This window comes from Carcharodon carcharias, assembly GCF_017639515.1.
Source record: "Carcharodon carcharias isolate sCarCar2 chromosome 27 unlocalized genomic scaffold, sCarCar2.pri SUPER_27_unloc_1, whole genome shotgun sequence".
NCBI lineage: Eukaryota > Metazoa > Chordata > Chondrichthyes > Lamniformes > Lamnidae > Carcharodon > Carcharodon carcharias.
In genome coordinates this window covers 8446825-8517584 of record NW_024470624.1, presented here as the reverse complement: position 1 = coordinate 8517584, position 70760 = coordinate 8446825, and the positions used below count along the sequence as shown (strand labels likewise).

General features: G+C 54.7%; 1 protein-coding gene across 1 annotated transcript; it reads left to right on the top strand.

Annotated features, from left to right (window-relative positions):
* The first annotated feature begins 32759 nt into the window (after positions 1 to 32759).
* On the top strand, positions 32760 to 52526 carry LOC121273634 (nuclear factor of activated T-cells, cytoplasmic 4-like). Its single transcript, XM_041180780.1, has 8 exons — positions 32760 to 32771; positions 33166 to 33365; positions 34111 to 34283; positions 36579 to 36719; positions 39237 to 39292; positions 46052 to 46178; positions 51894 to 52408; positions 52497 to 52526. Exons 1-8 carry the CDS (start codon positions 32760 to 32762, stop codon positions 52524 to 52526), a joined length of 1254 nt encoding a protein of 417 aa, XP_041036714.1.
* The last annotated feature ends 18234 nt before the right edge of the window (positions 52527 to 70760 follow it).

Below are 70760 nucleotides of genomic sequence, written 5' to 3'. Positions count from 1 at the left end.
ACAGTGTTAAAAGGATGGGTTTGGAATATATCAGAGAGTGTTACAGTGAGGGGAGTGGAGTATATCCGAGAGAGTTACTGTGAGGGGTGTGGCGTACATCAGAGAGTGTTTCAGTGATTGGTGTGGGGTATATCAGAGCTTGTTACAATGAGGGGTGTGAGACATATCAGAGAGTGTTACAATGAGGCGTGTGTGGTATATCAGAGGTTGTTACAGTGACGGGTGTGGGGTATATCAGAGAGTGTTACAGTGAGGGGTGTGGGGTATATCAGAGATTGTTACAGTGAGGTGTGTGGGGTGTATCAGAGAGTGTTACAGTGAGGGGTGTGAGATATATCAGATAGTGTTACAATGAGGCGTGTGGGGTATATCAGCGAATGTTACAGTGAGGGGTGTGGGTTATATCAGAGTGTGTTGCAATGAGGGGTGTGGGTTATATCAGAGAGTTTTACAGTGAGAAGTGTGGGGTATTTCAGACAGTGTTACAGTGATGGCTTGTGGAGTATATCAGAGAGTGTTACAGTGAGGGATGTGGGGTGTATCAGAGAGTGTTAAAGTGAAGGGTGTGGGGTATATCAGAGAGTGTTATAGTGAGAGGTGTGGGATACATCAGAGAGTGTTACAGTGATGACTTGTACAGTATATCAGAGAGTGTTACGGTGAGGGGTGTTGGGTATATCAGAGTGTGTTAAAATGAGGGGTTTGGAATATATCAGAGAGTGTTACAGTGAGGTGAGTGGAGTATATCAGAGAGTGTTACAGTGAGGGATGTGGAGTATATCAGAGAGGGTTGCAGTGAGGTGTTTGTGATATATCAGAGAGTGCTGCACTGAAGGGTGAGGGGTATATCGGTGAGTGTTACAGTGAGGGGTGTGGAGTATATCAGAAAGTGTTACAGTGAGGGGTGTGGCGTATATCAGAGAGTGTTTCAGTGATTGCTGTGGGGTATATCAGAGTATGTTTCAGTGAGGGGTGTGGGGTACATCAGAGACTGTTACAGTGAGGGGTGTGGGGTATATCAGAGGGTATTACATTGAGGGGTGTTGGGTATATCAGCGGGTATTTCAGTGAGGGGTGTGGGGTATATCAGAGAGTGTTAGAGTGAGGGGTGTGTGGTATATCAGAGATTGTTATAGTGACGGGTGTGGGGTATATCAGAGAGTGTTACAGTGAGGGGTGTGGGGTATATCAGAGATTGTCACAGTGAGGTGTTGGGGTATATCAGAGAGTGTTACAGTGAGGCGTGTGGGGTATATCAGCGAGTGTTACAGTGAGAGGTGTGGTGTATATCAGAGAGTGTTACATTGAGGGGTGTGGTGTAAATCAGAGTGTGTTACAGTGAGGGGTGTGGGATATATCAGTGAGTGTTACAGTGAGGGGTGTTGGGTATATCAGAGATTGTAACAGTGAGAGGTGTGGGATATATCAGAGAGTGTTACACTGAGAGGTGTGGTGTAAATTAGAGAGTGTTACAGTGAGATGTGTGGGGTATATCAGAGAGTGTTACAGTGAGGGGTGTGTGGTATATCAGAGAGTGTTAGAGTGAGGGGTGTGTGGTATATCAGAGATTGTTATAGTGATGGGTGTGGGGTATATGAGAGAGTGTTACATTGAGGGGTGTGGGGTATATCAGAGAGTGTTACAGTGAGGAGTGTGGGGTATATCAGAGAGTGCTACAGTGAGAGTTGTGGGGTATATCAGAGATTGTTACAGTGAGGAGTGTGGGGTATATCAGAGAGTGTTACAGTGAGGGGTCTGGTGTATATCAGAGAGTGTTACATTGAGGGGTGTGGTGTAAATCAGAGTGTGTTACAGTGAGGGGTGTGGGGTATATCAGTGAGTGTTACAGTGAGGGGTGTTGGATATATCAGAGATTGTTACAGTGAGAGGTGTGGGATATATCACGGAGTGTTACACTGAGGGGTGTGGTGTAAATCAGAGAGTGTTACAGTGAGATGTGTGGAGTATATCAGAGAGTGTTACAGTGAGGGGTGTGTGGTATATCAGAGACTGTTACAGTGAGGTGTGTGGGGTATATCAGAGATTGTTACAGTGAGGAGTGTGGGGTATATCAGAGATGTTCCAGTGAGAGGTGTGGGGTATATCAGAGAGTGTTAGAATGAGGGGTGTGGGGTATATCAGAGATTGTTACGGTGAGGAGTGTGGGGTATATCAGAGAGTGTTACATTGAGACGTGTGGGGTATATCAGAGGTTGTTACAGTGAGGGGTGTGGGGTATATCAGAGAGTGTAACACTGAGGGGTGTGGGGTATATCAGAGAGTGTTACAGTGGGGGGTGTGAGGTATATCATAGAGTGTGACAGTGAGGGGTGTCGGGTATATCAGAGAGTGTTACAGTGAGGTGTGTGGGGCATATCAGAGACTGTTACAGTTAGAAGTGTGGGCTATATCAGAGCGTGTTACAGTGACGGGTGTGGGGTATATCAGAGAGTGTTACAGTGCGGGGTGTGAGGTGTATCAGAGAGTGTTACAGTGAGGTGTGTGGGGTATATCAGAGACTGTTACAGTTAGAATTGTGGGCGAGATCAGAGCGTGTTACAGTGACGGGTGTGGGGTATATCAGAGAGTGTTACAGTGAGGGGTGTGGGGTGTATCAGAGAGTGTTACAGTGAGGGGTGTGTGGGAAATCAGAGAGTGTTACAGTGAGGGGTGTGAGGTGTATCAGAGAGTGTTACAGTGAGGGGTGGGGGGTATATCAGAGAGTGTTAAAGTGAGGGGTGTGGGGTATATCAGAGAGTGTTACAGTGAGTTATGTGGGTTATATCAGGGAGTGTTTTAGTGAGGGGTTTGGGATATATCAGAGAGTGTTACAGTGAGGAGTGTGGGGTATATCAGAGCGTTTTACAGTGACGGGTGTGGGGTATATGAGAGAGTGTTACAGTGAGGGGTGTGGGGTATATCAGAGAGTATTACAGTGACAGGTGTGGGGTATATCAGAGAGTGTTACAGTGAGGGGTGTGGGGTATATCAGAGAGTGTTACTGTGAGGGATGTGGGTTATATCAGAGAGTGTTTTAGTGAGGGGTTTGGGATATATCAGAGAGTGTTACAGTGAGTGGTGTGGTGTATCTCTGAGAGTGTTAAAATGAGGGGTTTGGAACATATCAGAGAGTGTTACAGTGAGGGGAGTAGAGTGTATCAGAGAGTGTTACAGTGAGGGACGTGGGGTATATCAGAGAGGGTTACAGTGAGGTGTTTTTGATATATCAATGAGTGCTGCACTGAAGGATGGGGGGTATATCGGTGAGTGTTACAGTGAGGGGTGAGTCGTAAAGCAGAAAGTGTTTCAGTGATTGGTGTGGGGTATATCAGAGTCTGTTACAGTGAGGGGTGTGGGGTATATCAGAGTATGTTACAGTGAGGGGTGTGGGGTATATCAGAGACTGTTACAGTGAGGGGTGTGGGGTATATCAGAGTGTTTTACAGTGAGGGATGTGGGGTATATCAGAGGGTATTACAGTGAGGGGTGTGGGGTATATCAGAGGGTATTACAGTGAGGTATGTGGGGTATATCAGAGAGGGTTACAGTGAGGTGTTTTTGATATATCAGTGAGTGCTGCACTGAGGGATGAGGGGTATATCAGAGAGTGTTACTGTGAGGGGTGAGGCGTATCTCAGAGAGTGTTTCAGTGATTGGTGTGGGGTATATCTGAGTATGTTACAGTGAGGGGTGTGGGGTATATCAGAGACTGTTACAGTGAGGGGTGTGGGGTATATCAGAGGGTATTACAGTGAGGGGTGTTGGGTATATCAGAGACTGTTACAGTGAGAGGTGTGGGATATATCAGAAATTGTTACAGTGAGGGTTGTGAGATATATCAGACAGTGTTACAGTGAGGGGTGTGTGGTATATCCGACAGTGTTAAAAGGATGGGTTTGGAATATATCAGAGAGTGTTACAGTGAGGGGAGTGAAGTATATCCGAGAGAGTTACTGTGAGGGGTGTGACGTATATCAGAGAGTGTTTCAGTGATTGGTGTGGGGTATATCAGAGCTTGTTACAATGAGGGGTGTGAGACATATCAGAGAGTGTTACAATGAGGCGTGTGTGGTATATCAGAGATTGTTACAGTGACGGGTGTGGGGTATATCAGAGAGTGTTACAGTGAGGGGTGTGGGGTATATCAGAGATTGTTACAGTGAGGTGTGTGGGGTGTATCAGAGAGTGTTACAGTGAGGGGTGTGAGATATATCAGATAGTGTTACAATGAGGCGTGTGGGGTATATCAGCGAATGTTACAGTGAGGGGTGTGGGTTATATCAGAGTGTGTTGCAATGAGGGGTGTGGGTTATATCAGAGAGTTTTACAGTGAGAAGTGTGGGGTATTTCAGACAGTGTTACAGTGATGGCTTGTGGAGTATATCAGAGAGTGTTACAGTGAGGGATGTGGGGTGTATCAGAGAGTGTTAAAGTGAAGGGTGTGGGGTATATCAGAGAGTGTTATAGTGAGAGGTGTGGGGTACATCAGAGAGTGTTACAGTGATGACTTGTAGAGTATATCAGAGAGTGTTACGGTGAGGGGTGTGGGGTATATCAGAGTGTGTTAAAATGAGGGGTTTGGAATATATCAAAGAGTGTTACAGTGAGGTGAGTGGAGTATATCAGAGAGTGTTACAGTGAGGGATGTGGGGTATATCAGAGAGGGTTGCAGTGAGGTGTTTGTGATATATCAGAGAGTGCTGCACAGAAGGGTGAGGGGTATATCGGTGAGTGTTACAGTGAGGGGTGTGGAGTATATCAGAAAGTGTTACAGTGAGGGGTGTGGCGTATATCAGAAAGTGTTTCAGTGATTGCTGTGGGGTATATCAGAGTATGTTTCAGTGAGGGGTGTGGGGTACATCAGAGACTGTTACAGTGAGGGGTGTGGGGTATATCAGAGGGTATTACATTGAGGGGTGTGGGGTATATCAGCGGGTATTTCAGTGAGGGGTGTGGGGTATATCAGAGAGTGTTAGAGTGAGGGGTGTGTGGTATATCAGAGATTGTTATAGTGAGGGGTGTGGGGTATATCAGAGAGTGTTACAGTGAGGGGTGTGGGGTATATCAGAGATTGTTACAGTGAGGTGTTGGGGTATATCAGAGAGTGTTACAGTGAGGGGTGTGGGGTATATCAGCGAGTGTTACAGTGAGAGGTGTGGTGTATATCAGAGAGTGTTACATTGAGGGGTGTGGTGTAAATCAGAGTGTGTTACAGTGAGGGGTGTGGGATATATCAGTGAGTGTTACAGTGAGGTGTGTTGGGTATATCAGAGATTGTAACAGTGAGAGGTGTGGGATATATCAGAGAGTGTTACACTGAGAGGTGTGGTGTAAATTAGAGAGTGTTACAGTGAGATGTGTGGGGTATATCAGAGAGTGTTACAGTGAGGGGTGTGTGGTATATCAGAGAGTGTTAGAGTGAGGGGTGTGTGGTATATCAGAGATTGTTATAGTGATGGGTGTGGGGTATATGAGAGAGTGTTACATTGAGGGGTGTGGGGTATATCAGAGAGTGTTACAGTGAGGAGTGTGGGGTATATCAGAGAGTGCTACAGTGAGAGTTGTGGGGTATATCAGAGATTGTTACAGTGAGGAGTGTGGGGTATATCAGAGAGTGTTACAGTGAGGGGTGTGGTGTATATCAGAGAGTGTTACATTGAGGGGTGTGGTGTAAATCAGAGTGTGTTACAGTGAGGGGTGTGGGGTATATCAGTGAGTGTTACAGTGAGGGGTGTTGGATATATCAGAGATTGTTACAGTGAGAGGTGTGGGATATATCACGGAGTGTTACACTGAGGGGTGTGGTGTAAATCAGAGAGTGTTACAGTGAGATGTGTGGAGTATATCAGAGAGTGTTACAGTGAGGGGTGTGTGGTATATCAGAGACTGTTACAGTGAGGTGTGTGGGGTATATCAGAGATTGTTACAGTGAGGAGTGTGGGGTATATCAGAGATGTTCCAGTGAGAGGTGTGGGGTATATCAGAGAGTGTTAGAATGAGGGGTGTGGGGTATATCAGAGATTGTTACGGTGAGGAGTGTGGGGTATATCAGAGAGTGTTACATTGAGACGTGTGGGGTATATCAGAGGTTGTTACAGTGAGGGGTGTGGGGTATATCAGAGAGTGTAACACTGAGGGGTGTGGGGTATATCAGAGAGTGTTACAGTGGGGGGTGTGAGGTATATCATAGAGTGTGACAGTGAGGGGTGTCGGGTATATCAGAGAGTGTTACAGTGAGGTGTGTGGGGCATATCAGAGACTGTTACAGTTAGAAGTGTGGGCTATATCAGAGCGTGTTACAGTGACGGGTGTGGGGTATATCAGAGAGTGTTACAGTGCGGGGTGTGAGGTGTATCAGAGAGTGTTACAGTGAGGTGTGTGGGGTATATCAGAGACTGTTACAGTTAGAATTGTGGGCGAGATCAGAGCGTGTTACAGTGACGGGTGTGGGGTATATCAGAGAGTGTTACAGTGAGGGGTGTGGGGTGTATCAGAGAGTGTTACAGTGAGGGGTGTGTGGGAAATCAGAGAGTGTTACAGTGAGGGGTGTGAGGTGTATCAGAGAGTGTTACAGTGAGGGGTGGGGGGTATATCAGAGAGTGTTAAAGTGAGGGGTGTGGGGTATATCAGAGAGTGTTACAGTGAGTTATGTGGGTTATATCAGGGAGTGTTTTAGTGAGGGGTTTGGGATATATCAGAGAGTGTTACAGTGAGGAGTGTGGGGTATATCAGAGCGTTTTACAGTGACGGGTGTGGGGTATATGAGAGAGTGTTACAGTGAGGGGTGTGGGGTATATCAGAGAGTATTACAGTGACAGGTGTGGGGTATATCAGAGAGTGTTACAGTGAGGGGTGTGGGATATATCAGAGAGTGTTACTGTGAGGGATGTGGGTTATATCAGAGAGTGTTTTAGTGAGGGGTTTGGGATATATCAGAGAGTGTTACAGTGAGTGGTGTGGTGTATCTCTGAGAGTGTTAAAATGAGGGGTTTGGAACATATCAGAGAGTGTTACAGTGAGGGGAGTAGAGTGTATCAGAGAGTGTTACAGTGAGGGACGTGGGGTATATCAGAGAGGGTTACAGTGAGGTGTTTTTGATATATCAATGAGTGCTGCACTGAAGGATGGGGGGTATATCGGTGAGTGTTACAGTGAGGGGTGAGTCGTAAAGCAGAAAGTGTTTCAGTGATTGGTGTGGGGTATATCAGAGTATGTTACAGTGAGGGGTGTGGGGTATATCAGAGTATGTTACAGTGAGGGGTGTGGGGTATATCAGAGACTGTTACAGTGAGGGGTGTGGGGTATATCAGAGTGTATTACAGTGAGGGATGTGGGGTATATCAGAGGGTATTACAGTGAGGGGTGTGGGGTATATCAGAGGGTATTACAGTGAGGTATGTGGGGTATATCAGAGAGGGTTACAGTGAGGTGTTTTTGATATATCAGTGAGTGCTGCACTGAGGGATGAGGGGTATATCAGAGAGTGTTACTGTGAGGGGTGAGGCGTATCTCAGAGAGTGTTTCAGTGATTGGTGTGGGGTATATCTGAGTATGTTACAGTGAGGGGTGTGGGGTATATCAGAGACTGTTACAGTGAGGGGTGTGGGGTATATCAGAGGGTATTACAGTGAGGGGTGTTGGGTATATCAGAGACTGTTACAGTGAGAGGTGTGGGATATATCAGAAATTGTTACAGTGAGGGTTGTGAGATATATCAGACAGTGTTACAGTGAGGGGTGTGTGGTATATCCGACAGTGTTAAAAGGATGGGTTTGGAATATATCAGAGAGTGTTACAGTGAGGGGAGTGAAGTATATCCGAGAGAGTTACTGTGAGGGGTGTGACGTATATCAGAGAGTGTTTCAGTGATTGGTGTGGGGTATATCAGAGCTTGTTACAATGAGGGGTGTGAGACATATCAGAGAGTGTTACAATGAGGCGTGTGTGGTATATCAGAGATTGTTACAGTGACGGGTGTGGGGTATATCAGAGAGTGTTACAGTGAGGGGTGTGGGGTATATCAGAGATTGTTACAGTGAGGTGTGTGGGGTGTATCAGAGAGTGTTACAGTGAGGGGTGTGAGATATATCAGATAGTGTTACAATGAGGCGTGTGGGGTATATCAGCGAATGTTACAGTGAGGGGTGTGGGTTATATCAGAGTGTGTTGCAATGAGGGGTGTGGGTTATATCAGAGAGTTTTACAGTGAGAAGTGTGGGGTATTTCAGACAGTGTTACAGTGATGGCTTGTGGAGTATATCAGAGAGTGTTACAGTGAGGGATGTGGGGTGTATCAGAGAGTGTTAAAGTGAAGGGTGTGGGGTATATCAGAGAGTGTTATAGTGAGAGGTGTGGGGTACATCAGAGAGTGTTACAGTGATGACTTGTAGAGTATATCAGAGAGTGTTACGGTGAGGGGTGTGGGGTATATCAGAGTGTGTTAAAATGAGGGGTTTGGAATATATCAAAGAGTGTTACAGTGAGGTGAGTGGAGTATATCAGAGAGTGTTACAGTGAGGGATGTGGGGTATATCAGAGAGGGTTGCAGTGAGGTGTTTGTGATATATCAGAGAGTGCTGCACAGAAGGGTGAGGGGTATATCGGTGAGTGTTACAGTGAGGGGTGTGGAGTATATCAGAAAGTGTTACAGTGAGGGGTGTGGCGTATATCAGAAAGTGTTTCAGTGATTGCTGTGGGGTATATCAGAGTATGTTTCAGTGAGGGGTGTGGGGTACATCAGAGACTGTTACAGTGAGGGGTGTGGGGTATATCAGAGGGTATTACATTGAGGGGTGTGGGGTATATCAGCGGGTATTTCAGTGAGGGGTGTGGGGTATATCAGAGAGTGTTAGAGTGAGGGGTGTGTGGTATATCAGAGATTGTTATAGTGAGGGGTGTGGGGTATATCAGAGAGTGTTACAGTGAGGGGTGTGGGGTATATCAGAGATTGTGACAGTGAGGTGTTGGGGTATATCAGAGAGTGTTACAGTGAGGGGTGTGGGGTATATCAGCGAGTGTTACAGTGAGAGGTGTGGTGTATATCAGAGAGTGTTACATTGAGGGGTGTGGTGTAAATCAGAGTGTGTTACAGTGAGGGGTGTGGGATATATCAGTGAGTGTTACAGTGAGGTGTGTTGGGTATATCAGAGATTGTAACAGTGAGAGGTGTGGGATATATCAGAGAGTGTTACACTGAGAGGTGTGGTGTAAATTAGAGAGTGTTACAGTGAGATGTGTGGGGTATATCAGAGAGTGTTACAGTGAGGGGTGTGTGGTATATCAGAGAGTGTTAGAGTGAGGGGTGTGTGGTATATCAGAGATTGTTATAGTGATGGGTGTGGGGTATATGAGAGAGTGTTACATTGAGGGGTGTGGGGTATATCAGACAGTGTTACAGTGAGGAGTGTGGGGTATATCAGAGAGTGCTACAGTGAGAGTTGTGGGGTATATCAGAGATTGTTACAGTGAGGAGTGTGGGGTATATCAGAGAGTGTTACAGTGAGGGGTGTGGTGTATATCAGAGAGTGTTACATTGAGGGGTGTGGTGTAAATCAGAGTGTGTTACAGTGAGGGGTGTGGGGTATATCAGTGAGTGTTACAGTGAGGGGTGTTGGATATATCAGAGATTGTTACAGTGAGAGGTGTGGGATATATCACGGAGTGTTACACTGAGGGGTGTGGTGTAAATCAGAGAGTGTTACAGTGAGATGTGTGGGGTATATCAGAGAGTGTTACAGTGAGGGGTGTGTGGTATATCAGAGACTGTTACAGTGAGGTGTGTGGGGTATATCAGAGATTGTTACAGTGAGGAGTGTGGGGTATATCAGAGATGTTCCAGTGAGAGGTGTGGGGTATATCAGAGAGTGTTAGAATGAGGGGTGTGGGGTATATCAGAGATTGTTACGGTGAGGAGTGTGGGGTATATCAGAGAGTGTTACATTGAGACGTGTGGGGTATATCAGAGGTTGTTACAGTGAGGGGTGTGGGGTATATCAGAGAGTGTAACACTGAGGGGTGTGGGGTATATCAGAGAGTGTTACAGTGGGGGGTGTGAGGTATATCATAGAGTGTGACAGTGAGGGGTGTCGGGTATATCAGAGAGTGTTACAGTGAGGTGTGTGGGGCATATCAGAGACTGTTACAGTTAGAAGTGTGGGCTATATCAGAGCGTGTTACAGTGACGGGTGTGGGGTATATCAGAGAGTGTTACAGTGCGGGGTGTGAGGTGTATCAGAGAGTGTTACAGTGAGGGGTGTGGGGTATATCAGAGACTGTTACAGTTAGAAGTGTGGGCTATATCAGAGCGTGTTACAGTGACGGGTGTGGGGTATATCAGAGAGTGTTACAGTGAGGGGTGTGGGGTGTATCAGAGAGTGTTACAGTGAGGGGTGTGTGGGAAATCAGAGAGTGTTACAGTGAGGGGTGTGAGGTGTATCAGAGAGTGTTACAGTGAGGGGTGGGGGGTATATCAGAGAGTGTTAAAGTGAGGGGTGTGGGGTATATCAGAGAGTGTTACAGTGAGTTATGTGGGTTATATCAGGGAGTGTTTTAGTGAGGGGTTTGGGATATATCAGAGAGTGTTACAGTGAGGAGTGTGAGGTATATCAGAGCGTTTTACAGTGACGGGTGTGGGGTATATGAGAGAGTGTTACAGTGAGGGGTGTGGGGTATATCAGAGAGTATTACAGTGACAGGTGTGGGGTATATCAGAGAGTGTTACAGTGAGGGGTGTGGGGTATATCAGAGAGTGTTAAAGTGAGGGGTGTGGGGTATATCAGAGAGTGTTACTGTGAGGGATGTGGGTTATATCAGAGAGTGTTTTAGTGAGGGGTTTGGGATATATCAGAGAGTGTTACAGTGAGTGGTGTGGTGTATCTCTGAGAGTGTTAAAATGAGAGGTTTGGAACATATCAGAGAGTGTTACAGTGAGGGGAGTAGAGTGTATCAGAGAGTGTTACAGTGAGGGACGTGGGGTATATCAGAGAGGGTTACAGTGAGGTGTTTTTGATATATCAATGAGTGCTGCACTGAAGGATGAGGGGTATATCGGTGAGTGTTACAGTGAGGGGTGAGGCGTATATCAGAAAGTGTTTCAGTGATTGGTGTGGGGTATATCAGAGTATGTTACAGTGAGGGGTGTGGGGTATATCAGAGTATGTTACAGTGAGGGGTGTGGGGTCTATCAGAGACTGTTACAGTGAGGGGTGTGGGGTATATCAGAGTGTATTACAGTGAGGGATGTGGGGTATATCAGAGGGTATTACAGTGAGGGATGTGGGGTATATCAGAGGGTATTACAGTGAGGTATGTGGGGTATATCAGAGAGGGTTACAGTGAGGTGTTTTTGATATATCAGTGAGTGCTGCACTGAGGGATGAGGGGTATATCAGAGAGTGTTACAGTGAGGGGTGAGGCGTATCTCAGAGAGTGTTTCAGTGATTGGTGTGGGGTATATCTGAGTATGTTACAGTGAGGGGTGTGGGGTATATCAGAGACTGTTACAGTGAGGGGTGTGGGGTATATCAGAGGGTATTACAGTGAGGGGTGTTGGGTATATCAGAGACTGTTACAGTGAGAGGTGTGGGATATATCAGAAATTGTTACAGTGAGGGTTGTGAGATATATCAGACAGTGTTACAGTGAGGGGTGTGTGGTATATCCGACAGTGTTAAAAGGATGGGTTTGGAATATATCAGAGAGTGTTACAGTGAGGGGAGTGGAGTATATCCGAGAGAGTTACTGTGAGGGGTGTGACGTATCTCAGAGAGTGTTTCAGTGATTGGTGTGGGGTATATCAGAGCTTGTTACAATGAGGGGTGTGAGACATATCAGAGAGTGTTACAATGAGGCGTGTGTGGTATATCAGAGATTGTTACAGTGACGGGTGTGGGGTATATCAGAGAGTGTTACAGTGAGGGGTGTGGGGTATATCAGAGATTGTTACAGTGAGGTGTGTGGGGTGTATCAGAGAGTGTTACAGTGAGGGGTGTGAGATATATCAGATAGTGTTACAATGAGGCGTGTGGGGTATATCAGCGAATGTTACAGTGAGGGGTGTGGGTTATATCAGAGTGTGTTGCAATGAGGGGTGTGGGTTATATCAGAGAGTTTTACAGTGAGAAGTGTGGGGTATTTCAGAGAGTGTTACCGTGATGGCTTGTGGAGTATATCAGAGAGTGTTACAGTGAGGGATGTGGGGTGTATCAGGGAGTGTTAAAGTGAAGGGTGTGGGGTATATCAGAGAGTGTTACAGTGAGAGGTGTGGGGTATATCAGAGAGTGTTACAGTGATGACTTGTAGAGTATATCAGAGAGTGTTACGGTGAGGGGTGTGGGGTATATCAGAGTGTGTTAAAATGAGGGGTTTGGAATATATCAGAGAGTGTTACAGTGAGGTGAGTGGAGTATATCAGAGAGTGTTACAGTGAGGGATGTGGGGTATATCAGAGAGGGTTGCAGTGAGGTGTTTGTGATATATCAGAGAGTGCTGCACTGAAGGGTGAGGGGTATATCGGTGAGTGTTACAGTGAGGGGTGTGGAGTATATCAGAAAGTGTTACAGTGAGGGGTGTGGCGTATATCAGAGAGTGTTTCAGTGATTGCTGTGGGGTATATCAGAGTATGTTTCAGTGAGGGGTGTGGGGTACATCAGAGATTGTTACAGTGAGGGGTGTGGGGTATATCAGAGGGTATTACATTGAGGGGTGTGGGGTATATCAGCGGGTATTTCAGTGAGGGGTGTGGGGTATATCAGAGAGTGTTAGAGTGAGGGGTGTGTGGTATATCAGAGATTGTTATAGTGACGGGTGTCGGGTATATCAGAGAGTGATACAGTGAGGGGTGTGGGGTATATCAGCGAGTGTTACAGTGAGAGGTGTGGTGTCTATCAGAGAGTGTTACATTGAGGGGTGTGGTGTAAATCAGAGTGTGTTACAGTGAGGGGTGTGGGGTATATCAGTGAGTGTTACAGTGAGGGGTGTTGGGTATATCAGAGATTGTTACAGTGAGAGGTGTGGGATATATCAGAGAGTGTTACACTGAGGGGTGTGGTGTAAATTAGAGAGTGTTACAGTGAGATGTGTGGGGTATATCAGAGAGTGTTACAGTGAGGGATGTGGGTTATATCAGAGAGTGTTTTAGTGTGGGCTTTGGGATATATCAGAGAGTGTTACAGTGAGGGGTGTGGTGTATATCAGAGAGTGTTTCAGTGAAGGGTGTGGGGTATATCAGAGACTGTTACAGTGAGTGGAGTAGAGTATATCAGAGAGTGTTACAGTGAGTGACGTGGGGTATATCAGAGAGGGTTGCAGTGAGGTGTTTTTGATATATCAGTGAGTGCTGCACTCAGGGATGAGGAGTATATCGGTGATTGTTACAGTGAGGGGTGAGGCATTTATCAGAGAGAGTTTCAGTGATTGGTGTGGGGTATATCAGAGAGTGTTACAGTGATTGGTGTGGCGTATATCAGAGGGTATTACAGTGAGGGGTGTGGGGTATATCAGAGAGTGTTACAGTGAGGGGTTTGGGATATATCAGAGAGTGTTACAGTGAGGGGTTTGGGATATATCAGAGAGTGTTACAGTGAGGGGTGTGGGGTATATCAGAGAGTGTTACAGTGAGGGGCGTGGGGTATATCAGAGTGTATTACAGTGAGGGGTGTGGGGTATATCAGAGGGTATTACAGTGAGGGGTGTGGGGTATATCCTAGGGTATTACAGTGAGGTATGTGGGGTATATCAGAGAGGGTTACAGTGAGGTGTTTTTGATATATCAGTGAGTGCTGCACTGAGGGATGAGGGGTATATCGGTGAGTGTTACAGTGAGGGTTGTGGAGTATATCAGAGAGTGTTACAGTGAGGGGTGAGGCGTATATCAGAGAGTGTTTCAGTGATTGTTGTGGGGTATATCAGAGTATGTTACAGTGAGGGGTGTGGGGTATATCAGAGACTGTTACAGTGAGGGGTGTGGGGTATATCAGAGGGTATTACAGTGAGGGGTGTTGGGTATATCAGAGACTGTTACAGTGAGAGGTGTGGGATATATCAGAAATTGTTACAGTGAGGGGTGTGAGATATATCAGAGAGTGTTACAGTGAGGGGTGTGGGGTATATCCGACAGTGTTAAAAGGATGGGTTTGGAATATATCAGAGAGTGTTACAGTGAGGGGAGTGGAGTATATCCGAGAGAGTTACTGTGAGGGGTGTGACGTATATCAGAGAGTGTTTCAGTGATTGGTGTGGGGTATATCAGAGCTTGTTACAATGAGGGGTGTGAGACATATCAGAGAGTGTTACAATGAGGCGTGTGTGGTATATCAGAGATTGTTACAGTGAGGGGTGTGGGGTATATCAGAGATTGTTACAGTGAGGTGTGTGGGGTGTATCAGAGAGTGTTACAGTGAGGGGTGTGAGATATATCAGATAGTGTTACAATGAGGCGTGTGGGGTATATCAGCGAATGTTACAGTGAGGGGTGTGGGTTATATCAGAGTGTGTTGCAATGAGGGGTGTGGGTTATATCAGAGAGTTTTACAGTGAGAAGTGTGGGGTATTTCAGACAGTGTTACAGTGATGGCTTGTGGAGTATATCAGAGAGTGTTACAGTGAGGGGTGTGGGGTATATCAGAGATTGTTACAGTGAGGTGTGTGGGGTATATCAGAGAGTGTTACAGTGAGGGGTGTGAGATATATCAGATAGTGTTACAATGAGGTGTGTGGGGTATATCAGATAGTGTTACAATGAGGCGTGTGGGGTATATCAGCGAATGTTACAGTGAGGGGTGTGGGTTATATCAGAGTGTGTTGCAATGAGGGGTGTGGGTTATATCAGAGAGTTTTACAGTGAGGGGTGTGGGGTATATCAGAGGGTATTACAGTGAGGTATGTGGGGTATATCAGAGAGGGTTACAGTGAGGTGTTTTTGATATATCAGTGAGTGCTGCACTGAGGGATGAGGGGTATATCAGTGAGTGTTACAGTGAGGGTTGTGGAGTATATCAGAGAGTGTTACAGTGAGGGGTGAGGCGTATATCAGAGAGTGTTTCAGTGATTGCTGTGGGGTATATCAGAGTATGTTACAGTGAGGGGTGTGGGTTATATCAGAGTGTGTTGCAATGAGGGGTGTGGGTTATATCAGAGAGTTTTACAGTGAGAAGTGTGGGGTATTTCAGACAGTGTTACAGTGATGGCTTGTGGAGTATATCAGAGAGTGTTACAGTGAGGGATGTGGGGTGTATCAGAGAGTGTTAAAGTGAAGGGTGTGGGGTATATCAGAGAGTGTTACAGTGAGAGGTGTGGGGTATATCAGAGAGTGTTACAGTGATGACTTGTAGAGTATATCAGAGAGTGTTACGGTGAGGGGTGTGGGGTATATCAGAGTGTGTTAAAATGAGGGGTTTGGAATGTATCAGAGAGTGTTACAGTGAGGTGAGTGGAGTATATCAGAGAGTGTTACAGTGAGGGATGTGGGGTATATCAGAGAGGGTTGCAGTGAGGTGTTTGTGATATATCAGAGAGTGCTGCACTGAAGGGTGAGGGGTATATCGGTGAGTGTTACAGTGAGGGGTGTGGAGTATATCAGAAAGTGTTACAGTGAGGGGTGCGGCGTATATCAGAGAGTGTTTCAGTGATTGCTGTGGGGTATATCAGTGTATGTTTCAGTGAGGGGTGTGGGGTACATCAGAGACTGTTACAGTGAGGGGTGTGGGGTATATCAGAGGGTATTACATTGAGGGGTGTGGGGTATATCAGCGGGTATTTCAGTGAGGGGTGTGGGGTATATCAGAGAGTGTTAGAGTGAGGGGTGTGTGGTATATCAGAGATTGTTATAGTGACGTGTGTGGGGTATATCAGAGAGTGTTACAGTGAGGGGTGTGTGGTATATCAGAGATTGTTACAGTGAGGTGTTGGGGTATATCAGAGAGTGTTACAGGGAGCGGTGTGGGGTATATCAGCGAGTGTTACAGTGAGAGGTGTGGTGTATATCAGAGAGTGTTAGAGTGAGGGGTGTGTGGTATATCAGAGATTGTTATAGTGACGGGTGTGGGGTATATGAGAGAGTGTTACAGTGAGGGGTGTGGGGTATATCAGAGAGTGTTACAGTGAGGAGTGTGGGGTATATCAGAGAGTGCTACAGTGAGAGCTGTGGGGTATATCAGAGATTGTTACAGTGAGGAGTGTGGGGTATATCAGAGAGTGTTACAGTGCGGGATGTGGGGTATATCAGAGGCGGTTACAGTGACGGGTGCGGGGTATATCGGAGAGTGTTACAGTGCGGGGTGTGAGGTGTATCAGAGAGTGTTACAGTGAAGGGTGTGTGGTATATCAGACAGTGTTACAGTGAGGAGTGTGGGGTATATCAAAGCGTGTTACAGTGAGGGGTGTGGGGTATATCAGAGTATGTTACAGTGAGTGGTATGGTGTATCTCTGAGAGTGTTAAAATGAGGGGTTTGGAACATATCAGAGAGTGTTACAGTGAGGGGAGTGGAGTATATCAGATAGTGTTACAGTGAGGGACGTGGGGTATATCAGAAAGTGTTTCATTGATTGGTGTGGGGTATATCAGAGTATGTTACAGTGAGGGGTGTGGGGTATATCAGAGTATGTTACAGTGAGGGGTGTGGGTTATATCAGAGACTGTTACAGTGAGGGGTGTGGGGTATATCAGAGGGTATTACAGTGAGGGGTGTGGGGTATATCAGAGGGTATTACAGTGAGGGATGTGGGGTATATCAGAGAGGGTTACAGTGAGGTGTTTTTGATATATCAGTGAGTGCTGCACTGAGGGATGAGGGGTATATCGGTGAGTGTTACAGTGAGGGTTTTGGAGTATATCAGAGAGTATTACAGTGAGGGGTGAGGCGTATATCAGAGAGTGTTTCAGTGATTGGTGTGGGGTATATCAGAGTATGTTACAGTGAGGGGTGTGGGGTATATCAGAGAGTGTTACAGTGAGGGGTGTGGGGTATATCACAGGGTATTACAGTGAGGGGTGTTGGGTATATCAGAGACTGTTACAGTGAGAGGTGTGGGATATATCAGAAATTGTTACAGTGAGGGGTGTGAGATATATCAGAGAGTGTTACAGTGAGGGGTGTGGGGTATATCCGACAGTGTTAGAAGGATGGGTTTGGAATATATCAGAGAGTGTTACAGTGAGGGGAGTGGAGTATATCCGAGAGAGTTACAGTGAGGAGTGTGGCGTATATCAGAGAGTGTTTCAGTGATTGGTGTGGGGTATATCAGAGCTTGTTACAATGAGGGGTGTGAGACATATCAGAGAGTGTTACAATGAGGCGTGTGTGGTATATCAGAGATTGTTACATTGACGGGTGTGGGGTATATCAGAGAGTGTTACAGTGAGGGGTGTGGGGTATATCAGAGATTGTTACAGTGAGGTGTGTGGGGTGTATCAGAGAGTGTTACAGTGAGGGGTGTGAGATATATCAGATAGTGTTACAATGAGGCGTGTGGGGTATGTGAATGTTACAGTGAGGGGTGTGGGTTATATCAGAGTGTGTTGCAATGAGGGGTGTGGGTTATATCAGAGAGTTTTACAGTGACAAGTGTGGGGTATTTCAGAGAGTGTTACAGTGATGGCTTGTGGAGTATATCAGAGAGTGTTACAGTGAGGGATGTGGGGTGTATCAGAGAGTGTTAAAGTGAAGGGTGTGGGGTATATCAGAGAGTGTTACAGTGAGAGGTGTGGGGTATATCAGAGAGTGTTACAGTGAGGGGTGTGGGGTATATCAGAGTGTGTTAAAATGAGGGGTTTGGAATATATCAGAGAGTGTTACAGTGAGGTGAGTGGAGTATATCAGAGAGTGTTACAGTGAGGGATGTGGGGTATATCAGAGAGAGTTGCAGTGAGGTGTTTGTGATATATCAGAGAGTGCTGCACTGAAGGGTGAGGGGTATATCGGTGAGTGTTACAGTGAGGGGTGTGGAGCATATCAGAAAGTGTTACAGTGAGGGGTGTGGCGTATATCAGAAAGTGTTTCAGTTATTGCTGTGGGGTATATCAGAGTATGTTTCAGTGAGGGGTGTGGGGTACATCAGAGACTGTTACAGTGAGGGGTGTGGGGTATATCAGAGGGTATTACATTGAGGGGTGTGGGGTATATCAGCGGGTATTTCAGTGAGGGGTGTGGGGTATATCAGAGAGTGTTAGAGTGAGGGGTGTGAGGTATATCAGAGATTGTTTTAGTGACGGTGTGGGGTATATCAGAGAGTGTTACAGTGAGGGGTGTGGGGTATATCAGAGATTGTTACAGTGAGGTGTTGGGGTATATCAGAGAGTGTTACAGTGAGGGGTGTGGTGTATATCAGAGAGTGTTACATTGAGGGGTGTGGTGTAAATCAGAGTGTGTTACAGTGAGGGGTGTGGGGTATATCAGTGAGTGTTACAGTGAGGGGTGTGGGGTATATCAGAGAGTGTTACAGTGAGGAGTGTGGGGTATATCAGAGAGTGCTACAGTGAGAGTTGTGGGGTATATCAGAGATTGTTACAGTGAGGAGTGTGGGGTATATCAGAGAGTGTTACAGTGCGGGGTGTGAGGTATATCAGCGAGTGTTACAGTGAGGGGTGTGGGGTATATCAGAGAGTGTTACAGTGAGGCGTGTGGGGTATATCAGAGGCGGTTACAGTGACGGGTGTGGGGTATATCGGAGAGTGTTACAGTGAGGGGTGTGGGGTATATCAGAGAGTGTTACAGTGGCGGGTCTGGGGTATATCAGAGAGTGTTACAGTGCGGGGTGTGAGGTGTATCAGAGAGTGTTACAGTGAAGGGTGTGTGGTATATCAGACAGTGTTACAGTGAGGAGTGTGGGGTATATCAAAGCGTGTTACAGTGACGGGTGTGGGGTTTATGAGAGAGTGTTACAGTGAGGGGTGTGGGGTATATCAGAGAGTGTTACAGTGAGGAGTGTGAGTTATATCAGAGTGTTACAGTGACGGGTGTGGGGTATATCAGAGAGTGTTACAGTGACGGGTGTGGGGTATATCAGAGAGTGTTACAGTGCGGGGTGTGAGGTATATCAGAGACTGTTACAGTGAGGGGTGTGGGGTATATCAGAGAGTGTTACAGTGAGGCGTGTGGGGTATATCAGAGGCGGTTACAGTGATGGGTGTGGGGTATATCGGAGAGTGTTACAGTGAGGGGTCTGGGGTATATCAGAGAGTGTTACAGTGAGGAGTGTGGGGTATATTAGAGAGTGTTACAGTGACGGGTGTGGGGTATATCAGAGAGTTTTACAGTGATGGCTTGTGGTGTATATCAGAGAGTGTTACAGTGAGGGATGTGAGGTATATCAGAGAATGTTAAAGTGAGGGGTGTGGGGTATATCAGAGAGTGTTACGGTGATGGCTTGTGGAGTATATCAGAGAGTGTTACAGTGAGGGATGTGGGTTATATCAGAGAGTGTTTTAGTGTGGGCTTTGGGATATATCAGAGAGTGTTACAGTGAGGGGTGTGGTGTATATCAGAGAGTGTTACAGTGAAGGGTGTGGGGTATATCAGAGAGTGTTACAGTGAGGGGAGTGGAGTATATCAGAGAGTGTTACAGTGAGTGACGTGGGGTATATCATAGAGGGTTGCAGTGAGGTGTTTTTGATATATCAGTGAGTGCTGCACTCGGATGAGGAGTATATCGGTGATTGTTACAGTGAGGGGTGAGGCGTATATCAGAGAGAGTTTCAGTGATTGGTGTGGGGTATATCAGAGAGTGTTACAGTGATTGGTGTGGCGTATATCAGAGGGTATTACAGTGAGGGGTGTGGGGTATATCAGAGAGTGTTACAGTGAGGGGTTTGGGATATATCAGAGAGTGTTACAGTGAGGGGTGTGGGGTATAACAGAGATTGCTACAGTGAGGGGTTTGGGATATATCAGAGAGTGTTATAGTGAGGGGTGTGGGGTATATCAGAGAGTGTTACAGTGAGGGGTGTGGGGTATATCAGAGTGTATTACAGTGAGGGGTGTGGGGTATATCAGAGGGTATTACAGTGAGGGTTGTGGGGTATATCAGAGGGTATTACAGTGAGGTATGTGGGGTATATCAGAGAGGGTTACAGTGAGGTGTTTTTGATATATCAGTGAGTGCTGCACTGAGGGATGAGGGGTATATCGGTGAGTGTTACAGTGAGGGTTGTGGAGTATATCAGAGAGTGTTACAGTGAGGGGTGAGGCGTATATCAGAGAGTGTTTCAGTGATTGGTGTGGGGTATATCAGAGTATGTTACAGTGAGGGATGTGGGGTATATCAGAGAGTGTTACAGTGAGGGGTGTGGGGTATATCAGAGGGTATTACAGTGAGGGGTGTTGGGTATATCAGAGACTGTTACAGTGAGAGGTGTGGGATATATCAGAAATTGTTACAGTGAGGGGTGTGAGATATATCAGAGAGTGTTACAGTGAGGGGTGTGGGGTATATCCGACAGTGTTAAAAGGATGGGTTTGGAATATATCAGAGAGTGTTACAGTGAGGGGAGTGGAGTATATCCGAGAGAGATACTGTGAGGGGTGTGACGTATATCAGAGAGTGTTTCAGTGATTGGTGTGGGGTATATCAGAGCTTGTTACAATGAGGGGTGTGAGACATATCAGAGAGTGTTACAATGAGGCGTGTGTGGTATATCAGAGATTGTTACAGTGACGGGTGTGGGGTATAAAAGAGAGTGTTACAGTGAGGGGTGTGGGGTATATCAGAGATTGTTACAGTGAGGTGTGTGGGATGTATCAGAGAGTGTTACAGTGAGGGGTGTGAGATATATCAGATAGTGTTACAATGAGGCGTGTGGGGTATATCAGCGAATGTTACAGTGAGGGATGTGTGGTGTATCAGAGAGTGTTAAAGTGAACGGTGTGGGGTATATCAGAGAGTGTTACAGTGAGAGGTGTGGGGTATATCAGAGAGTGTTACAGTGATGACTTGTAGAGTATATCAGAGAGTGTTACGGTGAGGGGTGTGGGGTATATCAGAGTGTGTTAAAATGAGGGGTTTGGAATATATCAGAGAGTGTTACAGTGAGGTGAGTGGAGTATATCAGAGAGTGTTACAGTGAGGGATGTGGGGTATATCAGAGAGGGTTGCAGTGAGGTGTTTGTGATATATCAGAGAGTGCTGCACTGAAGGGTGAGGGGTATATCGGTGAGTGTTACAGTGAGGGGCGAGGAGTATATCAGAAAGTGTTACAGTGAGGGGTGTGGCGTATATCAGAAAGTGTTTCAGTGATTGCTGTGGGGTATATCAGAGTATGTTTCAGTGAGGGGTTTGGGGTACATCAGAGACTGTTACAGTGAGGGGTGTGGGGTATATCAGAGGGTATTACATTGAGGGGTGTGGGGTATATCAGCGGGTATTTCAGTGAGGGGTGTGGGGTATATCAGAGAGTGTTAGAGTGAGGGGTGTGTGGTATATCAGAGATTGTTATAGTGACGGGTGTGGAGTATATCAGAGAGTGTTACAGTGAGGGGTGTGGGGTATATCAGAGATTGTTACAGTGAGGTGTTGGGGTATATCAGAGAGTGTTACAGTGAGGGGTGTGGTGTATATCAGCGAGTGTTACAGTGAGGGGTGTGGTGTATATCAGAGAGTGTTACATTGAGGGGTGTGGTGTAAATTAGAGTGTGTTACAGTGAGGGGTGTGGGGTATATCAGTGAGTGTTACAGTGAGGGGTGTTGGGTATATCAGAGATTGTTACAGTGAGAGGTGTGGGATATATCAGAGAGTGTTACACTGAGGGGTGTGGTGTAAATTAGAGAGTGTTACAGTGAGGGGTGTGTGGTATATCAGAGAGTGTTAGAGTGAGGGGTGTGTGGTATATCAGAGATTGTTATAGTGAGGGGTGTGGGGTATATGAGAGAGTGTTACAGTGAGGGGTGTGGGGTATATCAGAGAGTGTTACAGTGAGGAGTGTGGGGTATATCAGAGAGTGTTACAGTGAGGAGTGTGGGGTATTTCAGAGAGTGTTACAGTGCGGGGTGTGAGGTATATCAGAGAGTGTTACAGTGAGGGGTGTCGGGTATATCAGAGAGTGTTACAGTGGGGTGTGTGGGGCATATCAGAGTGTTACAGTGAAGGGTGTGTGGTATATCAGACAGTGTTACAGTGAGAGGTGTGGGGTATATCAGAGAGTGTTACAGTGAGAGGTGTGGGGTATATCAGAGAGTGTTACAGTGATGACTTGTAGAGTATATCAGAGAGTGTTACAGTGAGGGGTGTGGGGTATATCAGAGTGTGTTAAAATGAGGGGTTTGGAATATATCAGAGAGTGTTACAGTGAGGTGAGTGGAGTATATCAGAGAGTGTTACAGTGAGGGATGTGGGGTATATCAGAGAGGGTTGCAGTGAGGTGTTTGTGATATATCAGAGAGTGCTGCACTGAAGGGTGAGGGGTATATCGGTGAGTGTTACAGTGAGGGGTGTGGAGTATATCAGAAAGTGTTACAGTGAGGGCTGTGGCGTATATCAGAAAGTGTTTCAGTGATTGCTGTGGGGTATATCAGAGTATGTTTCAGTGAGGGGTGTGGGGTACATCAGAGACTGTTACAGTGAGGGGTGTGGGGTATATCAGAGGGTATTACATTGAGGGGTGTGGGGTATATCAGCGGGTATTTCAGTGAGGGGTGTGAGGTATATCAGAGATTGTTATAGTGACGGGTGTGGGGTATATCAGAGAGTGTTACAGTGAGGGGTGTCGGGTATATCAGAGATTGTTACAGTGAGGTGTTGGGGTATATCAGAGAGTGTTACAGTGAGGGGTGTGGGGTATATCAGCGAGTGTTACAGTGAGAGGTGTGGTGTATATCAGAGAGTGTTACATTGAGGGGTGTGGTGTAAATTAGAGTGTGTTACAGTGAGGGGTGTGGGGTATATCAGTGAGTGTTACAGTGAGGGGTGTTGGGTATATCAGAGATTGTTACAGTGAGAGGTGTGGGATATATCAGAGAGTGTTACACTGAGGGGTGTGGTGTAAATTAGAGAGTGTTACAGTGAGATGTGTGGGGTATATCAGAGAGTGTTACAGTGAGGGGTGTGTGGTATATCAGAGAGTGTTAGAGTGAGGGGTGTGTGGTATATCAGAGATTGTTATAGTGACTGGTGTGGGGTATATGAGAGAGTGTTACAGTGAGGGGTGTGGGGTATATCAGAGAGTGTTACAGTGAGGAGTGTGGGGTATATCAGAGAGTGCTACAGTGAGAGTTGTGGGGTATATCAGAGATTGTTACAGTGAGGAGTGTGGGGTATATCAGAGAGTGTTACAGTGCGGGGTGTGAGGTATATCAGAGAGTGTTACAGTGAGGGGTGTCGGGTATATCAGAGAGTGTTACGGTGGGGTGTGTGGGGCATATCAGAGTGTTACAGTGAGGTGTGTGGGGTATATCAGAGAGTGTTGCAGTGAGGCGTGTGGGGTATATCAGAGGCGGTTACAGTGACGGGTGTGGGGTATATCGGACAGTGTTACAGTGAGGGGTCTGGGGTATATCAGAGAGTGTTACAGTGACGGGTCTGGGGTATATCAGAGAGTGTTACAGTGCGGGGTGTGAGGTGTATCAGAGAGTGTTACAGTGAAGGGTGTGGGGTATATCAGAGAGTGTTACAGTGAGGGGTGTGGGGTATATCAGAGAGTGTTACAGTGCGGGGTGTTGGGTGTATCAGAGACTGTTACAGTGAGGGGTGTGGGGTATATCAGAGAGTGTTACAGTGAGGCGTGTGGGGTATATCAGAGGCGGTTACAGTGACGGGTGTGGGGTATATCGGTGAGTGTTACAGTGAGGAGTGTGGGGTATATCAGAGAATGTTACAGTGAGGAGTGTGGGGTATATTAGAGAGTGTTACAGTGACGGGTGTGGGGTATATCAGAGAGTTTTACAGTGATGGCTTGGGGCGTATATCAGAGAGTGTTACAGTGAGGGATGTGGGGTATATCAGAGAATGTTAAAGTGAGGGGTGTGGGATATATCAGAGAGTGTTACAGTGAGGGGTGTGTGTATATCAGAGAGTGTTACAGTGAAGGGTGTGGGGTATATCAGAGAGTGTTACAGTGAGGGGAGTGGAGTATATCAGAGAGTGTTACAGTGAGTGACGTGGGGTATATCAGAGAGGGTTGCAGTGAGGTGTTTTTGATATATCAGTGAGTGCTGCACTCAGGGATGAGGAGTATATCGGTGATTGTTACAGTGAGGGGTGAGGCGTATATCAGAGAGAGTTTGAGTGATTGGTGTGGGGGATATCAGAGAGTGTTACAGTGAGGGGTGTGGCGTATATCAGAGGGTATTACAGTGAGGGGTGTGGGGTATATCAGGGAGTGTTACAGTGAGGGGTTTGGGATATATCAGAGAGTATTACAGTGAGGGGTGTGGGGTATATCAGAGAGTGTTACAGTGAGGGGTGTGGGGTATATCAGAATGTTGTAGTGAGGGGTATATGAGTGTGAGGGGGTTTACACTGGGTGTTGGGGTGTGTCGGGAGCTGTGGGCTTTTGTTCCCTTTTCCTTGGCCTCGCTCTGTTGACCCTCGTCGGTTCCGCATCGGCTGGACGTGCCCCAGAGACCTCGCTCTTACCCCCTTCCTCCCACTCTGGTGCCAGCTTCCTATTCTCCACTCAGCCCCTGTGCCCTGACTGGCGGTGCGAGTGGAGGTGCTGCGCAGCGGGCTGTAGCGCCCCCCCCCCAGCCTCACCCCCTCACCCACCCCTCCTCTCCCCCCACCTGCTCTCGCATGCCCAGTGGGTCCGGCCGCCTCCCTTGGATGTCGTTTCAGACCCAGCCTCGAGCTGCCAACTTCACCAACCCGCGCCAAGCCCAGTTCCACCCCCATCCCCACGCCTCCTCCTCACCATCTCCCCTCGACCACCCCCCCAACCCCCGTTCTCACCATCTCCCCTCCCCCAGCTCCCCATCTCTGGAATCCCTTCCAGCCCACCCCCCACCCCCAACCCCTCCCCCCCCCCCCACCCCCACCACCCCGAGGTCTAGAATTCCCCCCCACCCAACCTCTCCACCCCCCCCCCTGTCTCTCTCCGCCGCACCCCCCCCGTCTCTCCTCCTTCAAGACGTTCCTTAAAACCAACCCCCACCCTCATGTCCCAACCTTCTGTTACCTGCCCTCGTATCTCCTCGCGTGTGTAGCTGTGGGACGCTTGAGTCCCGTGAGATGCCGTAGCAGGACTAGGCCATTCAGCCCGTTAAGTCTGCTCCGCCCTTCAACGAGTCCGTGGCCGATTTGAAAATCCTCCAGTCCACTTTCCTGCCTATTCCCCATCACCCTCGATTCCCTCACTGATTAAAAATCCGTCTATCTCAGCCTGGAATATAATGAATGACCCAGCCTCTCCAGCCCTCTGCGGTAAAGACTTCCACAGATTGACTAACCCTCTGAGAGAAGAAATTCCACCTCATCTCTGGTTTAAATGGGCCACCCTCACTCTGAGATTGTGCCCCCTGGTCCCACAAGGGGAAACAACCTCTCAGCATCTACCCCGTCAAGCACCCCTGAGAATCTTACATGTTTCAATCAGGTCGCCTCTCATTCTTCTGAACTCCAGTGAGTCCAGGCCCAACTTGCTCAACCCCTCCTCATGAGAAAGTCCCTCCACCCCCGGGATCAACTGAGTGAACCTTCTGCGGACTGCCTCCGAAGCCCGTCTATCCTTCCTCAGAGAAGAGGACAGGATGGTGCAGCAATGGTGACCGTGGCAACCATCATGGATCATCGTTTTGAGAAAAAAAAATCCCCATCTGGTTCACTCGTGTCCCCCCTTTAGGGAAGTGGCGGGGGGTGGGTGGGGGGGGTGGTGGGGAATATCTGCCGTCCTTACTCCGGTCTCGCCTACACGTGACTCCAGACCCCCACACAAAGCACAGCGATGCGCTTGATTCTTAACTCTTCCCCCCCCCCCCCGCCACAACCGAAATGGCCGAGCCAGCACACTGAGCTCAAGGGGGGCAATTAGGGATGGGGGTGGGTTGGCAAGAAATGCTGGGGCCTCGCCAGCGACACCCCCTGACGTGAGAGACCCCGCAGTCGCTTATTGGAAGAAGAGTAGTTGTTTGGTGGGGTGGGGGGGGGGGTACGTGGCGGGGGGTGTGGTGCTGGTGTGGGGGATGTCATGTGTGGGGGCATTGGTTGCGGGTAGAGTCTCCCTGGCTCCCCACCGCGTTCTGGAGCCAATATTTATCTCTCAGTCAGCCTTACTGAGGAACTCAATGGTGCGCTCGACCCAAGGCTAGAGGGAGTGCGGAATGCCAAATATGTTCCTCTGTCAGCTTCCCTCTGCTCGCTTCTCAATTGAAGGCAGCTGTTCCTGGCCGATTGAACTATGAATCTTCCCCCGCTCTCTCGCCTCCCCTTTCCCACGCTCGCTGAAGCTCGCACTCAACGGTTCTTCCTGCCCAGGGGTCCCGGGTGGGTGGGTGGGGGTGGGTGGTGCCTGACACCTTGTCTCTTGGGCACCTCCACCCTTAATCCCAGGGGAGGCTCCTCTCGGGGATAGGCTGCAGGCGAGCAAGGCTGATCGGGCCCAAGGGCCCAGGGCTCAGGCCGGGTAAGGAGGGCAGCTTTTCCCTCCCCTCTGAAGGGGACATTACAGGAAGGATGTAATAGCTCTGGAGAGAGTGCAGAGGAGGTTTACAAGAAGGTTGCCAGGGTTAGAAAAGTGTAGCTACAAAGAGAGATTGAACAGGTTGGGGTTATTCTCCTTAGAACAAAGAAGGCTGGGAGGTGACTTGATTGAGGTGTGCAAAATTATGAGGGGAATAGATCGAGCGGACAGGATAAAATTGTCTCCCTTGGTGGAGAATTCTAGAACCGGGGAACGTAGATTCAAGATAAGTGGCAGAAGGTGTAGGGGGGACATGAGGAAGAACTTTTTTTTACACAGAGGGTAGTGGGTGTCTGGAATTCGCTGCCCGAGTTGGTGGTAGAGGCAGAAACTCTAAACTCTTTTTAAAAAGCACCTGGATCTGCACCTTAAAGTGCTGTAAGCTGCAGGGCTATGGGCCGGGTGCAGGGAGGAGGGATTAGAAAGGGCAGCTGGGTGTCCTCGGGCTGGCATGGACAAGATGAGCCGAATGGCCTCCTCCTGTGCTGTAACCTTTTTGTGCTCCTATGGGTAGACGGGCCTGGGTGTGTGTGTGTGTCCCGAGTCTCTCGGTCTTCCCTCTTTTGCCGCCCGGACCTGTTAACCCCTTCACGGCCGGGGCGAAGACCCGTCCCACCTCACCGTCAGGGTCACTGTTGTTGAGATTAGCTTCGAGTTGAATTTGAATCTCACCGGCTGCGGTTGGTGGGATTCGAACCCCTGTTTTTCACCCCCCACCACCGCCCCAGAGCATTAGCCCGGGGCCTCTGGATTACTGGGTCCGGTCACCTTACCACTAAGCTAGCGTCACCCCATTTCGGAGGGGCAGTTAAAAGTTGACCACATCGTTGTGTGGGGGGAGGGTTGGGGGTGTCTGGAGTCATGTGTAGGCCAGGCCGGGATAAGGACGGCAGATTTCCCCCTTCCCTAAAGGGGGGACATGAGTGAACCAGATGGGGTTTTTTTTTACGGCGATCGATGACGATTGTCACGGTCCCCGTGACTGAAACTGGCTTCCTAATTCCAGATTTTATTAAATTGAATTGAAATTCCGCCAGCTGCCGCCGCTGGTGGGATTTGAACCCATGGCATCCCACCACCAACAACCTCCGCCCCCCCCCCCCCACAACCCCCCGCAAGAGCATTAGCCTGGGGCCTCTGCATTACTAGTCCAGTGACATCATCACTACGCCAGTGTCACCCCATTTCGGAGGGGTGGGGGGGCGCAGTTAAGAGTCAACCACATCTCTGTGTTGGGAGGTTTGGAGTCACGTGTAGGCCAGACCGGGTTAGGACGGCAAATTTCCCTTCATTAGTGAACCAGATGGGGGTTTTTTTTTAAACAACAATCGATGACAGCCGTCACAGTCCCCGTGACTGAAACTGGCTTCATGATCCCAGATTTGATTAAAAATGAATCAGTTGAGTTACTTCTATTAATTAATCATGAATTATTTCTATTTGTTAATGAATGAATTAGCGGAGGTGGGGGGAAGGATGGGGGGAGGGGGTGGGTGGTGCTACTCGAAGCAGCGTTCCCAGGACATTAACCCCCGGCTCTAGGTTACGCGTCTGGCGGTAATTGCAGGCTACGCCGCTGACCCCCTCCCCCCCCCACCCCGTGTGCCCTCGCGCGGCTCTGTTTACGGGTTTCGCCTGCGAGGCGCCTGTGGGAGGTTCCGCGGCACCGGGAGGTGGCGCCGCTCGAATGGGAGCCGTCGCCGTCACCATCGCCGTCTCTGCCCCGCGCGTCAGCCGCTCCCTGGCGCCCACAGTTGCCCCAGGTGGTAAAACGCCCGAGGCTCCTCCGGGGAGACCCGCGCTTCCGGCAACACAAAAAAAAATTTGGATAAAGAAAACAAATTAGCCGATTCGGAAAATCCCAGATGTTGGGAATCGTCTGACCATCCGGCAAAGTGTCCACCGGATGACGGGAGGAGCGAGGGTGGAGGCGGGGGTTGGGGGCGGTCATCAGGAATCGGAGGGAGGGAGGAGGCTGCTCTGCCGCTCAGTACGGCTCGTGGCTGACCTTCCGCCTCAACGCCCTCTTCCCCACCCCCGTGTCCCTTCGATTCCCGTGAAGCTACCCACCCCCTCGTTTAAAAAAAAAAGCCAGAAACGATCGATCGATCTCCGTCTGGACTCCAGTGGATGGCGGAGCGCCCACAGGTCATCACTAAGCCCGATGACTCCGACGCCTGGCGACCCTGGGAGCGGTGGGATTTCCACCCGCCCCCCTCCCCCCCCCCACCTCTCCCCAAACGCCACCTTCCCATAAAACCATAAGACACAGGAGCAGAAATGAGGCCATTCGACCCATCGAGTCTGCTCCGCCATTCAATCACGGCTGATAAGTTTCTCAACCCCATTCTCCCACCTTCTCCCCATAACCTTTGATCCCCTTACCAATCAAGAACCTATCTATCTCGGTCTTAAATACACTCAATGACCTGGTCTCCACAGCCTTCTGTGTCAATGAATTCCATAGATTCCATAGATTCACCACTCTCTGGCTAAAGAAGTTTCTCCTCATCTCTGTTCTAAAAGGTCTTCCCTTTACTCTGAGGCTGTGCCCTCAGGTCCTAGTCTCTCCTACTCATGGAAACATCTTGCCCACGTCCACTCTATCCAGGCCTTTCAGTATTCTGTAAGTTTCAATCAGATCACTCCCCCCTCATCCTTCTAAACTCCACTGAGTATAGACCCAGAGTCCTCAAATGTTCCTCGTGTGTTAAGCCTTACGTTCCTGGGATCGTTCTCGTGAACTCCTCTGGACCCTCTCCAGGGCCAGCACATCCTTCCTGAGATACGGGGCCCAAAATTCCACTCCCGGTGGCTTGTGCGACAGGAAGTTGGTGGGGGGGGGGGGGGATGTTACGGAGGAGGCTTACGAGGATGTTGCCGAGAACGGAGAACCTTAGCAGTGAGGAAAGGCTGGACGGGAACGTTTGGAATGGAAGGAAGCCGGTGGGAGGGGGGATTTAATTGAGGCCTGTAATATATTTTTTTTAATTTATCTCATTCACGGGATGTGGGTGTCGCTGGACCGAGCCCAACGTTTGTTGCCCCCGTCCCCCTAATTGCCCCCTTGAGAAGGTGGTGGTGGGTGAGCCGCCTTCTTGAGCCGCTGCAGTCCCCTGTGGTGTAGGTACACCCACCGTGCTGTTAGGGAGGGAGTTCCCGGGATTTTGACCCGGCCACAGTGAAGGGACGGCCGATATATTCCCAAGTCGGGATGGCGAGTGCGGCTCGGAGGGGGAACTTCCAGGTGGGGGTGTTCCCCGTGCGTCTGCTGCCCTCGTCCTTCTAGATGGTAGCGGTTGTGGGTTTGGAAGGTGCTGTCGAAGGAGCCTCGGTGAGTTGCTGCAGTGCATCTTGTAGATTGTACACACACTGCTGCTACTGTGCGTCAGTGGTGGAGGGAGTGAATGTTGGAGGTGGCGGATGGGCGTGGGTGCCATGGTTAGGATGGACCCATTTCCCTTATTAGGGAGCTCAGTGACCAGGGACGTAGACATAAAATAATCAGCCACTTGGCAGCACAGAGCTTGAACACGGTTGAAAAGAGAGGCACCTTGTCGAAGCTTTTCACCTTGCACTCATCAGGACCAACACAAGTGTGCCAGATTTCAAAGGATCACAACCATTTGCACTGCAGGAGAAAAGGTTGCTGATTGGCTGGCAGGTCGGCTCTGATTGGCTGAGGCGTCACCGTGGATCCTGAGTGGGCTAATTTCTGCACAAAAAACCAATTTAAGACCATCAGTCGCGCTTGTGATGCGGCTCATTTATACCTGCTACAAAGCAGCATACATTCCTATGTAAGGCCTCTCTCTCTCTCTCTGCAAACAAAAAGAATATGATCAGGCCTTGCACCTTTTTTGAATTACCCTGGGGGGTTGGGGAACCTATGCTGTCAGCTACAGACTACAGGCCAAAAGCTGGGAAGGCGGGATTAGACTCTTTATTGGCCGGAACAGACTCAATTGGCTGAATGGCCTCCTTCTGTCCCGTAAACATCTGAACATTCCTAATTGAGAGTTATTAAGTTCTGTTAATGAGCCACACAGAGCAGGGGATCCACACGGGCCAGCTTCCCGAACCACGCCCATCCCCCCCCCCCCAAACCCGCGGGTGGGGACTATTGATTGATTAAGTTCCTTGAGCACGTATAAAGAGGGACTGCTGGGACACTGGGTAGGTTGGCAGGGAGGACACAGAGAGATATGCGCTGCTGCGTCCTGTAAAGAAACCTACCGTCAAGAAAAAGGCTGCGGGCCTAGATCCGTAATTCTCCAACCGCCCAACCCCTCCAACAGCCCCGGAACCAGCCAGTGGGGAGGGGAGGAGGGGGTGGTGGTGGGGAGCAGCAAGAAGGAAAGGCTCGCGTTTAAGTAGCGCCTTTCAACGCCTCGGGACACCCCGAAGTGTCATGACGCATGGTGGGTGGGCTACGTGCCCTGGGGGTGGGTGTTGGAGGGGGCTGGGGGAGTGCAAGACTTCCGCCTCTGACCGGGGTCCGAGTCCCACCACCACCCACCACCCCTTGCGGGAACCGTTGACCATTCCAATTGGCCGGCAGTACCGGCAGCGCCGCCAGCGCGCTAGTGGGCGCTGCCGGTACTGCGGGCGGGGAACGTCGGATCCTGGAGCGAGGTGAACCCGGGGTCTTTGGCAGGTTGGGGGGGGGGGGTGCGGTGGCATGTGTTTGATACAGCAGGCGGGTAAGCAGAGGAGGCTGGAGGGGGCAAAATCTTAGCGGGGACTGCCCCCTTCATCCTCGATCCACAAAGGGCAGCCCCACCCCACCCCACTGCCGCCGAAGACAGCACCCTCTCCCTCTCCCTCCCCCCCCCCCCACCCCCATCCCACGCTTTTCGAACAGAGTCGCCTGCCAGTCCTGCCCCCCCCCACCAAGCCGGATTACAGCGAGGGCAGCGTACACAGTCCACACGCCCAGCCTTTGCCCCGCCTGCTTTTGGGCGGCCGAAGGGGACGCAACACGGACGATGGATCGAGCGTCAGTCGCCATCGGTGGAGGAGAGTCCCAAACCTCTCCCACCCTCGGTGTGCGGAAGTGTTTCCTAACCTCACCCCTGAAAGGCCCGGCTCCTGCTCGTAGCCTCTGCCCCCTGGGCCTCGACTCCCACCCCCCGACCAGTGGGAAACACTTTCCCTCTCTCTCGCTCTCTCTCTCTTTCTCCCTCTGTCTCGCTCTTTCTCCTTCTGTCTCGCTCTCTCTCCCTTTCTCCCTCTGTCTCGCTCTCTCCCTTTCTCCCTCTGTCTCGCTCTCTCTCCCTTTCTCCCTCTGTCTCGCTCTCTCTCTCCCTCTGTCTCGCTCTCTCTTTCTCCCTCTGTCTCGCTCTCTCTTTCTCCCTCTGTCTCGCTCTCTCTTTCTCCCTCTGTCTCACTCTCTCTTTCTCCCTCTGTCTCGCTCTCTCTTTCTCCCTCTGTCTCGCTCTCTCTTTCTCCCTCTGTCTCGCACTTTCTCCTTCTGTCTCGCTCTCTCTCCCTTTCTCCCTCTGTCTCGCTCTCTCTCCCTTTCTCCCTCTGTCTCGCTCTCTTTCTCCCTCTGTCTCGCTCTCTTTCTCCCTCTGTCTCGCTCTCTCTTTCTCCCTCTGTCTCGCTCTCTCTTTCTCCCTCTGTCTCGCTCTCTCTTTCTCCCTCTGTCTCGCTCTCTCTCTCTTTCTCCCTGTCTCGCTCTCTCTCTTTCTTCCTCTGTCTCGCTCTCTCTCTCTTTCTCCCTCTGTCTCGCTCTCTCGCTCTCTCTCTCTTTCTCCCTCTGTCTCGCTCTTTCTCCCTCTGTCTCGCTCTCTCTCTCTTTCTCCCTCTGTCTCGCTCTCTCTCTCTTTCTCCCTCTGTCTCGCTCTCTCTCTTTCTCCCTCTGTCTCGCTCTCTCTCTTTCTCCCTGTCTCGCTCTCTCTCTGTCTCGCTCTCTCTCTTGCTCTCCTGCTGTCTCACTCCCGCTCTCTCTCGCTCTCTCTCTCTTCTCTCTATCTCTCGCTCTTTCTCCCTCTCTCTCTCTCTCTATCTCGCTCTCCCTCTCTCCCTCCCTCTCTCTCGCTTGCTCGCTCTCGATCCACCCCATTCGTTTGATCATGCTGGTCCAGTCAGCCCGAACTCCTCTCAATCTCAGGGACCACAACCCTCTTGGGTGCGATCTCCTGGTCTGGTTGTCAATGCCGCTAAATGTACACCACCCTCCCTCCCTCCCTCTGAGGCCGGCCTATCCTTCCTGAGGTGCGGTGCTTGGAACCGCTCCCGGCGTGGCCCAACCAGGGCTCTGGAAACCCCGGGCCATTCGGCCCATCCTGCCATCACTGGCCCTCTATACGAGCGGCCCACCTGGTGCCGTTTTCCCCCCACCCACCGGTAACCCTGCACTTTCTTCCTCTTCAGACGGCACGTGAGCGGGTTGGGGGGTGCGGTGGACGGGGGCGGACTCTCGGCCTTTCACCCTGGGCAACTCGGGGTGGGGGGGGTGTCAAAAAGCGGGGATGGGGATGTGGAGGTGGGAGGGATCGGAGGGGGGTTTCTAACCCTTTCTCGGCGCCGCTGTAAATCCGACCTTCCTTCCCCCGGCAGCTCCTGGGCTACGCGGAGAAGCCTCTGACGCTCCAGATGTTCATCGGGACGGCCGACGATCGCAACCTCCGACCCCACGCCTTCTACCAGGTCCACCGCATCACCGGCAAGATGGTGGCCACCTCCAGCCAGGAGGCCGTCGTCGGTACTACCAAAGTCCTGGAGGTGTCGCTACTGCCCGAGAACAACATGACGGCAAAGTAAAGTCTCCAACAGCGTCTCTTGGCCTCTCTCACCCCCGTGCTGTACCTGTCCTGGGAGTGTTTGATGGGGATGGTGTAGAGAGAGCTTTACTCTGTATCTAACCCCGTGCTGTACCTGTCCTGGGAGTGTTTGATGGGGACAGTGTAGAGGGAGCTTTACTCTGTATCTAACCCCGTGCTGTACCTGTCCTGGGAGTGTTTGATGGGGACAGTGTAGAGGGAGCTTTACTCTGTATCTAACCCCTTGCTGTACCTATCCTGGGATTGTTTGATGTGGACAGTGTAGGGGGAGCTTTACTCTGTATCTAACCCCGTGCTGTACCTGTCCTGGGAGTGTTTGATGAGGACAGTGTAGAGGGAGCTTTACTCTGTATCTAACCCCGTGCTGTACCTGTCCTGGGAGTGTTTGATGGGGACAGTGCAGAGGCAGCTTTACTCTGTATGTAACCCCGTGCTGTACCTGTCCTGGGAGTGTTTGATGGGGACAGTGTAGAAGGAGCTTTACTCTGTATCTAACCTCGTGCTGTACCTGTCCTGGGGTGTTTGATGGGGGACAGTGTAGAGGGAGATTTACTCTCTATCTAAACCTGTGCTGTCCCTGTCCTGGGAATGTTTGATGGGGACAGTGTAGAGGGAGCTTTACTCTGTATCTAACCCCGTGCTGTACCTGCCCTGGGAGTGTTTGATGGGGGTGGGGTCTGTGTGTCACTCTCCCCGTGAAATTTCCGTGCTTTTCCCGCAGCATCGACTGTGCCGGAATATTGAAGCTTCGGAACTCCGACATCGAGTTGCGGAAAGGTGAAACGGACATCGGGAGGAAGAACACTAGAGTGAAGCTGGTCTTCCGCGTTCACATTCCTCAGCCCAACGGCAAGGTGGCCTCACTGCAGACCTCGTCCGTCCCCATCGAGTGCTGTAAGTGTCGTCCCCCCGCTTCCCGGGCCGACATTGACCCCACAACCCCTGGATCGCAGCCCATAGACAGAGAGTCAGGAGGGCCTTGTTCTCTTGGCCTGGCTGTGGTTCTGACCCCCTGGCCCTGAGGTTGAAAGGTCACGTTTCAGACTCCGTGCCTCACGGAGAGAAGCCCTGTGCATAAAATAACATTCGTGCCACACAAGTGCCAGGCAATGACCATCTCCAACAAGAGAGAATCTAACCATCGCCCCTTGACATTCAATGGCATTACCATCGCTGAATCCCCCAACTATCAACATCCTGGGGGTTACCATTGACCAGAAACTGAACCGGACCAGCCATATAAACACTGTGGCTACAAGAGCAGGTCAGAGGCTGGGAATCCTGCGGAGAGTCACTCACCTCCTGACTCCCCCCACAACCTGTCCACCATCTACAAGGCACAAGTCAGGAGTGTGATGGGACACCGCCCCCACTTGCCTGGATGAGGGCGGCTCCCACAACACTCGAGAATCTCGACACCGTCCAGGACAAAGCAGCCCCCGCTCGATCTGCACCCCATCCACCAACATTCACTCCCTCCACCACCGACGCACAGTGGCAGCAGTGTGTGTACCATCTACAAGATGCACTGCAGCAACTCACCGAGGCTCCTTCGACAGCACCTTCCAAACCCACGACCTCTACCATCTAGAAGGACGAGGGCAGCAGACACACGGGGTGAACACCCCCACCTGGAAGTTCCCCCTCCGAGCCGCACTCGCCATCCCGACTTGGAAATATATCGGCCGTTCCTTCACTGTGGCCGGGTCAAAATCCTGAGAACTCCCTCCCTAACAGCGTGGTGGGTGTACCTACACCTCAGGGGTTGCAGCGGCTCACCCACCGCCTTCTCAAGGGGGCAATTAGGGACGGGTAATAAATGCCGGGCCCAGCCCAGCAACGCCCACATCCCTGTGCAAGAATAGAAACAAGATTTGGCCTGCCATGCTTTGGAAGAGCTACCCAGTTGCTCTCGCTGCCCTCCCACTCCTTCCCCTCATCCCTCCAAATTCTCTTTTCCATCTATTAATCCAGCGCCACGCCCCTCACCCCCACCGGCCCCCTCCCGAGAGCCAGCACCACAGCCGCTTCCACCGCCCACTCAGGCAGCGCTTTCCACGGCGTCGCTCCCTCACTCCGAGGGGCCGGCACTGAGGGAGTGCCGCACTGCCACGAGGTGCCATCCTCCTGACAAGACATTACCCCCACCAATCCCACCGCCCTCGACCCCACCGCCCCCAGCCCTCAGGCGGCCATTTCGAAGAGCGAGCTGATCGACTTGTGCCCCGATATCGACACCTCCGTCGGCTCCCGCGCGGCGAATGGAGCGGCCTGGGCGTTAACTTGGCGGCGGCAGCTCGTGGGAGCTTGCTGTGCGCAAATCGGCCGCCGCCTGAGCGCGGCAGCGACCGGTGCCTCAGGAAGCGCCCTGAGTCGTGCTGTGGGTGTGCGAGGCGCTACGTCAATGCAGGCCTGTCTTTCCTTCTCGCGTCATCTCTGCCTCTTAAGCCAATTGCCTTCGACCTGCATTCACTGCCCCTGACCCCACCCCGCCCAAATCCTGCATCTCCTCCCCCCACCCACCACGGCCCCCCCCCCATCCCCCGACGATCACTGCCACTGTGAACACTTGCCCCCCCCCCCCTCCTCCCCACCCCCTCATTCAGCCGCCGGAAACGCTCCCGACGCCTCTATTCGATTCCCCCTTCGACTGTCCCCGCTCCAAGGAGGTCAGCCCCGGTATCTCCCGTCCCTCCACCCGACTGAAGTCACTCGTCCCCGGGAACCTCCTCCGCAGCCTCTCGGAGACCCTCCTCCGCCTCCCCCCCCCCCCCCCACCACCCCCCACCCCCCACCGCCAGGCCCCTTCCAGCAAGTCGTGCGGTGGAGGAAGGCCCTCAAGACTCCGGCCGGACGTCCAACGGACTCCGCTCACTCGCTGCCAACCTGTGCCCCTCTCGGTCCGGATCCTTCGGCCAACGGGAATGTTTCCCCTTCCCCCCTCCCCCCCCCCCCCCCCCCCCCACCCCCACCCCCCTCAAACCCCCCCTGTCCAGGGCGCCTCGGCCAAAGCTCCCCTCCCGTCTCGCGTCTCCCCGCGTTAACCTGCGCTTGCCACCTGTCTGCCCACTTGACCGGGATTTGGCTCTGAGCTCCCGAAGCTGGTCCCCGTTCTCCCCCCCCCCCACCGTGTTAAGTGTGTGTGTGCCTGCCTCACTCTCTCTTCTCTCTCTGGCCTTCCTCCCACAGCCCAGCGCTCTGCCCACGAGCTGCCTCAGGTGGAGAGTTACAGTGTCACCTCGTGCCCGGTCACTGGGGGAGAGGAGCTGCTTCTCACCGGCTGCAATTTCCTTCCGGAGTCCAAGGTCATTTTCATCGAGAAAGGTCCAGGTAACGGCCGCGGGTCACACTGCCCACCCTCCCTCCCTCCCTCCCTCCGGGGGCCCGGCTCCACCTCGCCTGGGGCCTCGGGGCAGTGGGACCCTTCCTCCTGCTCCTCCTCCTCCTCCTCCGCTGCTCCTCCTCCTCCTCCTCCGCTGCTCCTCCTCCTCCTCCTCCGCTCCTCCTCCTCCCACACGCTCGCCCTGGTCCCTCAGCCTCCCGTTCCCTCTGCCTCCCCTCCCTCAGTCGCTGCTCCTTCCCTCTCTCCTCCCTCTGCCTCCCCTCCCTCAGTCTCTGCTCCTTCCCTCTCTCCTCCCTCTGCCTCCCCTCCCTCAGTCTCTGCTCCTTCCCTCTCTCCTCCCACTGCCTCCCCTCCCTCAGTCGCTGCTCCTTCCCTCTCTCCTCCCTCTGCCTCCCCTCCCTCAGTCGCTGCTCCTTCCCTCTCTCCTCCCTCTGCCTCCCCTCCCTCAGTCGCTGCTCCTTCCCTCTCTCCTCCCTCTGCCTCCCCTCCCTCACTCTCCCCTCCTCTCTCAACCTCTCCTTCGCCTCCCTTCCATCGGCATGGCCTCCCTCAGTCCCCCCCCCCACCTCCTCCCTCACTCACGCTCCCCTCCCTCAATCCCCTCCTCCCTCACTCTCCCCTCCCTCAGCCCCATCCTCCCTCACTCACCCCCCTCAGCCTCCCCCTCCCTCAGCCTCCTGTCCCTCAGCCTCCCCCTCACTCCACCCTCCCCTCCCTCCCTCACTCCACCATCACTCCACCCTCCCCTCCCTCACTCCACCCTCCCCTCCCTCCCTCACTCCACCCTCCCGCAGCCATCCCCTCCCTCACCCTCCCCTCCCTCCCTCATTCCACCCTCCCTCACTCCACCCTCCCCTCCCTCCCTCACTCCACCCTCCCCTCCCTCCCTCACTCCACCCTCCCCTCCCTCCCTCACTCCACCCTCCCCTCCCCTCCCTCCCTCACTCCACCCTCCCTCAGCCTCCCCCCCCCCCCCCCCCCTCAGTATGTAGAAGCCAAGACTAGTCATTCCTGTTAACATTGCCAATATACAGTCCTGGTTCGCACTCAGTTTTAAAAAATTAGTTTGTGGGCGTCGCTGGGCCGGGCCCAGTGTTTGTTACCCATCCCTAGTTGCCCCCTTGAGGTGGTGGTGGGTGAGCCGCCTTCTTGAGCCGCTGCAGTCCCTGTGGTGTAGGTACACCCACTGTGCTGTTAGGGAGAGAGTTCCCAGGATTTTGACCCGGCGACAGTGAAGGAACGGCCGATATATTCCCAAGTCGGGATGGCGAGTGCGGCTCGGAGGGGAACTTCCAGGTGGGGGTGTTCCCCGTGTGTCTGCTGCCCTCGTCCTTCTAGACGGTAGAGGTCGTGGGTTTGGAAGGTGCTGTCGAAGGAACCTCGGTGAGTTGCTGCAGTGCATCTTGTAGATGGTACACACGCTGCTGCCACTGTGAGTCGGTGGTGGGGGGAGTGAATGTTGGTGGATGGGGTGCCGAACGAGCGGGGGCTGCTTTGTCCTGGACGGTGTCGAGCTTCGAGTGTTGTGGGAGCCGCACTCATCCAGGCAAGTGGGGGGGGCGGGGGGAGTGTCCCATCACACTCCTGACTTGTGCCTTGTAGATGGTGGACAGGTTTTGGGGGCAGTCAGGAGGTGAGTGACTCTCCGCAGGATTCCCAGCCTCTGACCTGCTCTTGTAGCCACAGTATTTAATTGGCTGGCCTGGTTCAGTTTCTGGTCAATGGCAACCCCCAGGATATTGATAGTGGGGGGGATTCAGTGATGGTAATGCCCATTGATCGTCAAGGGGTGATGGTTAGATTCTCTCTTGTTGGAGATGGGTCATTGCCTGACACTTGTGTGGCACGAATGTTACTTGCCACTTGTCAGCCCCAAGCCTGGATATTGTCCAGGTCTTGTCGCATTTTGGACATGGCCCAGGACTATTCACAAGGGCAGTCATCAGACACCACGTAATGAGATATGAGGACAGGTAGACACAGGATGGGTCAAGGAGGCCGGTTGTAAGGGGTGTCTCACAGGAGGAGAGCGAGGTCGAGAGAGACGGAGAGGTTTAGGAAGGGGGGAATTCCAGAGCTCGGGGCCCCAGGCAGCTGAAGGCACGGCCGCCAATGGTGGAGCGATTCAGATCGGTGGGGGAGGTGGTGATCGAGGGGCCGGAATTGGAGGAGTGCAGGGAAATCGGAAGGCCGTGGGGGCTGGAGGAGATTCCGGAGATAGGGAGGGGAGGGGAGGGAGGGGATTGTGGGGGAATGCGAGGGAGGTGGAGGAGTGGGGTGCAGAATGTGAGGCCATGGAGGGATTTTTAAACAAGGGCGAGGGTTTTAAAATCAAGGTGTTGCCGGACTGGGAGCCGGCGTAGGTCAGCAAGCACAGGGTGGGGGGGAGGGGCGAGACCGGTGGGGAGGAGCGAATGGGGTGGAGAGCGGTATGGGGGGAGAGACGGCACAGGGAACGCACTGCTCCAGCGTCGCTCAGCTCCCTCTTTCTTTCCTCCTCACAGAAGGACGGCCGCAGTGGGAGGTGGAGGCTAAGGTCAACAGGGCGAAGAGCACAGAGGTGAGAGGCAGAGCAGCACGTCCGCCAGGGCCTGGGCGCGGGGGGGGCACTCCTGCGCAGAGCCAGGCAGCGCACCCGCCGAGGTCGACGCGGCACGAGGCGGCAAGACGCCAGCTTGCCAGGCCGAGCTCCCAGCACCCCCACCCACTCGCGTGTGAGAATATGGCCTTCATCGGCGGGTTGCCCGAGGCTGCGTTCGACCACAGAATGGGGAAGCCCAGCGTTCGAACACATCCCCCAACCCACAAAATTCCAGTCCATAACTCACTGCCGGGTTTCTGTTATTCTATATATAAACCACCCGAACCCCTCGATTAGATTCCAGCCTGTAACTCACTCCCGGGTATCTGTTATTCTATATATAAACCACCCGAACCCCTCGATTAGATTCCAGCCTGTAACTCACTCCTGGGTATCTGTTACTCTATATATAAACCACCCGAACCCCTCGATTAGATTCCAGCCTGTAACTCACTCCCGGGTATCTGTTATTCTATATATAAACCACCCGAACCCCTCGATTAGATTCCAGTCTGTAACTCACTCCCGGGTATCTGTTATTCTATATATAAACCACCAAACCCCACGATTAGATTCCAGTCTGTAACTCACTCCCGGGTATCTGTTATTCTGTATATAAACCACCCGAGCCCCTCGATTAGATTCCAGTCTGTAACTCACTACCGAGTCTCTGTTATTCTATATATAAACTACCCAAGCCCCTCGATTAGATTCCAGTCTGTAACTCACTACCGAGTCTCTGTTATTCTATATATAAACCACCCGAACCCCTCGATTAGATTCCAGCCTGTAACTCACTCCCGAGTCTCTGTTATTCTATATATAAACCACCCAAACCCCGCGATTATATTCCAGTCTGTAACTCACTCCCGGGTATCTGTTATTCTATATATAAACCACCCGAGCCCCTTGATTAGATTCCAGCCTGTAACTCACTCCCGGGTATCTGTTATTCTATATATATAAACCACCCAAACCCCACGATTAGATTCCAGTTTGTAACTCACTCCCGGGTATCTGTTATTCTATATTTAAACCACCCGAGCCCCTTGATTAGATTCCAGCCTGTAACTCAGTCCCGTGTATCTGTTATTCTATATATAAACCTCATGAACCCCTCGATTAGATTCCAGTCTGTAACTCACTCCCGGGTATCTGTTATTCTATATATAAACCACCCAAACGCCTCAATTAGATTCCAGTCTGTAACTCACTCACAGGTATCTGTTATTCTATATATAAACCACCCGAACCCCTCGATTAGATTACAGTCTGTAACTCACTCCCGGGTATCTGTTATTCTATATATAAACCACCCAAACCCCACGATTATATTCCAGTCTGTAACTCACTCCCGGGTATCTGTTATTCTATATATAAACCACCCAAACCCCACGATTAGATTCCAGTCTGTAAGTCACTCCCGGGTATCTATTATTCTATATATAAACCACCCGAGCCCCTTGATTAGATTTCAGCCTGTAACTCACTCCCGGGTATCTGTTATTCTATATATAAACCACTCAAACCCCTCGATTAGATTCCAGTCTGTAACTCACTCCCGGGTATCTGTTATTCTATATATAAACCACCCGAACCCCTCGATTAGATTCCAGCCTGTAACTCACTCCCGGGTATCTGTTATTCTATATATAAACCACCCAAACCCCACGATTAGATTCCAGTCTGTAACTCACTCCCGGGTATCTGTTATTCTATATATAAACCACCCGAGCCCCTTGATTAGATTCCAGCCTGTAACTCACTCTCGGGTATCTGTTATTCAATATATAAACCACCCAAACCCCGTGATTAGATTCGAGTCTGTAACTCAGTCCCGTGTATCTGTTATTCTATATATAGACCACATTAACCCCTCGATTAGATTCCAGTCTGTAACTCACTTCCGGGTATCTATTATTCTATATATAAACCACCTGAACCCCTCGATTAGATTCCAGTCTGTAACTCACTCCCGGGTACCTGTTATTCTATATATAAACCACCCGAACCCCTCGATTAGATTCCAGCCTGTAACTCACTCCCGAGTCTCTGTTATTCTATATATAAACCACCCGAACCACTCAATTAGATTCCAGTTTGTAACTCACTCCCGGGTATCTGTTATTCCATATATAAACCACCCGAGCCCCTCGATTAGATTCCAGTCTGTAACTCGCTCCCGGGTATCTGTTATTCTATATATAAACGACCCGAACCCCTCGATTAGATTCCAGTCTGTAACTCACTCCCGGGTATCTATTATTCTATATATAAACCACCCAAACCACTCGATTAGATTCCAGTCTGTAACTCACTCGCGGGTACCTGTTATTCTATATATAAAGCACCCGAACCCCTCGATTAGATTCCAGACTGTAACTCACTCCCGGGTATCAGTTATTCTATATATAAACCACCCGAACCCCCCGATTAGATTCCAGTCTGTAACTCACTCCCGGGTATCTGTTACTCAATATATAAACCACTCGGACCCCTCGATTAGATTCCAGTCTGTAACTCACTCCCGGGTATCTGTTACTCAATATATAAACCACCCGAACCCCTCGATTATATTCCAGTCTGTAACTCACTCCCGGGTATCTGTTACTCTATATATAAACCACTCAAACCCCTCGATTAGATTCCAGTCTGTAACTCGCTCCCGGGTATCTGTTATTCTATATATAAACGACCCGAACCCCTCGATTAGATTCCAGACTGTAACTCACTCCCGGGTATCTATTATTCTATATATAAACCACCTGAACCCCTCGATTAGATTCCAGTCTGTAACTCACTCCCGGGTACCTGTTATTCTATATATAAACCACCCAAACCCCTCGATTAGATTCCAGTCTGTAACTCACTCGCGGGTACCTGTTATTCTATATATAAACCACCCGAACCCCTCGATTAGATTCCAGATTGTAACTCACTCCCGGGTATCAGTTATTCTATATATAAACCACCCGAACCCCCCGATTAGATTCCAGACTGTAACTCACTCCCGGGTATCTGTTATTCTATATATAAACCACCCGAACCCCTCGATTAGATTCCTGTCTGTAACTCACACCCGGGCATCTGTTATTCTATATATAAACCACCCGACCAGCTCAATTAGATTCCAGCCTGTAACTCACTCCCGGGTATCTGTTATTCTATATATAAACCACCCGATCCCCTCGATTAGATTCCAGTCTGTAACTCCCTCACGGGTATCTGTTTCTCAATATATGAACCGCACGAACCCCTCGATTAGATTCCAGTCTGTAACTCACTCCCGCGTATCTGTTATTCTATATATAAACCACCCGGACCCCTCGATTAGATTCCAGTCTGTAACTCACTCCCGGGTATCTGTTACTCAATATATAAACCACCCGGACCCCTCGATTAGATTCCAGTCTGTAAGTCACTCCCGGGTATCAGTTATTCTATATATAAACCACCCGAATCCCTCAATTAGATTCCAGCCTGTAACTCACTCCCGGGTATCTGTTCTTCTATATATAAACCACCCAAACCCCTCTATTAGATTCCAGTCTGTAACTCCCTCCCGGGTATCTGTTATTCTATATATAAAGCACCCGAACCCCTCAATTAGATTCCAGTCTGTAACTCATTCCCGGCTATATGTTACTCTATATATAAACCACCCAAACTCCTTGATTAGATTCCAGTCTGTAACTCACTCCCGGGTATCTGTTACTCAATATATAAACCACCCAAACCCCTCGATTAGATTCCGGCCTGTAACTCACTCCTGGGCATCTGTTATTCTATATATAAACCACCCAAACCCTTCAATTTGATTTTAGTCTGTAACTCACTCCCAGTATCTGTTATTCTATATATAAGCCACCCGAACCCCTCTATTAGATTCGAGTCTTTAAATCACTCCTGGGTATCTGTTATTCTATATATAAACCACCCGAACCCCTCTATTAGATTCTAGTCTTTAAATCACTCCCGGGTATCTATTATTCTATATATAAACTACCCGAACGCATCGATTAGATTCCAGTCTGTAACTCACTCCAGACTATGTGTTATTCCATAAATAAACCACCCGAACCTCTCAATTAGATTCCAGTCTGTAACTCACTCCCGGGTATCTGTTACTCTATATATAAACCACTCAAACCCCTCGATTAGATTCCAGTCTGTAACTCACTCCCAGGTATGTTATTCTATATATAAACCACCCGAATCCCTCAATTAGATTCCAGCCTGTAACTCACTCCCAGGTATCTGTTATTCTATATATAAACCAACCGAACCCGTCAATTAGGTTCCAGCCTGTAACTCACTCCCGGGTATCTGTTACTCAATATATAAACCACCCGAATCTCTCAATTAGATTCCAGTCTGTAACTCACTCCCGGGTAACTGTTATTCTATATATAAACCACCCGAATCCCTCAATTAGATTCCGGCCTGTAACTCACTCCTGGGCATCTGTTATTCTATATATAAACCACCCAAACCCCTCAATTAGATTTCAGTCTGTAACTCACTCCCAATATCTGTTATTCTATATATAAGCCACCCGAACCCCTCTATTATATTCCAGTCTGTAACTCACTCACAGGTATCTGTTATTCCATATATGAACCACCTGAACCCCTCGATTAGATTAAAGCCTGTAACTCACTCCCGGGTATCTGTTATTCTATATATAAACCACCCGAACACCTCGATTAGATTACAGTCTGTAACTCACTCCCGGTTATCTGTTTCTCTATATATAAACCACTCAAACCCCTCGATTAGATTCCAGTCTGTAACTCACTCCCGGGTATCAGTTATTCTATATATAAACCACCCGACCCCCCCGATTAGATTCCAGACTGTAACTCACTCCCGGGTATCTGTTATTCTATATATAAACCACCCGAACCCCTCGATTAGATTCCTGTCTGTAACTCACTCCCGGGCATCTGTTATTCTATACATAAACCACCCAAACCCCTCGATTAGATTCCTGTCTGTAACTCACTCCCGGGTATCTGTTATTCTATATATAAACCACCCGACCCGCTCAATTAGATTCCAGCCTGTAACTCACTCCCGGGTATCTGTTATTCTATATATAAACCACCCGAACCCCTCGATTAGATTCCAGCCTGTAACTCCCTCCCGGGTATCTGTTTCTCAATATATAAACCACACGAACCCCTCGATTAGATTCCAGTCTGTAACTCACTCCCAGGTATCTGTTATTCTATATATAAACCACCTGGACCCCTCGATTAGATTCCAGTCTGTAACTCACTCCCGGGTATCTGTTATTCTATATATAAACCACCCGAACCCCTCGATTAGATTCCTGTCTGCAACTCACTCCCGGGTATCTGTTATTCTATATATAAACCACCCGAACCCCTCTATTAGATTCCAGTCTGTAACTCACTCCCGGGTATCTGTTATTCTATATATAACCCACCCGAACCCCTCGATTAGATTCCAGTCTGTAACTCACTCCCGGGTATCTGTTATTCTATGTATAAACCACCTGAACCCCTCTATTAGATTCCGGCCTGTAACTCACTCTCGGGTAACTGTTATTCTATATATAAACCACCCGAATCTCTCAATTAGATTCCAGTCTGTAACTCACTCCCGGGTATCTGTTACTCAATATATAAACCACCCAAACCCCTCGATTAGATTCCGGCCTGTAACTCACTCCTGGGCATCTGTTATTCTATAAACCACCCAAACCCCTCAATTAGATTTCAGTCTGTAACTCACTCCCAGTATCTGTTATTCTATATATAAGCCACCCGAACCCCTCTATTAGATTCTAGTCTTTAAATCACTCCCGGGTATCTGTTATTCTATATATAAACCACCCGAACCCCTCTATTAGATTCTAGTCTTTAAATCACTCCCTGGTATCTATTATTCTATATATAAACCACCCGAAACCATCGATTAGATTCCAGTCTGTAACTCACTCCACAGTATCTGTTATTCTATATATAAACCACCTGAACCCCTCGATTAGATTCCAGTCTGTAACTCACTCCAGAGTATCTGTTCTTCCATAAATAAACCACCCGAACCTCTCAATTAGATTCCAGCCTGTAACTCACTCCCGGGTATCTGTTATTCTATGTATAAACCACCCGAACCCCTCGATTAGATTCCAGTCTGTAACTCACTCCCGGGTATCTGTTACTCAATATATAAACCACCCAAACCCCTCGATTAGATTCCGGCCTGTAACTCACTCCTGGGCATCAGTTATTCTATATATAAACCACCCGAACCCCTCAATTAGATTTCAGTCTGTAACTCACTCCCAGTATCTGTTATTCTATATATAAGCCCCCCCGAACCCCTCTATTAGATTCTAGTCTTTAAATCACTCCCGGGTATCTGTTATTCTATATATAAACCACCCGAACCCCTCTATTATATTCCAGTCTGTAACTCACTCCACAGTATCTGTTATTCCATAAATAAACCACCCGAACCCCTCGATTAGATTCCAGTCTGTAACTCACTCGTGGGTACCTGTTATTCTATATATAAACCACCCGAACCCCTCAATTAGATTCCAGTCTGTAACTCACTCCCGGGTATCTGTTATTCTATATATAAACCACCCAAACCCCTCGATTAGATTCCGGCCTCTCTCTCTATCTCTCCGTGTTCTTTGTGTGGCCTCCCTGACATTGACCTCTCTCTCTTGCTTGCCTCACTCTCCCCTCCCCTGTCTTGCAGTCTCTGATCCTGGCTGAGGTGCCCCCCTATCGCAATCAGAGCCTCACCAGCGCCGTCCCGGTGCTCTTCCTGGTCTGCAATGGGAAGAGGAAGAGGAGTCCTTGCCAGTCCTTCCAGTACCTGCCCGGTGAGTGCCACGCTCTTCTCCCGATTGCGGGTCACGCGGTACCGGGTCTACGTCACCTTGACGCCTTCTCCACTAGCAGGTTGCCCGCCGTCGGACTGAGTGCGGCTAATCCTTCACTCGCAGACACAGCAAGGCCCCAGCGACAGTCGACTGGGAACGCCCAGGTCATCTGTTCATTTCAGTCACCGCCCTTTGGATGTGGGCGTCGCTGGGCCGGGCCCAGCATTTATTGCCCCATCCCTCTAATTGCCCCTTGAAAAGGTGGTGGGTGAGCCGCCTTCTTGAGCCGCTGCAGCCCCTGTGGTGTAGGTACACCCACCGTGCTGTTAGAGAGGGACTTCCTGGGATTTTCACCTGGCAACTGTGAAGGAACGGCCGATACATTCCCAAGTCGGGATGGCGAGTGCGGCTCGGAGGGGAACTTCCAGGGTATGTTCCCCGTGCGTCTGCTGCCCTCGTCCTTCTAGACAGTAGCGGTCGTGGGTTTGGAAGGTGCTGTCGAAGGAACCTCAGTGAGTTGCTGTGGTGCATCTTGTAGATGGTACACACACTGCTGCTACTGTGCGTCGGTGGTGGGGGGAGTGAATGTTGAAGGTGGTGGAGGGAGTGAATGTTGGAGGTGGAGGGAGTGAATGTGGAAGGTGGCGGAGGGAGTGAATGTGGAAGGTGGCGGAGGGAGTGAATGTGGAAGGTGGCGGAGGGAGTGAATGTGGAAGGTGGCGGAGGGAGTGAATGTGGAAGGTGGCGGAGGGAGTGAATGTGGAAGGTGGCGGAGGGAGTGAATGTGGAAGGTGGCGGAGGGAGTGAATGTGGAAGGTGGCGGAGGGAGTGAATGTGGAAGGTGGCGGAGGGAGTGAATGTGGAAGGTGGCGGAGGGAGTGAATGTGGAAGGTGGCGGAGGGAGTGAATGTGGAAGGTGGCGGAGGGAGTGAATGTGGAAGGTGGCGGAGGGAGTGAATGTTGAAGGTGGCGGAGGGAGTGAATGTTGAAGGTGGCGGAGGGAGTGAATGTTGAAGGTGGCGGAGGGAGTGAATGTTGAAGGTGGCGGAGGGAGTGAATGTTGAAGGTGGCGGAGGGAGTGAATGATGAAGGTGGCGGAGGGAGTGAATGTTGAAGGTGGCGGAGGAGTGAATGTTGAAGGTGGCGGAGGGAGTGAATGTTGAAGGTGGCGGAGGGAGTGAATGTTGAAGGTGGCGGAGGGAGTGAATGTTGAAGGTGGCGGAGGAGTGAATGTTGAAGGTGGCGGAGGGAGTGAATGTTGAAGGTGGCGGAGGGAGTGAATGTTGAAGGTGGCGGAGGGAGTGAATGTTGAAGGTGGCGGAGGGAGTGAATGTTGAAGGTGGCGGAGGGAGTGAATGTTGAAGGTGGTGGATGGGGGTGAATGTTGAAGGTGGTGGATGGGGGTGATGCTTGATTCTTGAAGGTGGTGGATTCTGTTGCTTGAGAGGCAAATATTGGCCTCCATAGTGGCTGTGGTATCATTAACGTCGCACTGAGGGGCAGATGTTCCCATCGGTTAATGTCGCATCCAAAATACATCAAGTCCGACAGCGTGGTGCTCGCTTAGTACTGACCCTCCGAAAATGCAGCACGCCCTCAGTACTGATCCTCTGACAGTGCGGCATGCCCTCAGTACTGATCCTCTGACAGTGCGGCACGCCCTCAGTACTGATCCTCTGACAGTGCGGCACGCCCTCAGTACTGATCCTCTGACAGTGCGGCACGCCCTCAGTACTGATCCTCTGACAGTGCGGCACGCCCTCAGTACTGATCCTCTGACACTGCGGCACGCCCTCAGTACTGACCCTATGACAGTGCGGCACTCCCTCAGTACTGACCCTCCGACAGTGCGGCACTCCCTCAGCACTGACCCTCCGACAGTGCGGCACTCCCTCAGCACTGACCCTCCGACAGTGCGGCACTCCCTCAGCACTGACCCTCCGACAGTGCGGCACTCCCTCAGCACTGACCCTCCGACAGTGCGGCACTCCCTCAGCACTGACCCTCCGACAGTGCGGCACTCCCTCAGCACTGACCCTCCGACAGTGCGGCACTCCCTCAGCACTGACCCTCCGACAGTGCGGCACTCCCTCAGCACTGACCCTCCGACAGTGCGGCACTCCCTCAGCACTGACCCTCCGACAGTGCGGCACTCCCTCAGCACTGACCCTCCGACAGTGCGGCACTCCCTCAGCACTGACCCTCCGACAGTGCGGCACTCCCTCAGCACTGACCCTCCGACAGTGCGGCACTCCCTCAGCACTGACCCTCCGACAGTGCGGCACTCCCTCAGCACTGACCCTCCGACAGTGCGGCACTCCCTCAGCACTGACCCTCCGACAGTGCGGCACTCCCTCAGCACTGACCCTCCGACAGTGCGGCACTCCCTCAGCACTGACCCTCCGACAGTGCGGCACTCCCTCAGCACTGACCCTCCGACAGTGCGGCACTCCCTCAGCACTGACCCTCCGACAGTGCGGCACTCCCTCAGCACTGACCCTCCGACAGTGCGGCACTCCCTCAGCACTGACCCTCCGACAGTGCGGCACTCCCTCAGCACTGACCCTCCGACAGTGCGGCACTCCCTCAGCACTGACCCTCCGACAGTGCGGCACTCCCTCAGCACTGACCCTCCGACAGTGCGGCACTCCCTCAGCACTGACCCTCCGACAGTGCGGCACTCCCTCAGCACTGACCCTCCGACAGTGCGGCACTCCCTCAGCACTGACCCTCCGACAGTGCGGCACTCCCTCAGCACTGACCCTCCGACAGTGCGGCACTCCCTCAGCACTGACCCTCCGACAGTGCGGCACTCCCTCAGCACTGACCCTCCGACAGTGCGGCACTCCCTCAGCACTGACCCTCCGACAGTGCGGCACTCCCTCAGCACTGACCCTCCGACAGTGCGGCACTCCCTCAGCACTGACCCTCCGACAGTGCGGCACTCCCTCAGCACTGACCCTCCGACAGTGCGGCACTCCCTCAGCACTGACCCTCCGACAGTGCGGCACTCCCTCAGCACTGACCCTCCGACAGTGCGGCACTCCCTCAGCACTGACCCTCCGACAGTGCGGCACTCCCTCAGCACTGACCCTCCGACAGTGCGGCACTCCCTCAGCACTGACCCTCCGACAGTGCGGCACTCCCTCAGCACTGACCCTCCGACAGTGCGGCACTCCCTCAGCACTGACCCTCCGACAGTGCGGCACTCCCTCAGCACTGACCCTCCGACAGTGCGGCACTCCCTCAGCACTGACCCTCCGACAGTGCGGCACTCCCTCAGCACTGACCCTCCGACAGTGCGGCACTCCCTCAGCACTGACCCTCCGACAGTGCGGCACTCCCTCAGCACTGACCCTCCGACAGTGCGGCACTCCCTCAGCACTGACCCTCCGACAGTGCGGCACTCCCTCAGCACTGACCCTCCGACAGTGCGGCACTCCCTCAGCACTGACCCTCCGACAGTGCGGCACTCCCTCAGCACTGACCCTCCGACAGTGCGGCACTCCCTCAGCACTGACCCTCCGACAGTGCGGCACTCCCTCAGCACTGACCCTCCGACAGTGCGGCACTCCCTCAGCACTGACCCTCCGACAGTGCGGCACTCCCTCAGCACTGACCCTCCGACAGTGCGGCACTCCCTCAGCACTGACCCTCCGACAGTGCGGCACTCCCTCAGCACTGACCCTCCGACAGTGCGGCACTCCCTCAGCACTGACCCTCCGACAGTGCGGCACTCCCTCAGCACTGACCCTCCGACAGTGCGGCACTCCCTCAGCACTGACCCTCCGACAGTGCGGCACTCCCTCAGCACTGACCCTCCGACAGTGCGGCACTCCCTCAGCACTGACCCTCCGACAGTGCGGCACTCCCTCAGCACTGACCCTCCGACAGTGCGGCACTCCCTCAGCACTGACCCTCCGACAGTGCGGCACTCCCTCAGCACTGACCCTCCGACAGTGCGGCACTCCCTCAGCACTGACCCTCCGACAGTGCGGCACTCCCTCAGCACTGACCCTCCGACAGTGCGGCACTCCCTCAGCACTGACCCTCCGACAGTGCGGCACTCCCTCAGCACTGACCCTCCGACAGTGCGGCACTCCCTCAGCACTGACCCTCCGACAGTGCGGCACTCCCTCAGCACTGACCCTCCGACAGTGCGGCACTCCCTCAGCACTGACCCTCCGACAGTGCGGCACTCCCTCAGCACTGACCCTCCGACAGTGCGGCACTCCCTCAGCACTGACCCTCCGACAGTGCGGCACTCCCTCAGCACTGACCCTCCGACAGTGCGGCACTCCCTCAGCACTGACCCTCCGACAGTGCGGCACTCCCTCAGCACTGACCCTCCGACAGTGCGGCACTCCCTCAGCACTGACCCTCCGACAGTGCGGCACTCCCTCAGCACTGACCCTCCGACAGTGCGGCACTCCCTCAGCACTGACCCTCCGACAGTGCGGCACTCCCTCAGCACTGACCCTCCGACAGTGCGGCACTCCCTCAGCACTGACCCTCCGACAGTGCGGCACTCCCTCAGCACTGACCCTCCGACAGTGCGGCACTCCCTCAGCACTGACCCTCCGACAGTGCGGCACTCCCTCAGCACTGACCCTCCGACAGTGCGGCACTCCCTCAGCACTGACCCTCCGACAGTGCGGCACTCCCTCAGCACTGACCCTCCGACAGTGCGGCACTCCCTCAGCACTGACCCTCCGACAGTGCGGCACTCCCTCAGCACTGACCCTCCGACAGTGCGGCACTCCCTCAGCACTGACCCTCCGACAGTGCGGCACTCCCTCAGCACTGACCCTCCGACAGTGCGGCACTCCCTCAGCACTGACCCTCCGACAGTGCGGCACTCCCTCAGCACTGACCCTCCGACAGTGCGGCACTCCCTCAGCACTGACCCTCCGACAGTGCGGCACTCCCTCAGCACTGACCCTCCGACAGTGCGGCACTCCCTCAGCACTGACCCTCCGACAGTGCGGCACTCCCTCAGCACTGACCCTCCGACAGTGCGGCACTCCCTCAGCACTGACCCTCCGACAGTGCGGCACTCCCTCAGCACTGACCCTCCGACAGTGCGGCACTCCCTCAGCACTGACCCTCCGACAGTGCGGCACTCCCTCAGCACTGACCCTCCGACAGTGCGGCACTCCCTCAGCACTGACCCTCCGACAGTGCGGCACTCCCTCAGCACTGACCCTCCGACAGTGCGGCTCTCCCTCAGCGATAGTACGACCCACGTAGGCACATCAAGCAGACTGAAGATCAGGCGGCGGCCGGGGTTGGGGGCGAGGTGCGAGGGGAGGAGCGCGTGGAGGGGGAGGGGCGAGGGGGGAGGGAGAAGGGGTGGGGTGAGGTGGAAGGGGGAAGGGTGGGGCGAGGGAGAAGGGGTGGGGCGAGGGGGAAGGGTGGGGTGAGGGGGAAGGGGGAAGGGTGGGGCGAGGGAGAAGGGGTGGGGCGAGGGGGAAGGGAGAAGGGGCGGGGGCGGGGGAAGGGAGAAGGGGCGGGGGCGGGGGGAGGGAGAAGGGGGAGGGGGGAGGGAGAAGGGGGAGGGGGGAGGGGGGAGGGGGCGGGGCGTAGGTGTAGGAGCGGGGAGAAGGGAGAAGGGCGGGGGGGAGGGAGAAGGGGGCGGGGCGAAGGTGTAGGAGCGGGGAGAAGGGGCGGGGCGAGGGTGCCGGTGTCTAATCGCCCATTGCTGTTTCTCTCTAGTTCTCATTAAGGAAGAGCCGTACGAGGGTTTGGTGCTGGGCTCCCCGTCTCCGCTCAGGACCCCGGCCCGGTACCCGCTGGGCCCCGCCTCTTCCTCCCCGCCCGTCCCGCGCCCCGACCCGGCCTGCCCGGGGCCGGGGCGGGTCTACGGCGAAGCCGGGCCCTTATCCTCGCCCCTAACGCCTCCGCCCCACTTCCTGCTCAGCCTCCTGGGCTGGGGCGAGGCCGGCGAGCCGCCGCCTCCGACGCCGCCCCCTCTGTCCCGGCCGGCCCGCGGAGGCCACCCCCCGGCCCAGCGCCACCGCAGCTGCCCCCTGACCCAGGCCGACCGCGGCCTGTCCGCTGGGCCCCCGCCCCGGGGCCCGTCCGCCTCCTACTCGCCGCCCGCCTGCTGGGCCGCTTCGCCCCCGCACGCGCTGGTGCCCGTGCCCCTGGCCACGCACCTGCCCCTAACCCCGCCTCGGTATTCGCCCGTGCCTTTGGCCGCGCCCCCGGTCTTAGCCCCGCACGCGCCGGTGACCGTGCCCCTGACCACGCCCCCAGCGCTAGTCCCCCACCAGCCCCCGCACGCACCCTTACCCCTGGCCACGCCCCCAAACCTAGCCCCGCCCCCCCACGCGCCCCTGGCCCTAACCCCGCCCCGGCATTCGCCCGTGGTCACGCCCCCGCTCTTAGCCCCGCCCCCGCACGCGCGCCGGGGCCCGTCCGGCTCCTACGCACCCTCGGCCGGCTGGGCCGCCTCGCGCCCGGCCCGGTCCCCGCCGCCGGCCTTCCTGGCGGGGCCCGAGTCCCCGGCTTACGGGCCCTGCGCCTGCGCCTACGGCGGGGGCCTGGGGAGCCCGGGGGGCCTGGGGAGCCCGGGGGGCCGCCCCTACCCTGGGTCGCCGGCGCCGCCACCGCCTCCGGAGGCGAGTCCCGAACGAGTGCCGGGCGAGGGGAGAGCGGGGCCCGCACGACGGGGGACGGAGGCGGCTGAGAGGGAGCGGGAGGTCCCAGATTGCGAGCTGCCCTTCAGGACCATCTCCATCCAGGGCATCACCTTGGATGACGGTAAGTGACCCGGGGGCGGGGCCGCGGCAGGGGGCGGAGTCTCACCGCGCGCTGTACCTGTCCAGGGAGTGTTTGATGGGGACAGTGTAGAGGGAGCTTTACTCTGTAACTAACCCCGTGCTGTACCTGTCCTGGGAGTGTTTGATGGGGACAGTGTAGAGGGAGCTTTACTCTGTAACTAACCCCGTGCTGTACCTGTCCTGGGAGTGTTTGATGGGGACAGTGTAGAGGGAGCTTTACTCTGTAACTAACCCCGTGCTGTACCTGTCCTGGGAGTGTTTGATGGGGACAGTGTAGAGGAAGCTTTACTCTGTATCTATTCCCGTGCTGTACCTGTCCTGGGAGTGTTTGATGTGGACAGTGTAGAGAGAGATTTACTCTGTATCTATTCCCGTGTTGTACCTGTCCTGGGAGTGTTTGATGGGGACAGTGTAGAGGGAGCTTTACTCTGTATCTAACCCCCTGCTGTACCTGTCCTGGGAGTGTTTGATGTGGACAGTGTAGAGAGAGATTTACTCTGTATCTATTCCCGTGTTGTACCTGTCCTGGGAGTGTTTGATGGGGACAGTGTAGAGGGAGCTTTACTCTGTATCTAACCCCCTGCTGTACCTGTCCTGGGAGTGTTTGATGGGGACAGTGTAGAGGGAGCTTTACTCTGTATCTAACCCCCTGCTGTACCTGTCCTGGGAGTGTTTGATGGGGACAGTGTGGAGGGAGCTTTACTCTGTATCTAACCCCGTGCTGTACCTGTCCTGGGAGTGTCTGATGGGGACAGTGTAGAGGGAGCTTTACTCTGTATCTAAACCCGTGCTGTACCTGTCCTGGGAGTGTTTGATGGGGACATTGTAGAGGAAGCTTTACTCTGTATCTAACCCCCTGCTGCACCGGTCCTGGGAGTGTTTGATGGGGACGGTATAGAGGGAGCTTTACTCTGTATCTAACCCCGTGCTGTACCTGTCCTGGGAGTGTTTGATGGGGACAGTGTAGAGGAAGCTTTACTCTGTATCTAACCCAGTGCTGTACCTGTCCTGGGAGTGTTTGATGGGGACAGTGTAGAGGAAGCTTTACTCTGTATCTAACCCCGTGCTGTACCTGTCCTGGGAGTGTCTGATGGGGACAGTGTAGAGGAAGCTTTACTCTGTATCTAACCCCGTGCTGTACCTGTCCTGGGAGTGTTTGATGGGGACAGTGTAGAGGGAGCTTTACTCTGTATCTAAACCCGTGCTGTACCTGTCCTGGGAGTGTTTGATGGGGACAGTGTAGAGGAAGCTTTACTCTGTATCTAACCCCCTGCTGCACCGGTCCTGGGAGTGTTTGATGGGGACGGTATAGAGGGAGCTTTACTCTGTATCTAACCCCGTGCTGTACCTGGCCTGGGAGTGTTTGATGGGGACAGTGTAGAGGGAGCTTTACTCTGTAGCTAAACCCGTGCTGTACCTGTCCTGGGAGTGTTTGATGGGGACATTGTAGAGGAAGCTTTACTCTGTATCTAACCCCCTGCTGCACCGGTCCTGGGAGTGTTTGATGGGGACGGTATAGAGGGAGCTTTACTCTGTATCTAACCCCGTGCTGTACCTGTCCTGGGAGTGTTTGATGGGGACAGTGTAGCGGGAGCTTTACTCTGTATCTAACCTGGTTAATGTTTTCTGTGCTCTTCTCTCTGATGTCCCTTGCTTTGTTTCCTCTGGCAGTGAACGAAGTTATCGGGCGAGATCTCACTGATGTTCACGATCCACTTTGTGTGGGTAGCGCTGCGGACTCACCCTGACCGTGGGTGCCATCGCTGTCCGGCGGGCAGGACAAGGCCCTCCTACCCCCTGAAGCTCCTGAGGCCTCCGCGGTGGGGCCTCAGGCTCAGGACACCCACAGTTGCCCTCGGGCGTGTCCAGCGGTTCGACGAAGAAAGCTGGAAATCTCAGGCTCTCCCCTTTCCCACTACTCCCCTACTCTCACGGCCCTGCTCCCCACCCTTCCCCCTCCCCCCTACCCCACCCACCTCGGCCTTCCCATCCATGTTTGACTCGGTGTGGGGCGGCCCCGTGCAGCTGGCTCCCAGGCCTCGCGCCTAAATACCGGCCCCACTTTGGGACCATGGCGAGGTCGCGGAGTTCGCCGCCACCCCCTTCCCCTCCTTCGGTCCGGGTTGGTGCTCCCCAGAGAGGGGGCGGGGAAGCTGGGAGGGGCCACAGGGTGGGGGTTCAGTGGTGTGGGGGGTGACGGGTGGCCAAGGGAGGGCAATAATCCGCCATACCCTGGGGGGTGCTATGGAACAAGCTCTCCTCCCCCTCTCTCTCTCCCCCCACTCTCTCCCCCCCTCTCTCTCTCCCCCCCTCTCTCTCTCCAGCCCTCTCTCTCTCCAGCCCTCTCTCTCTCCAGCCCTCTCTCTCTCCAGCCCGCTCTCTCTCCAGCCCGCTCTCTCTCCCCCCCTCTCTCTCTCCCCCCCACTCTCTCTCCCCCCCACTCTCTCTCCCCCCCCCCTCTCTCTCCCCCCCTCTCTCTCTCCCCCCCACTCTCTCTCCCCCCCACTCTCTCTCCCCCCCTCTCTCTCTCCCCCCCTCTCTCTCTCCCTCCCCTCTCTCTCTCCCCCCCTCTCTCTCTCCCCCCCTCTCTCTCTCCCTCCCCTCTCTCTCTCCCTCCCCTCTCTCTCTCCCCCCCCTCTCTCTCTCCCCCCCTCTCTCTCTCCCCCCCTCTCTCTCTCCCCCCCTCTCTCTCCCCCCCTCTCTCTCCCCCCCTCTCTCTCTCCCCCCCCTCTCTCTCTCCCCCCCTCTCTCTCTCTCTCCCCCTCTCTCTCTCTCTCCCCCCCTCTCTCTCTCTCTCCTCCCCTCTCTCTCTCCCCCCCTCTCTCTCTCTCCCCCCCTCTCTCTCCCCCCCTCTCTCTCCCCCCCTCTCTCTCCCCCCCTCTCTCTCCCCCCCACTCTCTCTCCCCCCCCCTCTCTCTCCCCCCCTCTCTCTCTCCCCCCCTCTCTCTCTCTCCCCCCCTCTCTCTCTCTCCCCCCCTCTCTCTCTCTCCCCCCCTCTCTCTCTCTCTCCCCCCCTCTCTCTCTCTCTCCCCCCTCTCTCTCTCTCTCCCCCCCTCTCTCTCTCTCTCCCCCCCTCTCTCTCTCTCCCCCCCTCTCTCTCTCTCTCCCCCCCTCTCTCTCTCTCTCCCCCCTCTCTCTCTCTCTCCCCCCCTCTCTCTCTCTCTCCCCCCCTCTCTCTCTCTCTCTCTCTCTCTCTCTCCCCCCCCTCCCTCTCTCTCTCTCCCCCCCTCTCTCTCTCTCTCCCCCCCCTCTCTCACTCTCCCCCCCCTCTCTCTCCCCCCCCCTCTCTCTCCCCCCCCACTCTCTCTCTCTCACACCCATCTCTCTCTCTAACCCCCATCTCTCTCTCTCACCCCCATCTCTCTCTCTGACCCGAATCTCTCTCTCTCTCTCCCCCATCTCTCTCACTCTCTCTCTCACCCCCATCTCTCTCTCTCTCTCACCCTCATCTCTCTCTCTCTCCCCCATCCCTCCACCCCCCCCCTCTCTCTCTGCGTCTTTGGTGCTTGTGCCGTGGTGACTGATCATGATTCCCGCCACACATCACTGCCAACTTCACTGGGCAGGAAGAAGCTATTCAGCCACGTATGCCTCATTATTTTGGCTTGTCTCAGCCCCAACCATCCGGCCTTCTCCCCGTACCCCTCAATCCCACCATATTCCCGTATCCCTCAATCCCACCATATTCCCGTGTCCCTCAATCCCACCGTCTCCCCGTGTCCCTCAATCCCACCGTCTCCCCGTATCCCTCAATCCCACCATTTTCCCGTGTCCCTCAATCCCACTGTCTCCCCGTGTCCCTCAATCCCACTGTCTCCCCGTGTCCCTCAATCCCACTGTCTCCCCGTGTCCCTCAATCCCACTGTCTCCCCGTGTCCCTCAATCCCACTGTCTCCCCGTGTCCCTCAATCCCACTGTCTCCCCGTGTCCCTCAATCCCACTGTCTCCCCGTGTCCCTCAATCCCACTGTCTCCCCGTGTCCCTCAATCCCACTGTCTCCCCGTGTCCCTCAATCCCACTGTCTCCCCGTGTCCCTCAATCCCACTGTCTCCCCGTGTCCCTCAATCCCACTGTCTCCCCGTGTCCCTCAATCCCACCGTCTCCCCGTGTCCCTCAATCCCACCGTCTCCCCGTGTCCCTCAATCCCACCGTCTCCCCGTGTCCCTCAATCCCACCGTCTCCCCGTGTCCCTCAATCCCACCGTCTCCCCGTGTCCCTCAATCCCACCGTCTCCCCGTGTCCCTCAATCCCACCGTCTCCCGTGTCCCTCAATCCCACCGTCTCCCCGTGTCCCTCAATCCCACCGTCTCCCCGTGTCCCTCAATCCCACCGTCTCCCCGTGTCCCTCAATCCCACCGTCTCCCCCGTGTCCCTCAATCCCACCGTCTCCCCGTGTCCCCTCAATCCCACCGTCTCCCCGTGTCCCTCAATCCCACCGTCTCCCCGTGTCCCTCAATCCCACCGTCTCCCCGTGGCCCTCATCCCACCGTCTCCCCGTGTCCCTCAATCCCACCGCTCCCCGTGTCCCTCAATCCCACCGTCTCCCCGTGTCCCTCAATCCCACCGTCTCCCCGTGTCCCTCAATCCCACCGTCTCCCGTGTCCCTCAATCCCACCGTCTCCCCGTGTCCCTCAATCCCACCGTCTCCCCGTGTCCCTCAATCCCACCGTCTCCCCGTGTCCCTCAATCCCACCGACTCCCCGTGTCCCTCAATCCCAACCGTCTCCCCGTGTCCCTCAATCCCACCGTCTCCCCGTGTCCCTCAATCCCACCGTCTCCCCGTGTCCCTCAATCCACCGTCTCCCCGTGTCCCTCATCCCACCGTCTCCCCGTGTCCCTCAATCCCACCGTCTCCCCGTGTCCCTCAATCCCACCGTCTCCCCGTGTCCCTCAATCCCACCGTCTCCCCGTGTCCCTCAATCCCACCGTCTCCCCGTGTCCCTCAATCCCACCGTCTCCCCGGGTCCCTCAATCCCACCGTCTCCCCGTGTCCCTCAATCCCACCGTCTCCCCGTGTCCCTCAATCCCACCGTCTCCCCGTGTCCCTCAATCCCACCGTCTCCCCGTGTCCCTCAATCCCACCGTCTCCCCGTGTCCCTCAATCCCACCGTCTCCCCGTGTCCCTCAATCCCACCGTCTCCCCGTGTCCCTCAATCCCACCGTCTCCCCGAGTCCCTCAATCCCACCGTCTCCCCGAGTCCCTCAATCCCACCGTCTCCCCGTGTCCCTCAATCCCACCGTCTCCCCGTGTCCCTCAATCCCACCGTCTCCCCGTGTCCCTCAATCCCACCCGTCTCCCCGTGTCCCTCAATCCCACCGTCTCGTCCCCGTGTCCCTCAATCCCACGTCCTCCCCGTTGTCCCTCAATCCCACGGTCTCCCCCGTGTCCCTCAATCCCACCGTCTCCCCCCGTGCCCTCAATCCCCCTCCGTCTCCCCGTTGTCCCTCAATCCCACCGTTCTCCCCGTGTCCCTCAATCCCACCGCTCCCCGTGTCCCTCAATCCCACCGACTCCCAGTGTCCCTCAATCCCACCGTCTCCCCCGTTTGTCCCTCAATCCAACCGTTCCCCCCGTGTTCCCTCAATCCCACCCGTCTCCCCCGTGTCCCTCAATCCCCACGTCTCCCCGTTGTCCCTCAATTCCCACGTCTCCCCGTGTCCCTCATATCCCACCGTCTCCCCGTGTCCCTCTATCCCACCGTACTCCCCCCGAGTCCCTCTATCCCACCGTCTCCCCGTGTCCTCAATCCCACCGTCTCCCGTGTCCCTCAATCCCACCGTCTCCCCGTGTCCCTCAATCCACCGTCTCCCCGTGTCCCTCAATCCCACCGTCTCCCGTGTCCCTCAATCCCACCGTCTCCCCGTGTCCCCTCAATCCCACCGTCTCCCCGAGTCCCTCAATCCACGTCTCCCCGAGTCCCTCAATCCCACCGTCTCCCGAGTCCCTCATCCCACCGTCTCCCCGAGTCCCTCAATCCCACCGTCTCCCCGTGTCCCTCAATCCCCACCGTCTCCCCGTGTCCCTCAATCCACCGTCTCCCCGAGTCCCTCAATCCACCGTCTCCCCGAGTCCCTCAATCCCACCGTCTCCCCGAGGCCCTCAATCCCACCGTCTCCCCGAGGCCCTCAATCCCACCGTCTCCCGAGGCCCTCAATCCCACCGTCTCCCCGTGGCCCTCAATCCCACCGTCTCCCCGTGTCCTCAATCCCACCGTCTCCCCGTGGCCCTCAATCCCACCGTCTCCCCGTGTCCTCAATCCCACCGTCTCCCCGTGTCCCTCAATCCCACCGTCTCCCCGTGTCCCTCAATCCCACCGTCTCCCCGTGGCCCTCAATCCCACCGTCTCCCCGTGGCCCTCAATCCCACCGTCTCCCCGTGTCCCTCAATCCCACCGTCTCCCGTGTCCCTCAATCCCACCGTCTCCCCGTGTCCCTCAATCCCACCGTCTCCCCGTGTCCCTCAATCCCACCGTCTCCCCGTGTCCCTCAATCCCACCGTCTCCCCGTGTCCCCTCAATCCCACCGTCTCCCCGTGTCCCTCAATCCCACCGTCTCCCCGTGGCCCTCAATCCCACCGTCTCCCCGTGTCCCTCAATCCCACCGTCTCCCCGTGTCCCTCAATCCCACCGTCTCCCCGTGTCCCTCAATCCCACCGTCTCCCCGTGTCCCTCAATCCCACCGTCTCCCCGTGTCCCTCAATCCCACCGTCTCCCCGTGTCCCTCAATCCAAGCCGTCTCCCCGTGTCCCTCAATCCCACCGTCTCCCCGTGTCCCTCAATCCCACCGTCTCCCCGTGTCCCTCAATCCCACCGTCTCCCCGTGTCCCTCAATCCCACCGTCTCCCCGTGTCCCTCAATCCCACCGTCTCCCCGTGTCCCTCAATCCCACCGTCTCCCCGTGTCCCTCAATCCCACCGTCTCCCCGTGTCCCTCAATCCCACCGTCTCCCCGTGTCCCTCAATCCCACCGTCTCCCCGTGTCCCTCAATCCCACCGTCTCCCCGTGTCCCTCAATCCCACCGTCTCCCCGTGTCCCTCAATCCCACCGTCTCCCCGTGGCCCTCAATCCCACCGTCTCCCCGTGTCCCTCAATCCCACCGTCTCCCCGTGTCCCTCAATCCCACCGTCTCCCCGTGTCCCTCAATCCCACCGTCTCCCCGTGTCCCTCAATCCCACCGTCTCCCCGTGTCCCTCAATCCCACCGTCTCCCGTGTCCCTCAATCCCACCGTCTCCCGTGTCCCTCAATCCCACCGTCTCCCCGTGTCCCTCAATCCCACCGTCTCCCCGTGTCCCTCAATCCCACCGTCTCCCCGTGTCCCTCAATCCCACCGTCTCCCCGTGTCCCTCAATCCCACCGTCTCCCCGTGTCCCTCAATCCCACCGTCTCCCCGTGTCCCTCAATCCCACCGTCTCCCCGTGTCCCTCAATCCCACCGTCTCCCCGTGTCCCTCAATCCCACCGTCTCCCCGTGTCCCTCAATCCCACCGTCTCCCCGTGTCCCTCAATCCCACCGTCTCCCCGTGTCCCTCAATCCCACCGTCTCCCCGTGTCCCTCAATCCCACCGTCTCCCCGTGTCCCTCAATCCCACCGTCTCCCCGTGTCCCTCAATCCCACCGTCTCCCCGTGTCCCTCAATCCCACCGTCTCCCCGTGGCCCTCAATCCCACCGTCTCCCCGTGTCCCTCAATCCCACCGTCTCCCCGTGTCCCTCAATCCCACCGTCTCCCCGTGTCCCTCAATCCCACCGTCTCCCCGTGTCCCTCAATCCCACCGTCTCCCCGTGTCCCTCAATCCCACCGTCTCCCCGTGTCCCTCAATCCCACCGTCTCCCCGTGTCCCTCAATCCCACCGTCTCCCCGTGTCCCTCAATCCCACCGTCTCCCCGTGTCCCTCAATCCCACCGTCTCCCCGTGTCCCTCAATCCCACCGTCTCCCCGTGCCCTCAATCCCACCGTCTCCCCGTGTCCCTCAATCCCACCGTCTCCCCGTGTCCCTCAATCCCACCGTCTCCCCGTGGCCCTCAATCCCACCGTCTCCCCGTGTCCCTCAATCCCACCGTCTCCCCGTGTCCCTCAATCCCACCGTCTCCCCGTGTCCCTCAATCCCACCGTCTCCCCGTGTCCCTCAATCCCACCGTCTCCCCGTGTCCCTCAATCCCACCGTCTCCCCGTGTCCCTCAATCCCACCGTCTCCCCGTGTCCCTCAATCCCACCGTCTCCCCGTGTCCCTCAATCCCACCGTCTCCCCGTGTCCCTCAATCCCACCGTCTCCCCGTGTCCCTCAATCCCACCGTCTCCCCGTGTCCCTCAATCCCACCGTCTCCCCGTGTCCCTCAATCCCACCGTCTCCCCGTGTCCCTCAATCCCACCGTCTCCCCGTGTCCCTCAATCCCACCGTCTCCCCGTGTCCCTCAATCCCACCGTCTCCCCGTGTCCCTCAATCCCACCGTCTCCCCGTGTCCCTCAATCCCACCGTCTCCCCGTGTCCCTCAATCCCACCGTCTCCCCGTGTCCCTCAATCCCACCGTCTCCCCGTGTCCCTCAATCCCACCGTCTCCCCGTGTCCCTCAATCCCACCGTCTCCCCGTGTCCCTCAATCCCACCGTCTCCCCGTGTCCCTCAATCCCACCGTCTCCCCGTGTCCCTCAATCCCACCGTCTCCCCGTGTCCCTCAATCCCACCGTCTCCCCGTGTCCCTCAATCCCACCGTCTCCCCGTGTCCCTCAATCCCACCGTCTCCCCGTGTCCCTCAATCCCACCGTCTCCCCGTGTCCCTCAATCCCACCGTCTCCCCGTGTCCCTCAATCCCACCGTCTCCCCGTGTCCCTCAATCCCACCGTCTCCCCGTGTCCCTCAATCCCACCGTCTCCCCGTGGCCCTCAATCCCACCGTCTCCCCGTGGCCCTCAATCCCACCGTCTCCCCGTGGCCCTCAATCCCACCGTCTCCCCGTGGCCCTCAATCCCACCGTCTCCCCGTGGCCCTCAATCCCACCGTCTCCCCGTGGCCCTCAATCCCACCGTCTCCCCTGCGCCCTCAATCCCACCGTCTCCCCGTGGCCCTCAATCCCACCGTCTCCCCGTGGCCCTCAATCCCACCGTCTCCCCGTGGCCCTCAATCCCACCGTCTCCTCCCGTGGCCCTCAATCCCACCGTCTCCCCGTGGCCCTCAATCCCACCGTCTCCCCGTGGCCCTCAATCCCACCGTCTCCCCGTGGCCCTCAATCCCACCGTCTCCCCGTGGCCCTCAATCCCACCGTCTCCCCGTGGCCCTCAATTCCCACCGTCTCCCCGTGGCCCCCTCAATCCCACCGTCTCCCCGTGGCCCTCAATCCCACCGTCTCCCCGTGGCCCTCATCCCCACCGTCTCCCTCGTGGCCCTCAATCCCACCGTCTCCCCCCGTGGCCCCTCAATCCCACCGTCTCCCCGTGGCCCTCAATTCCCACCGTCTCCCGTGGCCCTCAATCCCACCGTCTCCCCGTGGCCCTCAATCCCACCGTCTCCCCCCGTGGCCCTCAATCCCACCGTCTCCCCGTGGCCCTCAATCCCACCGTCTCCCCGTGGCCTCAATCCCACCGTCTCCCCCGTGGCCCTCATCCCACCGTCTCCCCGTGGCCCTCAATCCCACCGTCTCCCCCGTGGCCCTCAATCCCACCGTCTCCCCGTGGCCCTCAATCCCACCGTCTCCCCCGTGGCCTCAATCCCACCGTCTCCCCGTGGCCCTCAATCCCACCGTCTCCCCGTGGCCCTCAATCCCACCGTCTCCCCGTGGCCCTCAATCCCACCGTCTCCCCGTGGCCCTCAATCCCACCGTCTCCCCGTGGCCCTCAATCCCACCGTCTCCCGTGGCCCTCAATCCCACCGTCTCCCCGTGGCCCTCAATCCCACCGTCTCCCCGTGGCCCTCAATCCCACCGTCTCCCCGTGGCCCTCAATCCCACCGTCTCCCCCGTGGCCCTCAATCCCACCGTCTCCCGTGGCCCTCAATCCCACCGTCTCCCCGTGGCCCTCAATCCCACCGTCTCCCGTGGCCCTCAATCCCACCGTCTCCCCGTGGCCCTCAATCCCACCGTCTCCCCGTGGCCCTCAATCCCACCGTCTCCCCGTGGCCCTCAATCCCACCGTCTCCCCGTGGCCCTCAATCCCACCGTCTCCCCGTGGCCCTCAATCCCACCGTCTCCCCGTGCCCTCAATCCCACCGTCTCCCCCGTGTCCCTCAATCCCACCGTCTCCCCGTGTCCCTCAATCCCACCGTCTCCCCGTGTCCCTCAATCCCACCGTCTCCCCGTGTCCCTCAATCCCACCGTCTCCCCGTGTCCCTCAATCCCACCGTCTCCCCGTGTCCCTCAATCCCACCGTCTCCCCGTGTCCCTCAATCCCACCGTCTCCCCGTGTCCCTCAATCCCACCGTCTCCCCGTGTCCCTCAATCCCACCGTCTCCCCGTGTCCCTCAATCCCACCGTCTCCCCGTGTCCCTCAATCCCACCGTCTCCCCGTGTCCCTCAATCCCACCGTCTCCCCGTGTCCCTCAATCCCACCGTCTCCCCGTGTCCCTCAATCCCACCGTCTCCCCGTGTCCCTCAATCCCACCGTCTCCCCGTGTCCCTCAATCCCACCGTCTCCCCGTGTCCCTCAATCCCACCGTCTCCCCGTGTCCCTCAATCCCACCGTCTCCCCGTGTCCCTCAATCCCACCGTCTCCCCGTGTCCCTCAATCCCACCGTCTCCCCGTGTCCCTCAATCCCACCGTCTCCCCGTGTCCCTCAATCCCACCGTCTCCCCGTGTCCCTCAATCCCACCGTCTCCCCGTGTCCCTCAATCCCACCGTCTCCCCGTGTCCCTCAATCCCACCGTCTCCCCGTGTCCCTCAATCCCACCGTCTCCCCGTGTCCCTCAATCCCACCGTCTCCCCGTGTCCCTCAATCCCACCGTCTCCCCGTGTCCCTCAATCCCACCGTCTCCCCGTGTCCCTCAATCCCACCGTCTCCCCGTGTCCCTCAATCCCACCGTCTCCCCGTGTCCCTCAATCCCACCGTCTCCCCGTGTCCCTCAATCCCACCGTCTCCCCGTGGCCCTCAATCCCACCGTCTCCCCGTGGCCCTCAATCCCACCGTCTCCCCGTGGCCCTCAATCCCACCGTCTCCCCGTGTCCCTCAATCCCACCGTCTCCCCGTGTCCCTCAATCCCACCGTCTCCCCGTGTCCCTCAATCCCACCGTCTCCCCGTGTCCCTCAATCCCACCGTCTCCCCGTGTCCCTCAATCCCACCGTCTCCCCGTGTCCCTCAATCCCACCGTCTCCCCGTGTCCCTCAATCCCACCGTCTCCCCGTGTCCCTCAATCCCACCGTCTCCCCGTGTCCCTCAATCCCACCGTCTCCCCGTGTCCCTCAATCCCACCGTCTCCCCGTGTCCCTCAATCCCACCGTCTCCCCCGTGTCCCTCAATCCCACCGTCTCCCCGTGTCCCTCAATCCCACCGTCTCCCCCGTGTCCCTCAATCCCCACCGTCTCCCTGTGTCCCTCAATCCCACCGTCTCCCCGTGTCCCTCAATCCCACCGTCTCCCCGTGTCCCTCAATCCCACCGTCTCCGCCGTGTCCTCAATCCCACCGTCTCCCCGTGTCCCTCAAATCCCACCGTCTCCCCGTGTCCCTCAATCCCACCGTCTCCCCGTGTCCCTCAATCCCACCGTCTCCCCGTGTCCCTCAATCCCACCGTCTCCCCGGGTCCTCAATCCCACCCGTCTCCCCGTGTCCCTCAATCCCACCGTCTCCCCCGTGTCCCTCAATCCCACCGTCGTCCCGTGTCCCTCAATCCCACCGTCTCCCCCCGTGTCCCTCAATCCCACCGTCTCCCCCGGTCCCTCAATCCCACCGTCTCCCCGTGTCCCTCAATCCCACCGTCTCCCCGTGTCCCTCAATCCCACCGTCTCCCCGTGTCCCTCATCCCACCGTCTCCCCCGTGTCCCTCAATCCACCGTCTCCCCGTGTCCCTCAATCCCACCGTCTCCCCGTGTCCCTCAATCCCACCGTCCTCCCCGTGTCCCTCAATTCCCCCGTCTCCCCGTGTCCCTCAATCCCACCGTCTCCCCGTGTCCCTCAATCCCACCGTCTCCCCGTGTCCCTCAATCCCACCGTCTCCCCGTGTCCCTCAATCCCACCGTCTCCCCGTGTCCCTCAATCCCACCGTCTCCCCGTGTCCCTCAATCCCACCGTCTCCCCGTGTCCCTCAATCCCACCGTCTCCCCGTGTCCCTCAATCCCACCGTCTCCCCGTGTCCCTCAATCCCACCGTCTCCCCGTGTCCCTCAATCCCACCGTCTCCCCGTGTCCCTCAATCCCACCGTCTCCCCGTGTCCCTCAATCCCACCGTCTCCCCGTGTCCCTCAATCCCACCGTCTCTCCCCGTGTCCCTCAATCCCACCGTCTCCCCGTGTCCCTCAATCCCACCGTCTCCCCGTGTCCCTCAATCCCACCGTCTCCCCGTGTCCCTCAATCCCACCGTCTCCCCGTGTCCCTCAATCCCACCGTCTCCCCGTGTCCCTCAATCCCACCGTCTCCCCGTGTCCCTCAATCCCACCGTCTCCCCGTGTCCCTCATCCCGTCTGCCTGTATCCCTCAATTCCAACTTCTCCTCATTCCCCTCGACCCCGCCGTCTCCCTCGACCCCCCCCTCCCCCGACCCCCTCCCCCGATCACCCTCCCCCGACCGACCCCCCCGACCTCCCCAACCTTCCCCCGCCCCCTCCCCGTGAGCTACGCGAGTCCTTTCCCTGTTTATTCCGTGAACGCGTTTCCCTTTGTCCCACGTCTGCTCTCCATGGGATGAATTCTGTGCAACAGCCGGCGGTGGTGGTGGTGGGGGAGGGGGAGGGGGAGAGGTTGAGGACCCCGGCTGACCATCTGGGAGGCGGCGGTCTTGCCGAGAGGCTCACCAGGGACACATTCTGGCCAGCCTTCGGCTGCGGTGCAGGTCTGGGCTCCTCCTGCTCGAGCTCTGCAGGCGGGCAGGGCAGCGTAGCCTGGCGGCGGTGGGGGGTTAGGGAGGGAGGAGGTGAGGTGGTGGGGGGCGCGGGCGGAGGGAGAGTTGACCTGGCGGCCAGTTCAGTCGGCGACCCATCCGGGAGACATTCCCTCTCTCCACACCACCCCCCCCCCACCCGGGAACAGCGCGGTAGCTGCCCCAGGCCCACCCTGTTGAGCAGATCCCGCGCCCCGCCCCCCCCACCTCCGGAGAGGGGTTCAGCTGCTCCCGGTCCTCCCGCGTTGCGGTGCCCACCGCCGCCTCCGCAGCACCACCGGAATGAGGCGAGGTCTTTCACGGCGGAGTTTTCTGACGCCCTCCATTTCCGCCTGTCGCTTGCCAAGTGAAAAAATAAATCTCGACTGAAGCCGCCGCCCCCTTTGAACCCTCCCTCGGCCCTCGGTTCGCGAGGGGCCTTTGACGGACTTTTGGCGAACTCGTCGCCTACGCACGGACGCACAAGCTCGGGGCAGGAGGAGGAGGAGGCCACTCGGCCCTTCCTCCGGCCCGCTCCTGCCGTTCTATAAGATGGCGGCCAATCCGATTGTCACCTCGACCCCCCCCAATAACCTTTCACCCCACCCCCCCGTCGCTTATCGCGAACCTGTCCCGCTCCGCCTTAAAAATATTCCGAGACTCTGCTCCCACCGCCTTTCGAGGAAGAGATTTCCAGAGACTCGCCGCCCTCTGAGAGGGAAAATTTCTCCTTGTCTCCGTCCTAAATGGGTGACTCCCCTTATTTTTAAACAGTGACCCCCCCTCCCCCCACCTCGTTCTAGATTCTCCCACAAGAGGAAACATCCTCTCCACATCCACCCTGTCAAGACCCCCTCAGGATCTTAAAGGTTTCAATCGAGTCGCCCCTCACTCTTCTAAACTCCAGCGGATGCAAGCCCGGCCTGTCCAACCTTCCCTCATAAGCCCGTTCCAGGTCTCGGCCTGCAATCGGGAGGTTTACAAGATCATTATTATATGTCAGGAACGTGTCTTTTGGTTGAGATGATTATTACATTTTGGGGACTGTAGCTTTAAATCTAGGGCGAGCAAAGTGGGTCATGTGACCTGCCCTGGAGCCTGCCTGATGGTCAGCCTGGGTGGTTTGGTTGCCAGAGATCAAAGGAAGGTTCAGATCATTTTACTGAGAAGGAGGCACAAGGTATTTACACTTGGAGACAGTGGCGGCAGTACCTGGGTTTACCATGAGTGGACCCTGAGTCTCCCAAAGCCCCAGAATGGTGGTGTAGGTTTTGAGTCATAAACAGTGGTGCTGTAAGCTATCCACTTAACTTCTAAGATGAAAGGAAGTGGGGATCAAAGAAAATGAATTGCCATTTCCCCTTGAACACAAAGCTAATGTGACCCCCATTGCTATGGGGACAAGGGCAGTGGAAGCCATTTTTTGAGATCAGGTCACAGGCTTCCCTATAAACCCATGACGGTCATGGGTGGACAGCAGTTTGCAGTTTTGTCTTGCGCGCCCTGCGGCCCGTTGAGAGGTAGAGGGGGCAAGAGGCAGAAGCAGCCAGGCCCTCCCCTTTAGCAGGGAAAATGCTGACCCTATCGTTCGCCACGCAGAACACGGGCGGGAGCTCACGCTCGAACTGGAGACCGGCCTCGTGAGCAGTTAAAGGAGGCTGGAAGATTTGCCCAGCTTGGGACTAGAGGAAGGGATCTACAGTGTTAACCCTCACAAGGAAAGGCAGCCCTGGGATTAGAGGTTGCCTGGGAGGTGGAGTAAAAAGGCAGCAAGCCATCGGGAGCTGAGAATAAATTTAGCCCGGCTCCTGGAGGATGACATAACCGCTTAAGGGACAGGGTAACATATAAACCGTAGCAGGACATTTTCTGTCGTGCTAAAGAATAAAATGGGGAATCTCTCTTTTCTGCCATTTAAAGTGTAAGTTGCCTATGAAAAGGAAAGTGTTTGATCCATTGTGTTTTTAAGCCATTTGTTACAGTAAAAGTTTTGAAACGCAAAGTTCTGGTGTGTCATTCTTTCAGCTGCAGACGAGAAGTTTGAATTTCTCTGGGCAGGTGATTGGTCTCCTGGGGAGATGGTGACCGATTAGAGTGAGAGCTCTATTGTGGAAAGGGCGCGTCACAGAAGCACCGAACCTTTACGGTGCAGGAGGAGGCTACCCAGCCCGTCGAGTCTGCACTGGCGCGCCGAAAGAGCATTCTACCCTGTCCCACCTTCCCCCCCACCCGCGCTCTCCCGGCTCCTTACCCCCTGGGACGTTGCACGTTCGTTCTCTCTCTCTCTCTCCTCAGGAACCCATCCGATCCCCATTCGAGCGCCCCAATCGAACCCGCCGCCCACTCGGGAAGTTCGTCCCAGACCCCCCAACCCCCCGCCCTCCGCGGGTCGGAAAGTTTTCTCCCCGTCTCCCCGCTTTGCCAATTACTTTGAGCCCGTGTGCCCCCCTAGTCCCTGACGCCCCCTTCAGCGGGATCAGCTTCTCGCTCTCTACCACCCTGTCCGTACCCCTCCGGATCTCGACGACCTCGTCGTGGGATGTCACAGGTGAAGGGCGGGGGGGTTTTTTTATTTTGGCGAGTTTATTATTTTGCCTCCGGACGCGTGCGCCTGTGCCGGGGGCGTGTGCGCCTGTGCCGGGGGCGTGTGTGCCTGAGCCGCTGCTGACTTGGGGCCGTTGCATTCCACCTGGTGTTGGCGCGCTCGCGGCGCTGGCTTCCCCGCTGAGGGGCCGGTTAAGCGTCAACCGCGTCGCGCTGCACCCGGAGGTCGCGTGTGGGCCGGACCTGGGTAAGGACGGCAGATTTCCCTTCCCCAAAGGGGGCATTAGCGAGGGGTTTGTTTTTTCTTTTACAACAACCGGTGGTGGCTGCCACCACTGGGACTGGCGTCCAATTCCAGATTTTACGAAGAGGGTTCAAATTCCACCGGCTGGCGTGGGTGGGATTTGAACCCGTGTCCTTCCCCCCTCCCCCTCCCAGGGCATTAGGGTCCGGGGCCCTCTGGATTACCGGTCCTGTGACATTACCACCACCGTACGCCACCGTCTCCCCGTAACCCAGCCCGGCTCTGACCTCGACCCTGAACCCCCCCCCGACTGGAATCTTGTTGGGATTAGAACTAGGGATACGGTGAGGGCTGTGGCTCCAGGGTTAGGGTTAAGGTTTCAGGCGGGCTCGGCAATCCAGCTGCACGTGTGGTCCTGGCGTCCTCACTCCTCGGCATGGTGGCAAGGGTCAGGGTAGGCGGGACTGGCGGCCACGGCGAGGGAAAAGCCACCCGGCTGCGGTGACAGTCCCAAGCCGATTGTCAAGCGCCTGCGGTGCGGGGCGGACCAAAGGGAGCGAGCGGGGTAACAAATCGAGGGACCGGCCCATCTGAAACCCGCTTTACGCCCCCCCCTCGATTTTTATATTAGTTGCCCTTCAGAAGATGGGTGGTGAGCTGCACAGGGGATGGGCGTTCAATGCTGGGCCCAGCCAGCAGAGCCCACACCCTGCGAACGAATTTTTTTTTTCAAAAATACAAAACCCGAAAAGTGAAACGATTTCCAACTCCCCCCCCCCCCCCGCCATCACGCTCTGACGTTCAGAATTAACATGCGGTAAATGTGAATTAACTGGGCAAACTGGGTTTGAACGCACCTCAAACGGCCAAGGCTCATCCCACCCAGACATCTGTGATCGCTGTGAGCCACACCGTCTTGTTCAAACCCTTCCTCCCTCCTGAGGGATCGCAGCTCTTCACTTTCGACATCAAGCTTGTTTAAGACTGGTGGAATCTGACGGCTCTATTCTCCGAGGGGTAATTGGGGTTTCAAACTTTCCCAACTTTTAAACTTAAGGTTACTGGTCCCGAGCCAGATCGTGACAAGTTACACTGCCACCAGGCTGCCACCCTCCTGTTGGTGCACTCCTGGTTTTAAGGGACGGCAGGACCACTTACGGGAGCAGCTGGTGAGACAGAGTCGCACCTCAGGAAGGGTACATTGCCTTCTGGGTGGGAGCGCAGCGCAGATTCACCAGACGCTGGCAGAGTCAGCACCTTGAGGGGAGAGAGTGAGAGAGAGGAAGCAGGGAGAGAGCACTGAGGCTGGGAATCCTGCAGAGAGTCACTCACCTCCTGACTCTCCCCAAAGCCTGTCCACCAGCTACAAGCCACAAGTCAGGAGTGTGATGGGACACTCTCCCCACTTGCCTGGATGAGGGCGGCTCCCACAACACTCGAGAAGCTCGACACCGTCCAGGACAAAGCAGCCTCCGCTCGATCAGCACCCCATCCACAAACATTCACTCCCCCCACCATTGATACACAGCGGCAGCAGTGTGTGTACCATCTACAAGATGCACCGCAGCAACTCACCAAGGCTCCTTCGACAGCACCTTCCAAACCCACGACCGCTACCGTCTAGAAGGACGAGGGCAGCAGACGCACGGGGAACACCCCCACCTGGAAGTTCCCCTCCGAGCCGCACTCGCCATCCGGACTTGGGAATATATTGGCCGTTTCTTCACTGTCACCGGGTCAAGACCCTGGGAACTCCCTCCCTAACAGCACGGTGGGTGTACCTACACCACAGGGACAGCAGCGGCTCAAGGAGGCGGCTCACCCACCACCACCTTCTCAAGGGGGCAATTAGGGGGATGGGCAATACTTGCTGGGCCTCGGTCTCTGTTTCTGTAGCCTGGTCCCTCCCTCTCTTGCTCTTCGTAGCCTGCTCTCTCTATCTCTCTCTGTCTAGCCTGGTCTGTCTCTCTAGTCTGGTCTCTTGCTCTCCCTCTCCCTCACCCCCTCTCACTCTGGCC

Coding starts and splice junctions, on each gene's coding strand:
- LOC121273634 (XM_041180780.1), top strand. Junction 33,366..34,110: donor GAGAACAACATGACGGCAAA/GTAAAGTCTCCA, acceptor CTTTTCCCGCAG/CATCGACTGTGCCGGAATAT. Junction 34,284..36,578: donor GTCCGTCCCCATCGAGTGCT/GTAAGTGTCGTC, acceptor TTCCTCCCACAG/CCCAGCGCTCTGCCCACGAG.